The sequence below is a fragment of the Panulirus ornatus genome, chromosome 34 (assembly GCF_036320965.1).
Source record: "Panulirus ornatus isolate Po-2019 chromosome 34, ASM3632096v1, whole genome shotgun sequence".
Taxonomy (NCBI): Eukaryota; Metazoa; Arthropoda; class Malacostraca; order Decapoda; family Palinuridae; genus Panulirus; species Panulirus ornatus.
The window spans coordinates 2,142,528-2,213,541 of record NC_092257.1 but is presented as its reverse complement, the minus strand read 5'-3'; the positions used below and the strand labels follow the sequence as shown (position 1 = coordinate 2,213,541).

Genomic DNA, 71,014 nt, shown 5'->3' with positions numbered 1-71,014 from the left:
TTTCTCAGTAGTAAGGTCCAGTCCTAAGTTATTCATACATGGGAAGAGGGAAAGGCATAAGATGTTAAATTTTTACCAAGGTAGGAATGTTGAGGATCCTCAAAGATAATATGATTAAGACAGTGCTATACTTTTGATGATAGTGGTAAGGAGTATTCCAGTTTCTGCCCTGTATATATCTTTTGATTCTATTTTTGTACACTGTGTACAATGTACAACTATTTTCTTGTAAGATATGGTATTTTTTGTTTTTAACTATCCATGAATTATTTGAACTTGTAATAAAGTTTTGCATGAATTTTAAGGTTTTGTCTTAAGATCATAATCAACCCTTTTATCAATGTTATTTCACAGCCTGATGCCAAGAGACAGAACAAGAGTGTAGAAAAGAGCAAGGACCACGAGTTGTCACTGCTAGTTAAAAGAGTGAAGAAAAAAGCAATTAAACCTAAGAAGCATTAATGGTGGATTATTTGTACAATCCTTATGGTGTAACCAACTGACTGAAGAACACAATAAAAGAAAGATAGGAAAATTGATTTGAATTATTTATAATTAATCATAAAGTAATGAAGTTGTCAGACATGGCAATGATAAACAAATTACTTTAGATACCCTGTAGAATAGATTACATTATGTAGTTTTTTCATGTGAAATATATAATACAATTAAACAATGGACATCGCTTTCTTATTCCCTCACTTTTGTTTAATAAGATTTTTAAAGGAAACTTCTAGAAAATATTATTGAGGTAAGATTTGTAAGCTGTCCATCTGTACACTTTTAGAATAGGAATTGTGCAAGAAAAAGTGGTAGGAAGTTAAAAGAAATGTACTGGGGCTAAGAAAGACAGCAAATGTGAGATGGTGTGAGAAAATATTAGAATAAATGTTGTCATTGGATTGAATCAGGGCATGTGAAGCGTCTGGAGTAAACCATGGAAAATTCTGTGGGGCCTGGACGTGGAAAGGGAGCTGTGGTTTCGGGCATTATTACATGACAGCTAGAGACTGAGTGTGAACGAATGGGGCCTTTGTTGTCCTTTCCTAGCGCTACCTCGCACACATGAGGGGGGAGGGGGATGTTATTCCATGTGTGGCGAGGTGGCGATGGGAATAAATAAAGGCAGACAGTATGAATTATGTACATGTGTATATATGTATATGTCTGTGTGTGTATATATATGTGTACATTGAGATGTATAGGTATGTATATTTGCGTGTGTGGACGTGTATGTATATACATGTGTATGTGGGTGGGTTGGGCCATTTCTTTCGTCTGTTTCCTTGTGCTACCTTGCAAACGCGGGAGACAGCGACAAAGCAAAATATATAAATGAATAAATAAAATGTTGTCCCTAACTTGTCACTAGAGTTCATGGAAAGGTCTATGGAGCTTGGATGTTGATAGGGAGCTGTGGTTTCGGTGCATTAATTATGACAGCTATAGACCAAGTGTGAACAAATGTGGCCTTTTTTGTCCGTTTTCCTGGCACTACCTTGCTGAAGCAGGGGGTAGCGATGCTATTTTCCTGTGTGGTGGGGTAGCGATAGGAATGGAGGAAGGCAGGCAAGTATGAATATGTACATGTGTATGTACGAATATGTATGTACATGTTGATATGTATGTATGATTCATGGTGAGGTGCCTGAGGATTGGCAGAATGCTTGCATAGTGCCATTGTACAAAGGCAAAGGGGATAAGAGTGAGAGCTCAAATTACAGAGGTATAAGTTTGTTGAGTATTCCTGGTAAAATATATGGGAGGGTATTGATTGAGAGGGTGAAGGCATGTACAGAGCATCAGATTGGGGAAGAGCAGTGTGGTTTCAGAAGTGATAGAGGATGTGTGGATCAGGTGTTTGCTTTGAAGACTGTATGTGAGAAAACTTAGAAAAGCAAATGGATTTGTATGTAGCATTTATGGATCTGGAGAAGGCATATGATAGAGTTGATAGAGATGCTCTGTGGAAGGTATTAAGAATATATGGTGTGGGAGGCAAGTTGTTAGAAGCAGTGAAAAGTTTTTATCGAGGATGTAAGGCATGTGTACATGTAGGAAGAGAGGAAAGTGATTGTTTCTCAGTGAATGTAGGTTTGCGGCAGGGGTGTGTGATGTCTCCATGGTTATTTAATTTGTTTATGGATGGGGTTGTTAGGGAGGTGAATACAAGAGTTTTGGAAAGAGGGGCAAGTATGCAGTCTGCTGTGGATGAGAGAGCTTGGGAAGTGAGTCAGTTGTTGTTCGCTGATTCATGCGAGAAACGAGAAACTGCAGAAGCTGGTGACTGAGTTTGGTGAAGTGTGTGAAAGAAGAAAGTTAAGAGTAAATGTGAATAAGAGCAAGGTTATTAGGTACAGTAGGGTTGAGGGTCAAGTCAATTGGGAGGTAAGTTTGAATGGAGAAAAACGGGAGGAATTAAAGTGTTTTAGATATCTGGGAGTGGATCTGACAGTGGATGGAGCCATGGAAGCGAAAGTGAATCATAAGGTGGGGGAGGGGGTGAAAATTCTGGGAGCCTTGAAGAACGTTTAGAAGTCGAGAACATTATCTCGGAAAGCAAAAATGGGTATGTCTGAAGGAATAGTGGTTCCAACAATGTTGTATGGTTGCGAGGCGTGGGCTATGGATAGAGTTGTGCGCAGGAGGGTGGATGTGCTGGAAATGAGATGTTTGAGGACAAATATGTGGTGTGAGGTGATTTGATCGAGTAAGTAATGTAAGGGTAAGAGAGATGTGTGGAAATAAAAAGAGTGTGGTTGAGAGAGCAGAAGAGGGTGTTTTGAAATGGTTTGGTCACATAGAGAGAATGAGTGAGGAAAGATTGACCAAAAGGATATATGTGTCAGAGGTGGAGGGAACAAGGAGAAGTGGGAGACCAAATTGGAGGTGGAAAGATGGAGTGAAAAAGATTTTGAGTGATCGGGGCCTGAACATGCAGGAGGGTGAAAGGCGTGTAAGGAATAGAGTGAATTGGAACGATGCGGTATACTGGGGTCGACGTGCTGTCAATGGATTGAACCAGGGTATGTGAAGCATCTGGGGTAAACCATGGAAAGTTCTGTGGGGCCTGGATGTGGAAAGGGAGCTGTGGATTCGGTGCATTATTACATGACAGCTAGAGACTGAGTGTGAACGAATGTGGCCTTTGTTGTCTTTTCCTAGCACTACCTCGCACACATGAGGGGGGAGGGGGTTGTTATTCCATGTGTGGCGAGGTGGCAATGGGAATAGATAAAGGCTGAGAGTATGAATTATGTACATGTGTATATATGTACATGTCTGTGTGTATATATATGTGTACATTGAGATGTATAGGTATGTATATTTGCGTGTGTGGACGTGTATGTGTATGTGGGTGAGTTGGGCCATTCTTTCGTCTGTTTCCTTGCACTACCTCGCTAACGTGGGAGACAGCGACAAAGCAAAATAAATGAAATAATGAATAGAATATAAATAAAAAAATGGTGATATGTATATGTGCTTATGTGGGTGTTTATGTATATATGTATATGAGTGGATGGGCCATTCTTCATCTGTTTCCTGGCCCTTCCTCGCTGATGTGGGGAAACAGTGATTATTTATAATAACATAAATAATAAATAATAAATAATAAATAATAAATAATAATGATAGAGTTGATAGAGATGCTCTGTGGAAGGTATTAAGAATATATGGTGTGGGAGGCAAGTTGTTAGAAGCAGTGAAAAGTTTTTATCGAGGATGTAAGGCATGTGTACGTGTAGGAAGAGAGGAAAGTGATTGGTTCTCAGTGAATGTAGGTTTGCGGCAGGGGTGTGTGATGTCTCCATGGTTGTTTAATTTGTTTATGGATGGGGTTGTTAGGGAGGTAAATGCAAGAGTCCTGGAAAGAGGGGCAAGTATGAAGTCTGTTGGGGATGAGAGAGCTTGGGAAGTGAGTCAGTTGTTGTTCGCTGATGATACAGCGCTGGTGGCTGATTCATGTGAGAAACTGCAGAAGCTGGTGACTGAGTTTGGGAAAGTGTGTGGAAGAAGAAAGTTAAGAGTAAATGTGAATAAGAGCAAGGTTATTAGGTACAGTAGGGTTGAGGGTCAAGTCAATTGGGAGGTGAGTTTGAATGGAGAAAAACTGGAGGAAGTGAAGTGTTTTAGATATCTGGGAGTGGATCTGTCAGCGGATGGAACCATGGAAGCGGAAGTGGATCATAGGGTGGGGGAGGGGGCGAAAATTTTGGGAGCCTTGAAAAATGTGTGGAAGTCGAGAACATTATCTCGGAAAGCAAAAATGGGTATGTTTGAGGGAATAGTGGTTCCAACAATGTTGTATGGTTGCGAGGCGTGGGCTATGGATAGAGATGTGCGCAGGAGGATGGATGTGCTGGAAATGAGATGTTTGAGGACAATGTGTGGTGTGAGGTGGTTTGATCGAGTAAGTAACGTAAGGGTAAGAGAGATGTGTGGAAATAAAAAGAGCGTGGTTGAGAGAGCAGAAGAGGGTGTTTTGAAATGGTTTGGGCACATGGAGAGAATGAGTGAGGAAAGATTGACCAAGAGGATATATGTGTCGGAGGTGGAGGGAACGAGGAGAAGAGGGAGACCAAATTGGAGGTGGAAAGATGGAGTGAAAAAGATTTTGTGTGATCGGGGCCTGAACATGCAGGAGGGTGAAAGGAGGGCAAGGAATAGAGTGAATTGGAGCGGTGTGGTATACAGGGGTTGACTTGCTGTCAGTGGAGTGAATCAAGGCATGTGAAGCGTCTGGGGTAAACCATGGAAAGCTGTGTAGGTATGTATATTTGCGTGTGTGGACGTGTGTATGTACATGTGTATGGGGGGGGGTTGGGCCATTTCTTTCGTCTGTTTCCTTGCGCTACCTCGCAAGCGCGGGAGACAGCGACAAAGTATAAAAAAAAAAAAAAAAAAAAAAAAAAAAAAAAAAAAAAATAAAGAAAAAAATGTTTATGAAGATGAATGATGTGAAGTGAAAAAGAAAATAAATGTGAGCATCAGTGATGTGAGTAACAGGCATAAAAAAGAGGTAAAGTGAGTATGGAGTGAGTATTTGAAGAACTACTGAACATATTACATGGTAGGGTGGTTAATGTATATATTAATATATTAATGTATATATGTATATGAGTGGATGGGCCATTCTTCATCTGTTTCCTGGCCCTTCCTCGCTGATGCGGGGAAACAGTGATTATTTATAATAACATAAAGAAAAAAATGTTTATGAAGATGAATGATGTGAAGTGAAAAAGAAAATAAATGTGAGCATCAGTGATGTGAGTAACAGGCATAAAAAAGAGGTAAAGTGAGTATGGAGTGAGTATTTGAAGAACTACTGAACATATTACATGGTAGGGTGGTTAATGTGGTGTTTTTGGGACGAGGTATTGAAAGTGAGAAAGTCTTAGCAAGTGGTTTGGTGATAGAAGGTGAGAAATGCCTTTCATGAGATGAAGTGTGGAAAACCATCAGGAATGATTGGGAATGCAGTTGAATTCCTCAAGAAAAGGGATGACATTGTTGGTGACTGGTGCTTGAGGACTGGCAGAATGCCTGTATGGTGCATTTATAGAAAGGTAAGGGGAAAAAATGAATTCTCGAATTACTGAGTACACCAAATAAGTTGTATGGGTGTGTGTTGATTTGAGAGGGTGGTAGCAAGCATAGAGCTTGAGTTTGAAGAGGCAATGTGGCTTCAAGAGTGTTACTGGATGTTTGGATCAGGTGTTTGCTCTGAGAAAATTGTGAGAGAAATACCTAGAGAAAGAGAGGGATTTGTATGTCATTCATGAATTCAGAAAAAGCATGTGATGGGGTTGACAGAGATGCCATGTAAAACATGCTACAAATATATGGTACTGAATGAAAGCTAGTGGATGCAATGAGGAGGTTTTATCAGGAGAGAAAGGCATTTGTGCATGTTGAATGGGTAAAGAATGAGAGGTTCCAAGTGAAAAGGGGTCCATGTCAAGGATATATGATGCCACCATGGATGTTTTGTCTATTTATCAAAGGCATAACAACCATGGAGACGTCACGCACCCCTGCCACAAACCTACATTCACTGTGAACCAATCACTTTCCTCTCTTCCTATTCGTACACATGCCTTACATCCTTGATAAAAACTTTTCACTGCTTCTAACAACTTGCCTCCCACACCATATATTCTTAATACCTTTCAGAGAGCATCTCTATCATATGCATTCTCCAGATCCATAAATGCTACATACAAATCCATTTGCTCTTCTAAGTATTTCTCACATACATTCTTCAAAGCAAACACCTGATCCACACATCCTCTACCACTTCTGAAACCACACTGCTCTTCCCGAATCTGATGCTCTGTACATGTCTTCATCCTCTCAATCAATACCCTCCAATATAATTTCCCAGGAATACTCAACAAACTTACACCTCTGTAATTTGAGCACTTACCTTTATCCCCTTTGCCTTTGTACTATGGCACTGTGCATGCATTCTGCCAATCCTCAGGCACCTCGCCACGAGTCATTTTTTTTTTTTTTTTTTTTTTGCTTTGTCGCTGTCTCCCGCGTTTGCGAGGTAGCGCAAGGAAACAGACGAAAGAAATGGCCCAACCCAAACCCATACACATGTATATACATACGTCCACACACGCAAATATACATACCTACACAGCTTTCCATGGTTTACCCCAGACACTTCACATGCCCTGATTCAATCCACTGACAGCACGTCAACCCCGGTATACCACATCGCTCCAATTCACTCTATTCCTTGCCCTCCTTTCACCCTCCTGCATGTTCAGGCCCCGATCACACAAAATCTTTTTCACTCCATCTTTCCACCTCCAATTTGGTCTCCCTCTTCTCCTCGTTCCCTCCACCTCCGACACATATATCCTCTTGGTCAATCTTTCCTCACTCATTCTCTCCATGTGCCCAAACCATTTCAAAACACCCTCTTCTGCTCTCTCAACCACGCTCTTTTTATTTCCACACATCTCTCTTACCCTTACGTTACTTACTCGATCAAACCACCTCACACCACACATTGTCCTCAAACATCTCATTTCCAGCACATCCATCCTCCTGCGCACAACTCTATCCATAGCCCACGCCCCGCAACCATACAACATTGTTGGAACCACTATTCCTTCGAACATACCCATTTTTGCTTTCCGGGATAATGTTCTCGACTTCCACACATTCTTCAAGGCTCCCAGAATTTTCGCCCCCTCCCCCACCCTATGATCCACTTCCGCTTCCATGGTTCCATCCGCTGCCAGATCCACTCCCAGATATCTAAAACACTTCACTTCCTCCAGTTTTTCTCCATTCAAACTCACCTCCCAATTGACTTGACCCCTCAACCCTACTGTACCTAATAACCTTGCTCTTATTCACATTTACTCTTAACTTTCTTTTTTCACCCACTTTACCAAACTCAGTCACCAGCTTCTGCAGTTTCTCACATGAATCAGCCACCAGCGCTGTATCATCAGCGAACAACAACTGACTCACTTCCCAAGCTCTCTCATCCCCAACAGACTTCATACTTGCCCCTCTTTCCAAAACTCTTGCATTCACCTCCCTAACAACCCCATCCATAAACAAATTAAACAACCATGGAGACATCACACACCCCTGCCGCAAACCTACATTCACTGAGAACCAATCACTTTCCTCTCTTCCTACACATACACATGCCTTACATCCTCGATAAAAACTTTTCACTGCTTCTAACAACTTGCCTCCCACACCATTTATTCTTAATACCTTCCACAGAGCATCTCTATCAACTCTATCATATGCCTTCTCCAGATCCATAAATGCTACATACAAATCCATTTGCTTTTCTAAGTATTTCTCACATACATTCTTCAAAGCAAACACCTGATCCACACATCCTCTACCACTTCTGAGTCATACATACATTAAATATCCTTACCAACCAGTCAACAACACAGTCACCCCCTTTCTTAATAAATTCCATTGCAATACCATCCAAACCTGCTGCCTTGCCAGCTTTCATCTTCTGCAAAGCTTTTACTACCTCTTCTCTGTTTACCAAATCATTCTCCCTAACCCTCTCACTTTGCACACCACCTCGACCAAAACACCATATATCTGCCAATCTATCATCTAACACATTCAACAAACTTTCAAAATACTTACTCCATCTCCTTCTCACATCACCACATTTATTCATGGATGGTGTTGTTAGGGAGGTGAATGCAAGAGTTTAGGAGAGAGGGGCAAGTATGCAGTCTGTTGTGGATGAGAGAGCTTGGGAAGTGAGTCAGTTGTTGTTCGCTGATGATACAGCGCTGGTGGCTGATTCGGGTGAGAGACTACAGAAGCTGGTGACTGAGTTTGGTATAGTGTGTGAAAGAAGAAAGCTGAGAGTAAATGTGAATAAGAGCAAGGTTATTAGGTACAGTAGGATTGAGGGACAAGTCAATTGGGAGGTAAGTTTGAATGGAGAAAATCTGGAGGAAGTGAAGTGTTTTAGCTATCTGGGAGTGGACTTGGCAGCAGATGAAACCATGGAAGCAGAAGTGAGTCACAGGGTGGGGGAGGGGGCGAAAGTTCTGGGAGCGTTGAAAAATGTGTGGAAAGCGAGAACATTATCTTGGAAAGCAAAAATGGGTATGTTGGAAGGAATAGTAGTTCCAACAATGCTATATGGTTGCGAGGCATGGGCTATATATAGAGTTGTGCAGAGGAGGGTGGATGTGTTGGAAATGAGGTGTCTGAGGACAATATGTGGTGTGAGGTGGTTTGATCGAGTAAGTAATGAAATGGTAAGAGAGATGTGTGGTAATAAAAAGAGTGTGGTTGAGAGAGCAGAAGATGGTGTTTTGAAATGGATTGGTCACATGGAGAGAATGAGTGAGGAAAGATTGACAAAGAGGATATATGTGTCAGAGGTGGAAAGATGGAGTGAAAAAGATTTTGAGCGATCGGGGCCTGAACATGCAGGAGGGTGAAAGGCGTGCAAGGAATAGAGTGAATTGGAATGATATGGTATACTGGGATTGACGTGCTGTCAATGTATTGAACCAGGGCATGTGAAGCATCTGGGGTAAACCATGGAAAGTTTTATGGGGTCTGGATGTGGAAAGGGAGCTGTGGTTTCGGTGCATTATACATGACAGCTAGAGACTGGGTGTGAACGAATGTGGCCTTTGTTGTCTTTTCCTAGCTTTACCTCGCATGCATGCGGGGGGAGGGGGTTGTCATTTCATGTGTGGGTTGTGACAGGAATGAATAAAGGCCGAAAGTATGAATTATGTACATGTGTATATATGTATATGTCTGTGTATGTATATATATGTATACGTTGAAATGTATAGGTATGTATATGTGTGTGTGTGGACGTGTATGTATATACATGTGTATGTGGGTGGGTTGGGCCATTCTTTCGTTTGTTTCCTTGCGCTACCTCACTAACGCGGGAGACAGCGACAAAGTATATTGAATATGAATAAATCAATGGCATGATGAGGGAGGTAAATGTAAGGGGCAGGGAAAATGATACAGGTTTACAATATTCTGGGGATGAGTGTGCTTAGGAGGCAATTCAAGTGTAAAAAAAAAAGGGAATTGAGAATTAATGTGAGTAAAAGTAAGGTTATACAGGAGGACATGACTGGTTGGTTTGAATGGGGAGAACCTGGAGGAAGCGAAGCACTTTAGATCCTCAGGAGCAGATATGGTAGTGGATGGAACTATAAGAGATGAAATGAACCACAGGGCTGATAAGACACAAAGGTCGTGGATTCATTGAGGAATATTTGGAAGAAGTCTGTAAGGACAAAGATGAATATGTTCTATGGTATAATAGCAGTAGGAGTGTCTTGGGTCCCAAATGCAATAGATTGGAAGTGGGTGAATGTGTTGGATATTAAATGCCATAGGGTAATATGAGGTGTTAGGAAGGTTGAACATGTAAGTATTGGCATAAGAGAGATGGTAGTAAGTGGAGTGTGACTGAAAGAGATTAATGGTGTGCTGAAATGATTCAGCCGTGCAGAGAGTATGAGTGCATTAGAGGATATAAGATAAGATTGAAAGGAGAAAGGCAAACCAAGATGATGAAAGGTTAGGATATTCGTATTAAAATTATTATTATTAATTCATTGAGAAATATTTGGAAGAAGTCTGTAAGGACAAAGATGGATATGTTCTGTGGTATAATAGCAGTAGGAGTGTCTTGGGCCCCAAATGCAATAGATTGGAAGTGGGTGAATGTGTTGGAAGTTGAACATTTAAGTATTGGCATAAGAGAGAGAGAGATGGTAGTAAGTGGAGCTTATGAAAGAGATTAAAGGTGTGCTGAAATGATTTGAACATGCAGAAAGTAAGAGTGCATAAGAGGATATAAGACAAAACTGAAAGGAGAAAGGCAAACCAAGATGATGGAAGGATGGGATTATTCTTTATATAATTAGAAAACACCCAGTCCCCTTCTCTAAGATTTTTTGTAGCTTAAAGGCTATATTACAACCATTAGCAAGAAAATGATAGACATCTTTGGAATTGGAAGTTCTTCAACGAGATTGTAGTATAATGATACAATCTCGCCAAAAGTGACTTTTCCTGGTGCCATAACCACAAGTGGGCAAAGTCCAGTACTGTTGAGGGATGGAGTGAAAGAGGCTCTGAGTAATGGTGTCCTGAACATGCAAGTGGGTAAGAGGCATGTATGTGATAAAAGAGAATTGGGGAAATTTAGTATACAGCAGGTGATATGCTATCAGTGGGATTAACCAGAGTATATGAAGTGGTCAGGGAAAATCATGGAAAAGCCTGTTGAGCTTGGGTATGGACAGGGGGCTCTGGTATCAGGCCATACGTGACAACTAGGGAGTGGATGTGAACAGGTGAATGCAGGAAACATGAACAAATATGAGAAAAGAGTTTTGCATTTGCCTTTCCTACCTTGATAACGTAATACAAGGAACCAGGCCTTTAAGAAAAAATCTGTTTTAGTCCTTTTCTCCCAAATCTTAGAAACCGATAATCGATGAGGGAAGGACTTTTGCCACAGATTCTTGCTTAAGCAGCGTACATACAACATTGGAGACATACAGATAGTAATCACAAGCATTCAGCACCCAAAAAAAAAAAAAATACTTTCAATTCACTCCCACCTCACAGTGCTCAGAACCCAAATCCTTATGAGAGCACCATACCCTCCCACCCATACTATCTCATTACCATCCACCAGCCGCAGGCAGAAATAAAAAAGATTCAGCCATGCCACACATTTACATAGCCTTTTCTTGTAGATCCCTCATCCAAAAAAACATGTATAAGATATATTCATGTTTTAATGAATAATGAATACTTAATTCTGGTTGAAACTCAACTCCATTAGACATTACACCTCTGAAACTGCATGCCCCAGACGCATACAAGTTACACGTTCTGTATTTATGGTAAAACAATATAAAACGAAAGGCAAAATGGCAGCCTTGACAGTCACATAGTTACAACCACAGTCTGTGTAATACATGAGTGTTAGCCTGTTGTATTGTAAATGTTACTGTTGTCTGTGATTTACCCTTAAACTGTTTTTATCACTGTTAAAGTTAGGTTTTCCCCTCATGATTTCCTTGCTGTTATGTCAACACAGATTAAGAATGGAGGATTCTTTTGTTGTCCTTCAGCACATACCCTCTTCACATATAATCAGGTCTTGATATCTATCATTGCCATGTACTACATACTCTCTCTCACTATGGTAAATGTTTGTATGTTATTGGAGTTTATATCTATCTCAGAATGTTGACAGCAACTTCCACGTACCAATAATTTAGTAACATGAACCTACAGTCCAAGGTGAGAAAGAGAAACATAATATTATAAAAATACACAAATGCCCAAATTCTGGCTTGATCAAGTTGGAGAACTTAACTCCTTACTGACCCAGGTGAACACTTGACAAGTCTGACATACATTTCCATCTATTCACTCTGTTTTATATGATTTTTGGTGTTAACATTTAAAGAAAACTGTGTGTAAACCTAGGGTAGTTAAAAACTTTACAGTTATATAAATGGTATCTTCCAATTTTTAAATAATCTTATACACTATCTAATGAAACAGATGTAAGCCAGACTCAAAGACATTCAGAAAATACATAGTCATTGGGAATCCCAGTAAACAATAAGCATTGTTGCCTGTGTATTTGTAAGTGATAAGAGTGTGAACGAGAACTGGGCACATGTCATCCTCACCTGAACCATTACATCTCCCTGTGGTCTTCCTCGGCTGGGAAGATTCTTCTGGACATTCAATAGACTCCGGTGTTTCCCAGCTACTCGCTAAGTCTGCTTTGATAAGGAGCCACACTCTGTGTGGGATATTCCTACCCTCTGATTAATTTGGAGATGAAGGAGAACTGGAACACACAAAATTGGTTAAAACATATATCTACTGAAACAAAAAACAGTATTGAAACTTGTCCTTTAACACATTAAATCCAGTGTAGCATATTATGAAACATATATGTATATCACAGCCTGACGTTTCTAGCTAAGGTCATGGGAAAGTTTGTCGATCTCTCAGTAGTAGGTCAACTGGATACCCAGGATTAAGGTTGTACTGATTAATACAGAGAATGATTATCAGGCAATTGTGATCTCAATAAGGGCACATAAACTGTTGTTGAACATCATATCAAAAATTTTATTGCCTCAATGAAAACAAAAAAAAAAAAAAAAAAAAAACTATTTTGTTTCAAAAGATTGATGTCCAGTTATTGTAAGACGAATATTATTTTTCTGAATGAAAACTAGTTTCTTTCCAATATATGAAGGCAAGCAAGTATGAATATGTTCATGTGTATATATGTATATGTCTGTCTATGCGTATGTATATGTATGCATATGTTGATATGTATATGTATGTATAATTGCATATATAGGCGTTTATGTGTGTGTGTGTGTGTGTGTGTGTGTGTGTGTGTGTGTGTGTGTGTGAAGGTGAAATCGCACTTCAGTGGGAGTTCATGCAATTTTATTTAACATGGAATTTTTCTATACGTGTGGCATGACATGTTTTGTGAAAACAATCCACCTCATCCGGTGCCAGTACTTAACAAAATTATTTAGATCCTAACATTGCACTTGATTCCCGCCGTCCAACACCAATCTTTATAGGCCAAGCACTGTCTGCTTTGTCTGGTCGTAACCATTGTAGGGGAGAGTGATTAAGGGTGGGAGGGGGCCACGTGGCGGAGGTTGACCTGAGTAACTGGGTGTGTCTTGAACAACTTTTTTTTTTATGTTTTCGTGTTTTGTCAATTCTATCATAACGATTTGGTTAATTCTAGAATGGACTTTAAAAATTGACTGGGGACAAATTAAAGTTCTTAGTATTAGCAATTAAGACATTCAGTAAGGTGCGTGTGGCATAATCAGCAGAGGGGTATAAATAACAGGATTTTCAAGATCTATGGTGGTGGTCATTTTTATGACAATGCACAGTGATCGCATTTTTGTGGTCATCCCTGCGTACTTTATGTCGGTGCCAATAACACCTCTCCGTGACAGTTCTACCCGTCTGGCTTACATAAATATATTTACATGCCTTGCATTTGACGGCGTAAACACCCAGGTGTTGCAGGGTTTGGCCTATTATTCATTAAGGTTTTACTGATGATGTTATTGTACTGGAAAGCAATATTACAAGCACTGTTTTTTGGAATATGTCAGATTAGCTAAGTTGGAAGAATAACGCAACAATAAACTTTTAGACATCCTTATTTGCCACATTTTTTGTTAAAAGAAGCATAAGACGTTTTCCTAGCTTTCCAGTTAGCTTTGTTCATAAACCAATTGGGAGATACGTCTTGTATGAATGACTATATTCATCTAACAGGCCTAGGTTACGCCCTAGTATTCTCTTATCATTCGTTGGTCACCATAAAACGTACCCGTGTTCCATGTCTTATATTGATAAATAATACTATATTTCCCTTTATGATATTATCCAAAGTTACCATTATCAGACAAATCTAACGCTAATCATTTGTCACTTAAAATGTCTATACAAATTTCATAAATAGTGCCCGAAAATGAACGAAGCTCCCCACATTTCAGGAGGATAACCACATCTTTATCTTGTCTGTGAAGAAAAATGACTTGGCAATGAATTCAGTCAAATTACAATATCAGAATGGGTAGTGTTGATATGTGTTGCACTGAACACAAATTGTTGCTGTTCATTATGCAAATAGTCCATAATTTTACTAAGTGAACGATTACCTCCTCCTTTACAAATACGTTCGACAGTTAACGAACAATATTATTTTTCTAAAGTGACATGTTTAGAATTTCGACGTAATTTTCGTATAGGGTGAATGAAGGCGGAACTTTATTACGTTAGTCTTAATCCAGAATAATTTGGGTAATTGTTTCTGTGGTCTAATATTTGTATCTGAAAATATTTTTCCCATTACATATTTAGTATATTTTCAAGGTCGTATGGCTATATTTCCTTTGACCACTATTGTTTCTAACCTGGCGACACCAGACGATAGATAACAAGTCAGGTGCTCAGTTCCCAGAGGCCTCCTGTATTGTGGCTGTCTACCTTTGTAAGATTTTCCCAAGACACTTGAGCGTTATCATGTGTGCCTGCCACCGGCGGCCTGGAGTTCCTCTGAGTGGCCGCCATTATTTGTTCGTTCCCATATATCAGTAGCTTCACACACTTACTTCATTTCTTCGTATGTGTCACCTTCAACCTCACTTTCTTCTGTTTCTATGATTTCTCTCAGAGCTTCATTAACATTACCTTAATGTTATGCTTTACACATTCAGTACTTAATTTCTCAGCCTCCATCCTTCTTGCTTTCATTACTCATATTTCCTCTGCTACGATAAAATTTGAGAGAAAAATATAACGTATATCTGGCTGTCTACAATTCTTTAGGACCTAACTCTCTCCTTGGCCTCACATAATGAACAATTCATCAAAAGCTTGTCATTGATATTTTCTGCCTTACAGGCATTGCACGTACCTATATCTCCATTCTATGTACTCCTCTTGTTTCTTACTCTATATTAAGTTTTACTCTGATTAAAACTTTGCATAAGACGTTCTTTAATGACTGCTCTGATGATAGGCTGTACCCTATAAAATGTGACCAACTATTCATTTTTCTGCAAACCATCTTACCTCTGGGTGGCGTATCCATTTGGAGAACTCGTCACCGAAATCAGTCAAAAGTGTCAAGCCTAAATATTGAGGAAAAACTAAGATTTCATCTCAAGATATTTAGTAAATAGAAAAATTAAGATTTCATCACAAGATATTTAGTAAATAGACTATCAATGCAATAACTATGTATCGTGAATCATCATCTACTTACGGCTAAATCCGTGAACAAAGTATTCATGACATGGACGTTGCTGATGACACCCTTAGGGAACAATTTCTTTCTCCAAACACAACTTGTCGTCTAACTTGCTGGACTTGAGGACTACCAGCCTTTCAAAGTCCTACAGGATTACTCAGAATCTAGGCAGTCCGAGAGCTTGTTCGCATTGAGAACCAACTGGATCTGTAAGCAGAAAATCTTGATATAAATACAAAGATCTAAGATGAATCAAAGCTTAAAGCAAGAGCCTGACAAGAAATCAACTAAGTTAACCCTACATATAATAACATTTTCTATCAATAATTTATTCCTATAGAAAACATCATCAATAGTCAATATTTCGGGGTGACGCGAAGAACATAAGTTAATAGTCTCAAAATGAGAAAATTATCATAACACTACTGAATGGGGTAAAAAACAACTTTAGGCAGATGGTAATAAGAGCTCTTGGTACTATATAATTTGTTTTCAAGATGAAAATAAATTTGTAAAGATTAGCAGAACTGCGAAATACAATTAGAAACATTTTATCCTACGATGTTAGATAAAGCAATAATGGTGAGGATTGTGAGGATCAGAGAGTTATAGTCATTTGTTATTCATTTAAAGAGAAATATGATGTCGGGCAAGGTTCTTATAAGCTTCTATTGATTTTCTACGTGTGTTGAAACTACTTGTACACAAGTCAGTCCCCCATTCTCAGTGATCTTCATGACCCTCACCACTCAAGCTCCGATATTCTTATTCAGTTTAGTAAACGTTACATTGTCATTGCAAAACAAATTTACTATGAATTTCTACATTACCAAAAGCCCCTTTCATGCAACAAATGAATGTTCATAAAGCAGAGAGGCCACATAAGTGTTCATATCGTTAAAATCCTTCTCCCAGAGAAATTAGCAACCCACATGACCATTCATACAGGAGAGAAGCCATATGAATGTTTACGGTCCATAAGACCTTCCAGATGAGTTTCCTTGATGCAAGATACAGCTATTCAAACAAGAGAGAAGCCATATGAATGTTTACATTCCAAAAAGACTTTCTTTCAGGGAATGTCGTTTAGTACAGCACACAGTTATTCACACAGGAGAGAAACCATACGAATGTTTAAGAGCCTATAGATATATTAATGTTCACAGTGCCAAAGACGTTCCAGAAATGTAATTAGCGTAGAGAACACATTTACTTATGCTGGCAAAAAGCCATATCAATGTTCACAGTGCAATTTATTCGGAGTGATTTATTACAGCACATGACTGTTCATACTGGTGAGAAGCCAAATGGATGTTTACAGTGCATAACGACCACTGTGACTGCACAAGATATGTAGTGAAGGACATTGCTCAGAAAGGAGTCAAACCAAGAGAATTATTTAGTCTAATAGCTGAAACTTCACATAGGTGAGAAGCCATTCACATGGTCAGTAATCACTCTATTCAAGGCTTCCACTATAAAGCTGTTCAGGCATACCATAGTTCCTGCTATGATAAACATCAGTGTGACAAGATGCTGTCCTTCTAACACACACACCAAATTACCATCTGATACCTAACTTGTCATGTTGTCATGAGAGAAATCTTTAGTTATGAAGAGTGAGGCCCTAAGCTGCAAAATGAACCATGACTGACCATGATTATACCTCAATCGTAAGTAAAGGTTCATGTGGATGATATAACATCGTTGAGGGAGGATTATGAACTTTATGTATGAAACTTAGTTTTGCCAAAGATAAAGAAAAATCCTGCCATTAAACCATTAAATGATCTATCAAACACGAAAACAATTATTTGCATAACAGTTATCAAACTTGGCCATGAATGATAAACATTTGTGTCCAGGGAACATTCATACGGCTTTTCACTTTTATGAATAAAAATGTGTCGCATATAATTACCCCGATAAGAGAATTGTTTATGTTTTTAACAACGCAAATAATGATATGGCTTCTCTCCAGTAAGAATGATTCCTTGCTCTGCAAAACCTCATTCTCAAGAAGGTCTTTGGCAATGTGAACATTAGAATGGCTTCTCACCTAAATAGATATTCATGTGGTTTACTATAGCAGCCTTTTGGTTGAGGGTCTTCTAGCATTGCGAAAATTCATATGGATTCTCTTCTGTGTGAGTGACTGTGTGCTGTACTAAGTGACCACACTGGGTCACTTATGACTCTTACTTTCAATACATATCGAACCCGTTTTCTTTCCTACCAGTTTGTATACAACACATTAAGGTTACCCAACGCATGACTAACGAGATATAACGATCATTACATATTTGACTTCGGACTTTCACAGAGAATCATGATGTTTCCTCAGTTTTTCATTAAGAGTACTTATCGAAAAAAAAAAGAAAATCGCCAAACGAAACATCAAACCATGAGAAAATGTGATGATAATTGGCGGTTGTTAATGAAAGTCTATCAACATCTCCTTTACCAGGAGCCTAAAACCTACTTGAACATTCCGTCAGAAAACTCCTTTGTAGAAGACATCTTGAAAATTCATCATAACGAGGCATTCAGCTGATGCATAGGCAACATTCAACCACACTCGAGGAAGGCGTCCTACCTACTGAATGAAGCTTCGCTAAGTCTGCTTCATAACTCACAAATGAACTTTACCAACAGATGTAAAACGACACGCTTTCGAAACAGTATCGAGCTGTTCGAATAACAGGCATTTCAGAGGGTTTATAACTCTGGTTCACGGCGCTATGAAACTTCATAGAGTAAACAAAACATCTGTGGTTCGTTCACCATGCAAATGATTCTTTTGAAGGGATGACTCCATACATATTTGAAATTAAGGCCCGTCTGGTCAATGTGCTTTGGTAAACAGTGCATATATTGTGTTATTTTTGTTTAATAAAGTTAGTTTCGTGTGTGTTGTGAAACATTACCCCAGATGCTAAGTTTCTCTTATACTAGTGAGATGATCGAGAAAAGATTTATTATAGATAATGAACTTTCCTTTTGAAAGCTCGAGCATTTAGATCGGTTCTTATAATATCTCATAATGATGGTAGTATAGGACTTGCTTCGATTTTCTTTGGTGTGTGTGTGTTTAAAGGAGTGTGTTCGTATGCGTTACTGAAGGTTCATGATTTAGGTGTAAGCAGTTGTAATCTGCTTCGAAGCAATGTCGAGCTGTCTGTGTTTGGTATTTCCTCAGGTTTCAAACGCAGGTTCATGACGTTACGAAGCTGCGAAGCCTCACATAAACCTTCCCTGCGAGTAACTAACTTTCGGTTCGTTCAGATCTAAGAATGATACTGAACCTCTTTGTCTCATGAACGTAATTGCATCGATCGGTTGAAGTAAGGCAACTGAATGACGATTTAGCATCACAGGGCCCCTACCGGGTTAAACGCCTGGCAACTCTTTTAACGTTTTCAGTATCGTTCAATTGATCAAATCAATAACATATTGCCTTTAGGGTTTGATCTCTCGTAAGAGTCACTTTAACGGCCACATCCCTGCAAAATGTCTAACGTCTGGAGACGTCTAAGTTCCTCGGTGTTATCTGCTAAAGTGAAACATTTTATCCCTCTGACCTGACATTGATGGGAAGCGAAACTTGATGCCTAGAATTTTACATAACGAAGTTGTGAATCATTTATTAGGGTTACATGTATTCTGTCTTCATAATGTATCATTTAATGGATCTGAGGAGAAGTTAGAGAGATTACTACCCACTTAATCTACTGTCTATATCGGAAGGATACTAAGAGGGTCGGGAGCTAAGGGGACTGGAAATCCTTTCTCCGGAATTATTACTTTCCAAAAGAGGTGAGGATGAGAGCCAAACGTGGGTTCCTCCTACACGGGTCACTCTGTTCCTGAATTTACCTGGCTAAGCCGGGAAACTGCGAACAAACCTGGTACTCACTGCTTGAAGGCGTCTTGAACGCAACTGGATCCATGCAATGACCTTCCATTCAACAGTTATGTCTGCCTTGATCCTGTGATATGTTCCTCTAGTGGGTAGCCTACTGCAGAAGTTCCTCAGGCGGGTAGTCTACTGCAGGAGAACACTAAAGAACGTGCACCTCTTGCCTTTGTTTATGTTGCACTGGGCTGGACCGGATGGGATTGGAACAGCGGTGCGAGACGAGACTTGAAGCGCTTGTTCGAGGAGTCGAGACCGTCCGAAATTTGTAGACCTTATATTTTTCTATGTAATCAAAGAAATGTAATGAGTTGTGGTAATCATTAATGTTTACTTTAGTGACAAGTGTTACATATATATTTCTACAGAGGCTGATGGGTGATCATGATGTCAATCTGTACAGTAATTGACGAATATAAGACCCAAGAATATGACTGCTTCAATAGGTTCACAGAAAACGTATGCTTCGGGTTATCCTACATGGAGATCATGATGGTTATCAACATTCTCTTCAGGTCCTACACTTACAAACTTTGAACCAGTGATGTAAATATGTGTATCGTCAGGTTTGTTACAGTAATCTTACTTAACCTTGGCCCCACCGTCACCTGTTGCCTTCTCTTGTCACATCTCTGGTCATAACACTCGTCAGAAACGCCACCTGTTACTACCCGGACGCAAGACAGGGCGTCACAAGAGGTCAACCAACATTTATGTAACATTACTTCTTAATGTAACATTATGCAGCATTACTTCATGATAACTGAAGAACGTAATTTTACCTGTAGATTTCAAAATTGGAATATAGCTAGGCTTCTAAGATAGATGAATAAAGAGAATCTAGTACTTTAATTACTAACTTCTAAAGTATTCCTGTAGGTTGTACTACAGGAGACGAGAGGAAATGTTGATGCTATTTCGTGGAATATGTTTAGAAATATGTCACAGGAGAAACACCAATGGATATATTGAGAAATATAACGAGGGCAGTGTCAGGAGAGATGCTGAATGAGAGAGAATCATCGAGAGAAATGTTCGAAGACATACCATGAAAAATGTCAGATGATATCAAATGAGACGTCAGGGGAAGGTGTGAGAAGAATATTGGAATCTTGTACCACAACCACATATAATTCTGAGATAGTTATAAAAATGTAGTAGTACAATCGTCTTTGTACCTCGATGTAACCATACAAAATTTTATGAACACTTCCTAACTTTCAGGAGACAGTGTATGTGTACTTAACAGTTTGAAGTTTTAGCTTTAGTTATCATCTGTGGAACTGATAGCCACCTTTCCCAGATGTTTATCAGTAAGTAATTTTATTTGTCATAATGACCACATATAAACGTAATTAGTTCTATAGATTCATTGCAGATTCCATGGCTTGTTCCCGCTGGTGCTAGAAGGTTGAAAACGACGTCGAACCAAAGAGAAGTGGACTTCGAGGAAGGCTAATGGACCGACATGTCGAGCTGTAGCCTTTCTGAGACTCTCTCTTGGCCCCGGGCCTCATGGTGCCAGCGAGGACAGCCAATAGGCGACAAGCTAACCCCAGTAGGCGGAGTAATGGGTGGTATCCTGACAGAGAGAGGGTATATAACAGACGACGAAGATGTAGTGAGTCGCGTTTCAGCACTTGTCCGTGCTGGTCGTGACTGGTAAGTAGCCTAGCGCGATAGATGCAACACCCATAGATTGATGCTTTTTGTAATTGCTTTTCTTTTCTTATTTGAAGTTAGTGGAAGTTATTGGGTAATCTTGTATTTCCATACGTTTACCTCTCACTCAGAGGTGACCACAAGATAACACAACAAGGCATGTCTGCCCGGCTCTATTTTGAGACACTTTATAGATAGGTTGTTCGTCTCTACATACTTAAGAAAGCCTTCAATTTTCCAATCCCAGATTATGGGGCGTAACCCCAATAGGATGGATACTCGTAAGTCATCCTCTGCCCCCATAGGTGGTAGTGGTGGTGACGACCGAAACGTATATCAAGTATGGGAATACACAATTTATTCAAATACATGCGACTGCATCAACAACTTTGGGCTTTCTCAATCCCATCTGATCAAGAGAGTTATTGGCGGGAGGCGTCCAGACGGTGATGAAACTGGTAAGAGACTATCTCGCTAAGGTTATATCGACCAATCAGATGGCGGACCTTTTTCCAAAGCTGAGGAAGTTTCACACTTAACGATGCTGTTGCCTCGATCTTAGTGTCCATGAACTCACGCAGGGGAGTTATCTCTTGTCCTGATGTCATGAGTATATCGGAGGAGGACATCATAAAGGAAGAACTATCGTGTGAGGATTTCATCACAGCCAAATTCATCATAAGATTTGTTAATGGTGAAAGACGTAGGATTTCTTTAATTAACTTTTGGAAAATCCAAGTTGCCAGATGCTATTGCTGTAGGATACGTGAGATGTCAGATTCGACCCTACATCTCAAGTTTGAGGAGGAGGTCTGTTACTGTCTGTCACTTCCCCCAAAAGTGTAAGAGAACAGGATTAACCTAACTAAACCACGTCTCACGTCTTGGTTCTGGTGGTTCCCGTGAGGAGGAGGAGGAGGAGTCAAGTTAGCAAACCCTCCTTAGCGGAATCGTTGAACTCGTGGCCGTTATCGAATACGCCACTTCCAGGCAGCGATCACCTCCCCTGGTGTCTCGCCAAGTCCACAGCTGACGGCAGGTTAAATAACTTATCTAATTCAGAGATACACATGTCTAATAGTATTAGACGTAAGATAAGATGTATAGGTCATTAGGAGATAGGGACTTTTAGATTTATAGTCTAAATTAGAAATGGTTGCAGGTCGCTGGTAGTAAAACCAACCAACCAACCAACGTGGTGGTGAGTTAGGCATCATCATGAAGACTCTGGTGGTGTTCGCCTCTCTCCTGGTGTTGGCCGCTGGTCGCCCAGAAACTCGCCCCAACCCTCACGGGTAAGTAATGTCCTTGAATTTCACAGGTCGTCTCCTGAATGAGCTGATGTCTGTGCATAACGTTAGTCTGTAGGATCGTTATGAACCAATGACGATCTTGTTTTCCATTTGTTGTCTCTGTAATTGTCTGGGACTTTTTAAGGTGAGACGCTGTTTACCGATCACTGGCATTTGATACGGCAATAGGCCGAGACTGGGTCATTCACACCGAACGTGTGAACTATGTACGAGGAAACTGATGAGGCGAGGCATCACTCAGGTGTGATGTGCTGGTGCAACTGGTAGGAGTCTGTGGTGGAGAGGTGTGGCTGTAGAGGACATGTGTGTCTGTTGAGTAGAGTTGTGTGTGGTGGAGAGCTGTGTCTGTGGTGGAGAGTTGCGTATGTGGAAGACAGGTGTGTCTGTGGAGTAGAGTTGTGTCTGTGAAGGACAGGTGTAACTGTGGAGGACAGGTGTGTCTGTGGAGAGCACTGAGTTCATTCACGCCATCTGGATGGTGAATCATGGCTGCAGGGATGGGATGTGTGGTTTTATAAGTCACCCAGATCCTAGACAGATTCCCACAGAGACATGGGGTTCCGTGCTACCAATATATATTAAATGGTAAACACCAAAGATAATTAGTGAATTGTTTAATAACCATAAGACTTATATCTTAGGACACTAAGAAAATAGGTAATTACAATCCCAGGATCATAAACATCTCTGTCTCCCTCATTCATTCTTTGAAGAGCATTCTTACGTCTCATTTTGTACATTAGTAGCACAAAATTCAGTTATAACCTAGTATACACAGCTTTGTTTATATCACCTGGTCTATACATCATATCAACTTAGCAGGAAATAACCAGACGCCCTGAAAAACGATTTTGTTTCTTCCCTGCATATCGTAAGGTATCACACCTTCTTCTTTAGTAGTTCACTTTTCACGGACACATTTCTGATCCTACAAGTTTGGCAGCATCAGTGTACAGGTGTCACTACATGTGTTGTCTTACCGTCAGGGCACAGGTGTTGCGTGTGGTGCCTGAGCAGGCAAGTCAGGTGCACTACCTGAGAGGTCTCCTGCTTCAGGGCAACTACGACTTCTGGACGGAGCCGAGAGCCGTCGGTGAGTTCCTTGTAATACAAACTTCCTCGTCAAGCAGTCGTTAAGGATTGAACATTATCATCAGCTGGTGTGATACAATGATGATGTTGTAGGAGGTGAAAGTATTGATCTCTCTCTCTCTCCCTCTGGTCAGGTCACCCCGTGGACATCATGGTCCGCGCCTTCCAGTTGCCGCAACTGAAGAAGACACTCAGTCAGGTCGGGCTGAGGTACACCGTGAAGATCAGCAACGTGGCAGCTCTGTTGTCTAAGCAAAGAGCAGCCCAGGAGGCGGCCAGAGCCAGCGGCTCCAGGGCCATGGACTGGACCTCCTACCACACATACCAGGAGGTGGGTCTGCTTCCACTTACCCCTCCAACCTGCTTACCCTCCTTCCTGCTTACTCTTCCTCCCTGCTTACCCCTCCTCCCTGCTTCTGTCTTTCACATGGAATGTTTCCCTCCGTAGAAAACATATCTTTTGCTGTGTTCACTTTTCCTATTTCCTATCAGCAAAACAGAGTCATTTCCTTGCATTTGGACTGAGTAACCGAAGCTGTGTGAGGTTGTATGTCCTGGTGCGTTATCATCCCACGTCACTACACACATATCCTGCATTAGGCTCTGCAAGACCGACCTGACCTGGTGTCAGAGTCAGTAGTTAAAAGGATTTTATGAGGTCAGAGGTTACTAATACCCAAAAGGCTTGTCCTTCTTGAGGAACCTGGATTAGTGGGGCGTTCACTGTCACGTCTCCTGGAGGATGATGTATCTATTTACTCATTTACTTCCTTTTACCTCACCCTGGGTCTTGCCTCACCCTGGATCTTGCTAAGACTTGCTGCTTGGGCCCGTTAGTGTGATTGCCCTGTACTCAGTAACAACTGCACCAGATATTTCAAGTGTTGACTCTCAGTCACTTAACAGTATGAGGCGTCGATAATGTTGTCTCATTTATCAATTAAATCCTCCACGGACGAGATGTTTTGCTGATGAATCGGTAAGTCTGTCATATAGTGACGGGGTCGAGCCTCACGACCCTGTATGGTCGTGGAAAACATCATGGAGTCGTTCCTCCATGAACCCAAGTGTTGGGATACATCCACAGGATAGTTCAGGACAGGAACCAACATGGGACATGGTTGTGCGCAATTGGCAATACGTCCGACACGAGTCTTAAAGGTTGCATGAGGAGGGAAGGATGAAAGACTGACGGCACTTCAGCAACTTAGCTATTGGAGGGAAGAAGGATTAATCATAATGGTTAATCCTCGTGTGGTTGGTCTCCATGCAAAAACTAGAGGAAGCAGCAAACAGATGTTTATCATGTTATCACGCACCGTTCTTTCTCTATGAAAAAAAAAAACATTCCATTCGTAATGTTATCAAGCACCTGGCTTTTTCTGTTATAAAAAATAATTCTATACAGATCATGGACTGGCTGGAGTCATTGGCGGCCGATCACCCAGACCTGTGCAAAGTGGAGAACGTTGGCAGCTCCTTCGAGGGCCGCACCATGAAGATGCTGACACTGGGGAAAGGCGGCCCTGGCAAGCCTGCTATCTTCATTGACGGAGGTGAGACACACACACATATGTCCTGGATTCTCTTCTCATCACTACATATGTAGTCAACATTGGTAGATGTGAGGGACTTGGGCAAGTGTCTGTGGGGTGTGGTAGGAAAGAGGGACTTGGGCAAGTGTCTGCTGAGTGTGGTAGGAAAGAGGGACTTGGTTAAGTTCTGTGGGGTGTGGTAGGAAAGAGGGACTTGGTTAAGTGTCTGTGGAGTGTGGTAGGAAAGAGGGACTTGGGCAAATGTCTGTGGGGTGTGGTAGGAGAGAGGGACTTGGGCAAGTGTCTGTGGGGTATGGTAAGAAAGAGGAACTTGGGCAAGAGTTTGCGTAGAGTTTGTGAGGCAGACGTGTGACTCCCTCCCGTCAGGTATCCACGCCCGAGAGTGGATCTCCCCTGCAACAGTGACCTACATGATCAACGAACTGGTGACCAAGAGGGACACCTACGATGACATCCTCTCCAACGTCAACTTCTACTTCATGCCGTCCATCAACCCCGATGGTTATGACTACACCTTCACCGACGTGAGTAGCCGAACACTCGCTCCTTTAATAATCCACAGGCAATGTGATCGTGTTACTGTTTGAACATGTAACATACAACAAATGAACAGATAAAACTTCATGACAGGGTCATGTTGCCAGCACCTGGTGAGTCAGTTCTGCATGACAGGGTCATGTTGTTGTGTTATATTCTTACGTCATCTGTTTAACAGGACCGTCTGTGGCGCAAGACTCGCTCAGACACCAACTCCATCTTCGGCTGCAAGGGCGCTGACCCCAACAGGAACTGGGGCTTCCACTGGATGGGTGAGCTGCTACTCTTGCTCAGTTGTTGAGTTGATCGCGTCAGACATGATGGCCTTTCTGAAAATTCCTTATGTGATATCAAAAAAAAAAAAGGGGGGGAGTAAGTTAGGTTGGGTTGCCATAGCTTGAATATCACACATGTGTGTTCGCAGAGGTTGGTGCTTCAGACGAACCATGTACCGAGATCTACGCCGGGTCTGAGCCGTTCTCTGAGGTGGAGATGAGGAACGTCCGCGACCAGATCATCAAGCACGGCAGCGACATCAAGGTCTACCTCACCTTCCACGCCTTCTCCCAGCTGTGGATGTACCCCTGGGGCTGGACCTCGGCCCTTCCTGATGACTGGCAGGACCTGGTGAGCTGCCCCACACGGGCACACTAGACTCAGTCAGCCAACCCACACGGGGACACTAGACTCAGTCAGCCAACCCACACGGGGACACTAGACTCAGTCACCTAACCCACACGGGGACACTAGACTTAGTCACCTAACCCACACGGGGACACTAGACTTAGTCACCCAACCCACACGGGGTTATTAGACTTAGTCACCTAACCCACACGGGGACACTAGACTTAGTCACCCAACCCACACGGGGTTATTAGACTTAGTCACCTAACCCACACGGGGACACTAGACTTAGTCACCCAACCCACACGGGGACACTAGACTCAGTCAGCCAACCCACACGGGGTTATTAGACTTAGTCACCTAACCCACACGGGGACACTAGACTTAGTCACCTAACCCACACGGGGACACTAGACTTAGTCAGCCAACCCACACTCAGTCAGCCACTCGTCCTGGGGACGTTGGTACACAATCAACCAAAGAGTTACACGCACATTTGGCCTCCAGGATCGTTCATTGTACAGTGTACTGTTTCGTCTTAGGCTATTACTTGTCAAGTGTGTTTTTCCGGATCGGTTAAACCACACGTAAAGTAGATCAAGATGTTTCCATCATGTGTAAGAACATCTGAGATGGTCATGTTTTGTTCCCCCCCGCAGGATGATCTCGCCAAGTCTGCTGTAGATGCCCTGACCAGCGTCTATGGAACTCACTACGACATCGGCTCCTCCACCAACGTCATCTGTGAGTATTGTAGACGTTCGTTCATCACTGGTGAGCCAGAGAATGACTCGTCGTCTAGGGAATGCCTCATGCCAGGTTGAGGTCTGGTGAATCTCAAATAAGCTCATTAGTGATACTCATGTGTTACTCATTTTTCAGCAACGCACTAATTGCATGAGTAAAAATCATTATATATGGCTAATGATTTTCCATTTGATATACAGATGGGGTTGTAAAGTTTCCTGTATTTCAGTCAAGTGTAGTTAATTCATTCGATAAGAAAACATTATTCAGGTGCAATAAAAGAAAATATAGTGGCAAATGAGACTTCAAAGATTATGAGACAAAGTAACATCTGGGCTTCTTATCAAAAAAACTTTGATATACAGCACTTCTGAACCAACTATATAACATGTACTTACTGCACAGACAATGATTGTAAACAAACCAGATGTGAAACACATCAGGCGCTGCGATGTGTAATCAAGACAAACAAACCGGCCGAAACAAACATTGTTTACAGATACAGACGCAAACAGTAGCAACACACCCGAGCAATTAGTCTGTGAGGATAAGATTTAGATGCAACGTTGTGGACTGTGAGGTGACCGACGACCTGTTCCCCGAGAGAGAGAGAGAGAGAGAGAGAGAGAGAGAGAGAGAGAGAGAGAGAGAGAGAGAGAGAGAGAGAGAGGTATGTGTACTCGGTATGGACGAGGCACTGTAGCCAGCCCCTCCCGATAGCCTTCAGTTACAGGCAAGAGACGTGGGAGGACGAGATGATAATAACCTGACATCTTGTGTCGTCAACAGACGCAGCTGCTGGAGGGTCTGACGACTGGGCCAAGGGCGAAGGCAACGTGAAATACGCCTACACCATCGAGCTCCGAGACACTGGTGAGTACGGCTTCCTCCTCCCGCCGGAGCAGATCCTTCCTTCAGGAGAGGAAACCTTCGAGGGCGTCAAGGTCGTGGCCAACTTCGTCAGGAACACGTACGGTAAATAAGGTTCAGGTGGTGAGCGCCTCCAGGGACGTGCGTAGACCCGGGTATCATCTGGTCGACGTCATCACCAACAGTGCTCAACACTGTGGCCGTTTTCTACACTTGTGAGCCACGGAGGTCACCAGCTCCTTCAGGAAGATTTCAATAACTTCTTTCTCCTTTCTGTGCCAAAATCCAATGGTTGACCAGACATTAAAAATGATTTAAAAAAGAGTTTCTCTCTCACTAACCTAAGCGGACTATAACAACTTTCCTGTTGTGAAATCCTCACAATTCGTGGTTGTGTTTGACCTTCAACACTTCCCATTTTCTGCTTTGCAACACAAGAAAAACAAGTCACAAGTAATTGCTTGCTGGAGGACAGTAATATGAACTAGCTTTTCCAGTCTTATTACTTAACAAAGATTCTCAAACATGAACTTATCGTTTCATAGGTGAACATCTCTCAACAATATGTAAAACATATTTTCATGTTATTGGAACGTTACTCAAAATGACGGGGGCCCCAGTGTTTACAAAACAATGTGGGCTGTAAACATGCCACTGACACATATGCTCAGGAATTTGGTATGGCTACAGTTTATACACTTATTATTTGTGTGTTGAGAAGAAAGATGAATAAACTGATACTTAGCTCTGAGAAGTTGGTGTCGACTGCAGGCAGAGTGTATGGACATAACAGCACATGTCTGCATTGTTGGCTACGTAACGGCCGTACACACATTTCCAGCTAACCGTTCAAGTCAGGGAGCTGTGTTATGTGCCTCCCATGAACTACTACGTCACTCGATGAAGATGTTCTAGGTCTCCAATGTTGAACATATCCATATGACACATATACACACCACACTTGCGACAACCTGTTACACTACTGACCCGTATTTCTCTCTCTCTTGCCTCTCTGTGGAGACAGAACTCACTTCGTCCACGAGTTTCTTCATAAAAGCAGAAAAAAACGAATAATTCTCCGTGTTTTCGTTTCATATGTACCTAACAACATCACATACAAGGAAATTAGATTATAAGATACTTCAGATGGCAGGTGTGTGTGTGTGTACACCTCACAGGTGAACGTTGATAGTAAGGTCTAACTGTGTTGATAAAACCGAATGGTTCCATCATCTGTGTGTCTGGGGAAGGCCAGGCTAGAGGCCTCGATAAGCCAAGGTACCTCGGGGCTGAGGGAGGGTATCTATAAACAGGTGCGGATGCCTACCCTGGCGCACACCATCATGAGGCCTCTCGTTCTGCTGGCGTCTTCTCTACTGGTGCTGGGCGCCGCACGTCCACATGACTGTACCAACCTTCATGGGTAAGTCGAGGACGTGTTCTGCACAATCATTTCAACTTCAGGTGCTGAAAAATCTGAATTCTATAACACAAGATTGTGTCCTGTTCATCGATCGCCCACCCTGTTGTCATCCATCAAGTTCCCAATCAAGAACTTTACGTAGATTTTACTTATCATTTTCTTTATTTCTTTTAGATAACTGATAAATTTCATTAAGATTACAGTTTAGTTTTCGAGCAGGAATTTTCAGTGTCCTTCGTTCGCTCTCTTAACAGTACATTATTCATCACATTTACTTCCACCTCTGTACCACGAGTCACTCAGAGGTTAACAAAATCATCGACCTTGTGAGAATTATCTTACATCTTTGTGATGTAATTCATCACATCACAGAGTACTGCAGGAAAGTGCCATCACACGTTACGTACACTACTCACGTCCCTCTTATATTTCACTGTTATAAAGTTCGTCTTACGATTCTCGTTTGCTTTTTGGATTTGGCTATTGAGTGACTGGTTGTCTACTCCCAGAGTGGCAGTTAAAACTGATTTCAGAGACCTTCACTGACCTCAGAGACCTTCACTGACCTCAGAGACCTTCACTGACCTTAGAAGACCTCCCTCATTTGTCCTTTAAGCCTATGACGCCAGACTTCATCAAACTTCGTACGCTCTTCTCGTCGCCCTCAAAGCGGCAGCCATGCACGCAGGTGGAACTTCAAGTTTCGAAAAAGATCCTAGCCAGTGCGACCAAGTCCTGAGCTGCGGGGATGACCAGCAGTTTGGACTGTACAAGCTTTGTGGACCTGGGCATTGTCCTGGAGCATGACCACACCTTGTGGACCTGAGCATTGTCCTGGAGCATGACCACACCTTGTGGACCTGGGCATCGTCCTGGAGCATGACCACACCTTGTGGACCTGAGCATTGTCCTGGAGCATGACCACACCTTGTGGACCTGGGCATCGTCCTGGAGCATGACCACACCTTGTGGACCTGAGCATTGTCCTGGAGCATGACCACACCTTGTGGACCTGAGCATTGTCCTGGAGCATGACCACACCTTGTGGACCTGAGCATCGTCCTGGAGCATGACCACACCTTGTGGACCTGAGCATTGTCCTGGAGCATGACCACACCTTGTGGACCTGAGCATTGTCCTGGAGCATGACCACACCTTGTGGACCTGAGCATTGTCCTGGAGCATGACCACATCTTGTGGACCTGAGCATTGTCCTGGAGCATGACCACACCTTGTGGACCTGAGCATTGTCCTGGAGCATGACCACACCTTGTGGACCTGGGCATTGTCCTGGAGCATGACCACACCTTGTGGACCTGAGCATTGTCCTGGAGCATGACCACACCTTGTGGACCTGAGCATTGTCCTGGAGCATGACCACACCTTGTGGACCTGAGCATTGTCCTGGAGCATGACCACACCTTGTGGACCTGAGCATTGTCCTGGAGCATGACCACACCTTGTGGACCTGAGCATTGTCCTGGAGCATGACCACACCTTGTGGACCTGAGCATTGTCCTGGAGCATGACCACACCTTGTGGACCTGAGCATCGTCCTGGAGCATGACCACACCTTGTGGACCTGAGCATTGTCCTGGAGCATGACCACACCTTGTGGACCTGAGCATTGTCCTGGAGCATGACCACACCTTGTGGACCTGAGCATTGTCCTGGAGCATGACCACACCTTGTGGACCTGAGCATTGTCCTGGAGCATGACCACACCTTGTGGACCTGAGCATTGTCCTGGAGCATGACCACACCTTGTGGACCTGAGCATTGTCCTGGAGCATGACCACACCTTGTGGACCTGAGCATCGTCCTGGAGCATGACCACACCTTGTGGACCTGAGCATTGTCCTGGAGCATGACCACACCTTGTGGACCTGAGCATTGTCCTGGAGCATGACCACACCTTGTGGACCTGAGCATTGTCCTGGAGCATGACCACACCTTGTGGACCTGAGCATCGTCCTGGAGCATGACCACACCTTGTGGACCTGAGCATCGTCCTGGAGCATGACCACACCTTTGGTCAGTATTCACCACCGTCTCTTCTTCCCGAGGAGGTTTTACAATTTTGGAATCATCATGTCTTCATAATGACCGCTTGTAATCGTTCACATCTGCGTCATGTCGTCCGTCATCAGACTCTACTGACACATGTAAGTCACATCATCAGTCTTCATACTGGGACGTTATAATTCTCAAGGGAAATGTTTTGAAGAACATAGGTTGACCAACGCCTAGGTCGACGAATCTGAATGCCAAAGTTCCCTATGGAGGACCACAGTCACTGCTGTTTCACACTGCCAACAGATCACGCATCAAATTTGTTCGTGTCCACGATTTTCTTTTTTGCAATTTCCACCATAAACTGTTTAGGTTTTACTGCACACCTTTGTCTTACCGTCAGGGCTCAGGTGTTGCGTGTGGTGCCTGAGCGGGCGGGTCAGGTGCACTACCTGAGAGGTCTCCTGCTTCAGGGCAACTACGACTTCTGGACGGAGCCGAGAGCCGTCGGTGAGTTCCTTGTGCCACGAACTTCCTCGTCAGGCAGTTCTCAGGCGCTGGTAATTACCTGCTGGGGTGAAAGGTGATAATGACATTTAGTATGACAGATAATGGTGTCATGTGGTGTGACAACAGTCATCTGGTATGACAGATAATGGTGTCATGTGGTGACACAACACACATTCCCTCCCTCTGGTCAGGTCATCCCGTGGACATCATGGTCCGCGCCTTCCAGTTGCCGCAACTGAAGAAGACACTCAGTCAGGTCGGGCTGAGGTACACCGTGAAGATCAGCAACGTGGCAGCTCTGCTGGCCAAGGAGAGGACAACCCAGGAGGCGGCCAGAGCCAGCGGCTCCCGGGCCATGGACTGGACCTCCTACCACACATACCAGGAGGTGGGTCTGCCCCCACTCACCCCTCCAACCTGCTTACCCTCCTACTTGCTTACCTTTCTCCCTGTTTTCCCTCCTCCCTGCTTACCATTTACCTCTTTATCACTACCATTAGCAGGTTAGTAGTGGGTGATGGACACAGACAGGGTCACGTCAATGAGCGCCCCATTAACTGGAGTGAAGGGAAGGTCTTGATTGTGCGACATGATGGGGAAAGTATTGACTAGGTAGACAGTATAGCGGGTTCTGCTTCCCCCAGCACTGACAGCTGGTTTACCATATCTTACGTATTTACATTTCCTGTCAGCGATCATCTACTTGCAAGGTCTGTGGAGCTCAGGAACCATGGACGCTCAGCCATTGCTCTGGGTGACACTCTAGTTTCTCTACTGTGCACAATTTGTATCATACAGATCATGGACTGGCTGGAGTCATTGGCGGCCGATCACCCAGACCTGTGCAAAGTGGAGAACGTTGGCAGCTCCTTCGAGGGCCGCACCATGAAGATGCTGACACTGGGGAAAGGCGGCCCTGGCAAGCCTGCTATCTTCATTGACGGAGGTGAGACACACACACATATGTCCTGGATTCTCTTCTCATCACTACATATGTAGTCAACATTGGTAGATGTGAGGGACTTGGGCAAGTGTCTGTGGAGTGTGGTAGGAAAGAGGGACTTGAGCAAGTGTGTGTGGGGTGTGGTAGGAAAGAGGGACTTGGGCAAGCGTCTGTGGAGTGTGGTAGGAAAGAGGGACTTGGTTAAGTGTCTGTGGAGTGTGGTAGGAAAGAGGGACTTGGGCAAGTGTCTGTAGGCTGTGGTAGGAGAGAGGGACTTGGGCAAGAGTTTGTGTAGAGTTTGTGAGGCAGACGTGTGACTCCCTCCCGTCAGGTATCCACGCCCGAGAGTGGATCTCCCCTGCAACAGTGACCTACATGATCAACGAATTGGTGACCAAGAGGGACACCTACGATGACATCCTCTCCAACGTCAACTTCTACTTCATGCCGTCCATCAACCCCGATGGTTATGACTACACCTTCACCGACGTGAGTAGCCGAACAACAGAACATCTGTACTCATGTCTTGAGAGGTTGAAAAAGACACGATCTAGATATACCTGGCTATAGTAACATACCTCTCTATATTGTAGAGTGACTGGGGATTCAGTTCCACACAACACGGTTCCTTTTGTTTTCTTTAATAGTCGTGGAACTTATTCAACAGGACCGTTTGTGGCGCAAGACTCGCTCAGACACCAACTCTTTACTCGGCTGCATGGGCGTCGACCCTAACAGGAACTGGGGCTTCCACTGGATGGGTGAGCTGCCACTGTTTCTCAGTTGTATCACAAATAATACAGGGTTCGACACTGTGTCTCTGGGATTAGCATAAAGATTCGACACATGGTTCGACACTGTCTCTCTGGAGGTTCACCAATCCTTAAATGTCTCGTAGATTCATGTACTAATGATTGGGATTCACTTGCGAACAGAGATCGGAGCTTCGGACGACCCTTGCTCTGAAGTCTACGCTGGAACTGAGCCGTTTTCTGAGGTTGAGATGAGGAATGTCCGCGACCAGATCAGCCAGCGCTCCTCCAGCATCAAGGTCTACCTGACCTACCACTCGTACTCACAGGTGTGGCTGTACCCCTGGGGCTGGACCTCCCAACCCCCAGAGGACTGGCAGGACCTGGTAAGTCGCTTTTTAAACAGAATTGACGAACGAGACAACTTGTAGTCTAGACCATTCTTCATCTTGAGGAGGATCAGTAATTACTTGCAATACGTCAACAGAAGGACCTGGCGCAGTCCGCCGCGGAGGGCGTCCTCAGCGTGCACGGAACTCTGTACGACGTCCACAATTCTGGTAAGCGACGCACAGAACAACATTCTTGATCATGGTTACGCGTCCGACTTGCTACCCTCAACAGGTAGTTCATTATAGCGATTTACCAGTTAGTTCAAAAAGGACATCAACAAATTTGCATATATTTCATACATCTCTTCCCTTTTCTTTCCTATTTTGCTCTGGTATTATGCCATGAACATTCTGTTGTCTCAGTCCTGTGTCGTCCCTGCAGGTGGGGCTGCTGGAGGCTCAGACGACTGGGCCAAGGGAGAAGCCAACGTGAAATATTCGTACACCATTGAGCTCCGCGACACTGGGGAGTATGGCTTCCTCCTCCCGCCGGAGCAGATCATCCCCACAGGGGAAGAGAACCTCGAGGGACTGAAGGTTGTCGCTAACTTCATCAAGGACACGTACGATCCGTAGCTTTTCCGGTGGACATGAACGATCACGTTTGGTATGCGCGAAGCCACAATCTTAAGAAACTCAGGAACTACAGAGATTTGCCGCCACTCAACAGCTTCATCATGGAACTTTATGTGATGGTTTTCCAGACCTGTTTCCAGAGGAATGTGTCCCTGGCAATATCTTGGTATGTAACGAACATTTCCAGAATTTCCAGATCAACTGCAAGTCTGCAGTTTACTGGCCTAAACCACAGCTTCGTATTCTTACTATGGTGACATCTGGCACGTTCTGGTAATAAACAAATGAAACACGTCTTATTATTAGGCTACTAAATTCATATACGAGTCCCTTGATGGACGGGAAAATGGTTTGGATCAGTTACAGATGATAATGTTGCCACTAACCGAGTCGTCTGCATTCCTCTTCCTCCTAAACTGTCAGCCTTAGCTGTGCCTCACACCTGCTTGGGGAAGTCAGTGCCTCAGAATGGATTACAAGTCTGACACAGAACGGAGGAGGAAATGTGAACGAAAAGAAAGACATTTTATTGCACTTGTACAGAACCATTACAGAGGTGCAGTATACATCATGTACAAACGTTGAGATGAAAATATTACATACAAAGTAGAGATATGGTGGAACTTACACTATACATAAAACACAACTTCTGATGAACTCATGTGTATACTGACAAGAAAATAAAGAATTTATATTCACAGACGTAAACATTTTCCTGGGAAAATCTTTAGAAGTTGATAACTTATATATGATTAACTAAACTTATATGGCACAACATTTATCATACCTGACGAATAACTTGAGTTATCACTGGTTCCCATCTCTCATTACCAAGATACGTTCCACCCAAGTTTTGTGGGATAAGTTCAGATCTTGTATCAAGCAACGCATCACTACACACACACACACTCTTGAGTTTCCACATCCCTCCTGTTGTTTCCCTTCTGACCCTGTGTCACGACGTGATCGTAAGTCACATGATGGCATCGCTGGTAGATCATTCTGATGTGGCATTGGTAGATCTCATGGAACTAGTCGGTAGATCACATAGATCTATGGCTGGTTGATCACATAGATCTATGGCTGGTTGATCACATAGATCTATGGCTGGTTGATCACATAGATCTATGGCTGGTTGATCACATAGATCTATGGCTGGTTGATCACATAGATCTATGGCTGGTTGATCACATAGATCTATGGCTGGTTGATCACATAGATCTATGGCTGGTTGATCACATAGATCTATGGCTGGTTGATCACATAGATCTATGGCTGGTTGATCACACAGATCTATGGCTGATTGATCACATAGATCTATGGTTGGTTGATCACATAGATCTATGGCTGGTTGATCACATAGATCTATGGCTGGTTGATCACATAGATCTATGGCTGGTTGATCACATAGATCTATGGCTGGTTGATCGCATAGATTCTATGGCTGGTTGATCACATAGATCTATGTCTGGTTGATCACATAGATCTATGGCTGGTTGATCACATAGATCTATGGCTGGTTGATCACATAGAGGCGCAGTTCATGACGCTGAGGTATGGCTGGTTAATCACTCATAATGGTTGATCACATAGATGTATCGATGGTTGATCACATGCTCGCATATCACATAAGTGTATCACTATTACCACAATCACATCGATGTGTCGCAGGCAGGTCACGTGAGGGTATTGTAGGTCACCGAGGAGGTACCATTACACGGGAGGTACCACTGGTGAATCATGCGGGAGGTTACCACTGGCAAATCACAAGGGAGGCACCACTGGTGGATTATATGAAGGGTAACACCCCCGCCTTCCAGTTCAGAGGTGGTGCCATCTGTGTTGGCCATGAGGAGGTAATGCTCTTTGTGATCGAGAACCTTCAACTGAAAGATCATAAATAAAGAGGTACCACGGACAGAACGAGAGAGAGAGAGAGAGAGAGAGAGAGAGAGAGAGAGAGAGAGAGAGAGAGAGAGAGAGAGGACATCATCATGACTAGGTTGAGCAAGACTTGTGTTCTTCATCATCACTAAGAGCCTGGAGGCGGACCCAGTGGTCCGTTGCTGTTTGAATGTGTCATATCTCGTCGTCTATGACACGTAGGTCATGAAGGTGGTCACGACCCTTGACCTCGTGGCATCAAGGTCATCCGGGGTGACTTCGAACTACGGCGGCTTCGGCTTTCCTGGAAGAGGAATACATCCATCACATCTATGTAAAGGAACATACCGGGTTAAAATTTCTTCTCGTCTTCAGCAACTCAAATCTTGATTCAGAGGAATGTGAAAGGTCTTGGTCCACTCAGACGCGGGTGAAGGCATCTCCCTCATGCATTATCATAAAACTAATTATCATTCATGATCTACGTTGTTTCGTGACTTAAATCAAGTTAATCATGCTGGAACTTAGAGTGAACTTCAACAAAATAGATCTAAGATACTTTCGTCTCCTTCATACATCATCATCATCAAGGTTTGAAGTTCACGTTCCTTCCCCTTGACAGTACGTGAGAATGGATTTACCTCAGCACCTGAGGACCAGCTGCAGGTGGGGTGTGTCGGCTCCAGCAGCAGGTGTTGTGTGCACGTCCTCGGGGAAATCTGGAGTCGAACTGTAACTTACCGACTGTTGGGGAAAACCCTGAACTCGCTTGCTCCTCCTCCTCCTCCTCCTCCTTATCTCAGTGTCATCCATGTGTGTCATCCACGTGTATCATCCATGTGTGTCATCCATGTGGGCCGTCCAAGTGTGTCATCCGTGTGTGCCATCCACGTGTGTCATCCACCGTGATAGATGGGTAAAACGTAACAAGGAAAACAAGGCAACAGCCAAGAATGTGTTTTGGCCAGTGATTGTCCTGAAGGCATCTCCTGAAGGAGTCTTTCTCGAAACTACTTCAGAAGAAGGAATCCCTAACTCTGCTTTCAGTTTTCCTTGCTTCATTTTACTCAGTTCTTCATCTGATTACACCAGAGCTGTGAGGATAATCTACATATCATGGTGTGAGTGTCTGACCCAGCAATGTGTACTTCATGCAGACTATCTTTCGTGCAATCTACTGCAGATGTTTCTATGTTTTTCTCTGTGAGTTGTGTTGCCTTCCCACAAGGCTTCTGAGTGAAGGATAAAACATATATATACAAGCAATATTTGTAACCGTATGAGGGGTAAAAAGTCTATCTATTGCCTGAATGAAGTTTTATAATAAGCATTTGAACGTTACATATGAGGAAGACAGTCAGTAAACATATTCCATGCAACTATTGATGAATGTTTAGTCTCTATATGATACATATGCAAGACAGAGAGTGATAGATTGATAGTTTAGCTCTGTAATTTGACAGTTTCGTGTGTGTGTATGTGTATGAGAGCACATAACCTTATGATGAAAACACACATACACACACACACAAGCACACTCGTAAACCCTTGGGGCCCCAGTAGGATAAACCTCCCTCCCAGTACTGTACAGGTAATTAGAAATAAGTGATTACATACCTGATCAAATGACGCATCAACACAAACGCACACGCTGCACACATTCACCTGCTGAACACTGGAATCCAAACACGCTGTTGTGTGGGTCATACCCCGGGCTTGTGTGTCGACTGAACCCAAGGTTGCACAGTGAACCATCCCGAATAGTGAACCATCCCGTACAGTGAACCATCTTGCACAGTGAACCATCCTGTACAGTGAACCATCCCGTACAGTGAACCATCCCGTACAGTAAACCATCCCGTACAGTGAACCATCCTGTACAGTGAACTATCCTGTACAGTGAACCATCCTGCACAATGAACCATTTCTCACTCACTGGCACGACGGGGTCGCCTCGCCTCCCTCCGTTACAGTTCCTCCCACCTTATGGTTGACGTGGGACTGAAATCACTAAAACAATTCATGAAAGAGAAAATATCGGGATCAGGAAATATTCCAGTGTCCCTGGGACTCCATTCCCAATCTTTAACTAGTGTATAAGCGATTTTATTTTCGAAGCGATTTGGTTCGCACCATAATTCAAGTAAACCCTTTCTCTTGAACCACAAATGAGTTGAAAAATGGTCGTTCATAGTTAGTTAGTTCGGTTAACTAATGCTAAACCCACTAGTAAGCAGCTAGATTCCCTTCTAGAGGTCGTGCGCTGTAGCTAGACCCGTATCTCAAGTGTCAAAAAGAAAATTGTGAAGCAGTGTGCAAGTTATCTGCCGAGTCACAGCTTCGAAAGTCTCGAAACTGTGACTGTATAAAGCCACGTCCTGAGCATAACGCCAGACGCCCATACCTGCGCGTCAACATGCGAAAACCTCCAGTTCTCTGCGCACAACAACTTCCGTCCTCAACACCCCGCCATAATTTGTATATGTTGTCCAATACGTCACGAAAGTAAGATACGATCAACAAATACAAATGACTGGCTTTGGAGTCGTGGATGTGTCGTGTTGTCTGCTCAAAGCAACTGGAGACGTCTAACAGCAGGATTGAGACTGGCAGATGATAGGTTGAACCACAGCATCCCAGTGTTTGATGCCAACTTCCTCTCCCGGTGTGGGAAAGGTGAGGAACGGTAGAGGACCTACCCTTCCGTTTTTTGTGGTTGAGATCCGGCAGCTTTCCCAGCGGCTCTGGCCAGACGCTCATCTCTGACGGAACGGAACATGTATTAGCTACGGCCCTCGACACTGTGTCACCTGTAGCCCCACTACACACTACAGGTGTGGCCCCACCACACTACAGATGTGGCCCCACCACACTACATATGTGGTCCCACCTCACTACAGATGTGGCCCCACCACACTACAGATGTGGCCCCACCACACTACGGATGTGGCCCCACCACACTACATATGTGGTCCCACCACACTACAGATGTGGCCCCACCACACTACGGATGTGGCCCCAGTGCACTGCAGGTGTGACCTTACCACACTACAAATGTGTCCCCACTACACTACAGGTGTGACTACGCCACACCCGACACAAGCTACCGTATTAATGATTTGGTCACAGGGTTAGATTAATGAGCAAACTTTACATTATGTCACATACTGAGTACTCTGTAGTGTCTACCAAAACTTTCCCACACACACACACATAGCAAGCTACATATCAGTTTCCATCCTGAAGGAGGGGTTGTCTGTACCCACGAAGGTGATGCGCGTCAGGCAGAGGTTGTCAGCTGAGGTGGGAGGTACTCGGGCATCTCTCTTGCCTGCAGAGCTTGAGGCGGTGCTGGAGGAGGTGTTGTTGTTGTTGTTGTTGTTGGAGGCGTTGGTGCCACATGGGGAACCCGAGTACGTATTGTTGTTGGTGGTGTTGGAGGTAGTGAAGGATGGAGAGGATGACATATTGATCATAGTGTCGGAGTAAGCGCTGATGTAGGTGCCGTTGGTGCTAATGTTGGGGCTACTGCTGGAGTATGTGTTGGAGATGAGGTCATCCATCCTCTTCAAGACGCCCTTGGGGATGGCCGGAGAGGCAGGGCATGTTGGTGGAGTCGGAGGGTCGTCGAAGTACTCCTTCGTCGTCGTCGTCTTCTTCTTCTTCTCCGGCTTTGGGTTGGGTCTCCCGTTCAACAGCAACGGATGAAGGGTCTCCTTCTCTGGTTCCTTGGCGACCCGTTTGAACGAAGACGTCTTCTCATCAACGCTGCCGAGAGTCCTGATCTCCTCCGTGGTCTGTGTGACGTTCTCAGACCACAGCTCCTGATGGTGGCTCGGGAGGCTCCCGTTACCTCGTGTCGTCTTCGTCGGAGCTTTAAAGTTCGCTGAGGCTTTGGTGCCGTTGGCTCTAGTGGTCCCCATTGAGTTCTGGGACTCCAGGGGACTGTAGAGATCCCCGGAGCTCAGATCGTTGTAACTCTTGTACATGTTGACGCTGTAAGTGTGGGTTTTGGAGAACCTCACACTCTGCTCTTTGTCCTTCTTGGGACGAAGACTACGAGGCGAGTCAGGGAGATACTTCTCCCCCGCTCGCGCAAACACTAACTTCGCTTTCCTCAGCACACAGTACTGGTAGATGGCAAACAAGATGCCAGCGAACACTATACACATCAAGGACACCCCGACGCCACCTAAAGTCAGGTATAAGACATCAGAATTGTCTTCCTCGATGTCAGGCCTCGTCTCGAACATCAGCGTTCGTCTTGATTCAAAAGATTCGACGTAGAAGGATGAGTTGTGTAGATCAATACGAAGGTTCCGGTGTGAGCGTAAGGTCTGCAGGTCCGCCTCACACTCGGGATAAAGAAGAGAATTTACAGACATGTTGACTGTCATCTTCTGATCTAAACATGTTATAGAGTCAACAAGTACGTGTTCTTCATCATACAACACCAAACGTGAGAACGACGTGGCGAAATCAGAGAACAGGATGTTCGAGTCGTTCAGATCAACGAGGAGACAGTTGCCTCGAAGAACGAGGTAGAACCAGGTCCACTTGTCGTGTAGTTCCAGAAACGACGGAGTGTTGAAGGTGATGACGTCTGAGGTCACGTTCCTCCTGGTGTCTAGGGGGGCGGCCTCTATTGTATTTTCCTCAAACAGATAATCCAGGTCAGTGAGGGTCGTGTCCTCGGGTTCACCCACTGGATTCACAGCGACAGTGGCCTCTTGAGCTATTGTTCCGTCTGACTCGCTCACGTTGTTGCTGACAGAAGAGTCAGTTTGAGTGTTGTCCCCAGGACCTCCAAACGTTCCAATGTCAATAAAACTGGTCTCAGAGGCCTCCGGCATCGCCCTCAGGAGGGTGACCAATGGAGGCGTGGGTCAGGTCCTCTGGCGGGGTAAAAAGAAGATCATCCAGAGGGTGACCACTGGGGGCGTGGGTCAGGTCCTCTGGCGGGGTAAAAAGAAGATCATCCAGAGGGTGACCACTGGGGGCGTGGGTCAGGTCCTGTGGTGGGGAGAACAGAAGACCTGTCACGTTTTCCATGGTCTCCTCAGAGTCTAGCTGAGGAGGTAGGTCGCCACGAGCCACAGTCGGCTCTCGTTCGCCTCGCGTTCTGGACGCTGGCTCCAGGGTGAAGGCGCGAGAGGTGAGGTCTCTGGCGGCGACCTCGCTATATCCTTCGTCAGGGATAAACAATATCGAGGCGGTGGACGCCCGTGGTGACGACGCGAGAGTCTCTTGGCTGACGGAGGTGTGGAGGAGGAACGGCGCTGTGCTGAGGAAAGTTAATCGTGCTGAGGACTCTGAAGTTTCGTGTGTAGAGGGAGGCATAGTGCTGACGGTGTCCACACCGCTGAAGGTAGCCGGATCTGCCGTCGTAACTCGTCGGGGAGCTCGACTCTGTTGGCGACGAAGATAATGTTTGAGCAAGTGAAGTCTACAGAGGTTAGGTTACCGAGTACACTTAATGTATCAGAAAATAGACGTCTGTTTTCATTATTTGCATCCGATATGACAAAAAACAGAACTGATATAATATCATTCATTCTGAAAAGTCTTTTAGAAGGCTAACAACACCTTGGACGTTGTTGCTAATAGATCATACTAATGTTTGTCTCATGGAGAAGTAAGATATGCCAGAATATAAAGTGATCTCTCGTTAGAGAATGTTGACCATCTGCACCATCGCAGGACAGAAGGAATGACAAGCGACCCACCTGCGTCGTGCCGTCCAGGGACAGTGTCACCTCCTCAGGATGATCGTCCCCGGCGCCCGCCGCTGGACCTCCCAGCTGAGCCACAACTACCTCAGCTGCTGAACCAGAGGACAACATGAGAATTTAGCTTGACACTTTTCCTCCACACCCCACCCGAATGGTCTGTTTTTCCCTCACTGTATATATTTTAAATGAAGCAATAACCTGGTAGTATTCGTCAATAAAAATGTGATATCTTTACTTATATTTCTTCTTTTAAATATTCGATTCTCACTATTAGATTTCAAGACCCCTGCAGTTCACCCTTCAGCAACAACTAACAAATTGAGTAGCTATATTCTCCACTCCATCTTGGACACCTTAAGTTATGAACACAAGATCTGCACTTCTAAAGCCTAGGGTGTCGCACAGGTGCCAGGATTATTCAATCTAGTGAGGAGAAATTTCACATTTAAAGTGGGTCTTATTCAGGTATCCAGAGGGACATGAGAAAGCATTTCCCCAGCACCAGAGTTCTGGACTCGTGGATTAACCTAAGGAAAGAGGAAGGAGATGCTAGTACCACTGGGAAGAGTACAGGGATCATATATTCAAAAGACAGGAATAAGAGACAGTGCCGCTAGAGTGTCGAACTCCTTCGCCTTATGCACAAAATAAATGATACAAAGAATGAAAATTATACACACATGTACAGACTTACACAGGCGTGTGTTAATGCACACATGAATGTCTTTGTGCAATACTTTATGAAAAGGTATTTTGCCTTGTGATGTTACAAAGGATCATTAATTCAGTGGGTCATAATGACAGGCAGGTCAGACACACACCTGTGGCCAACAGAAGCAGCAGTTGTGATGGTCCCATGATGCAGGTGGGTCCTGGTATGTCCTGATGGGTCCTGGTATGTTCTGATGGGTCCTGGCGGTATGTCCAGTATGATCTGATGGGTCCTGATGAGCTCTTCTGTGTCCTGATGAGTCCTGGAGTGTCCTAGTGAGCTGTGAGGAGCCCTGGTGTGTCTCAGTGGGCTCTGGTGTGTTCTAACGTGTTCTGGTGGGCCCTAATGGGCCCTGGTGTGTTCTAACGGGCCCTGGTGTGTTTTGGCGGGCCCTAGTGTGTTGTCCTGGAGAACGATAAAGAACAAGAGGATGTTTCCTAAGGAACTAGATATCCTTCATGAAGGATGAACAACAGAAATGCAATATTTTCAAACAGTCTGGTGATTTCTGTTTGCCGTTGTGGTATACAGGAGGTGGGCAACAGTAAGGGAAAAGATCATAATTACTTCAACAGAGGTTCGTGCTCCGCTGTTGTCAACAGATGAAGAACAGTTCTATACAGGTCACTGATATTCATCATTATTATCATTATAATCATTATCATCATCATCATCATCATCATCATCAATGAAAATAGAAGTAGATTAATCAATTACTGTTATTGACTGTAGAAGAAAGATCAACATCAGAATAAAGTAACTACCACTGGCCTTCATTGCGTATGACCCAACAAGAAAATGATTCAAAATTTCCAATGTTTACATTCGGGCGAGGGTGGGGGAGGGCGTCAACCCAGGGGATATGTTAATGTTCCCAATGTTAAATCTTATGTTAAATAATGACCTAAGTGTCTCCGGCATAAAACCACATATTAATCATTTCTTTTTTACGTAAACAAGCAGTCATCTGGTTAAATAGATTGTTCTACATTTGTTATTGTGTCTGGCCATGTTAGACCTGTAAATCTTATATGATTATATATGTAATTTCTTTCACTGTTCAACCTAGAAATCTAAGTATATAGTAACGCTGTTACTTAGGAATTATAGATATAAATTAGTAGTGTTTGTGGCACAGAACATCAGTGACAAAGAGTGAGTGTACTCAGAAGTACGCAGACTAGATAATGTAGCTTGTTATCAACAATAATATATAGAAAAATATATATATATTAGTCAAACTGAACTTACGTATGTCACCACTTGAGAGAATGTTTGAAAGAAACAAAGTCCTTATGACTGATTTTGAAAGCTACACAAAACTTAATCACGTACGTCTAAGATGTTAAAGTTGCTGTATTCACTGAATGGCTGCTTTCACAACACGAAAATTCACAAATGTGTTTGATCTAATGGTTCGAGTCCCACTCCTAACTCCTACACTAATTACAAACATAAAGGAAGATAAGAAAGGTATAAGACTTACCTCAGTTGTCTGTTGAATATGCAGTGTTATCGAGTTAATAAGGCTTATACATTATATCAAACAGCTTGACGCAAATTTTCTGTTACACAAGCCATCACCCAAGTGTCCGTATTTGATCTCACTGGTTTTTTCCTTTAATACGATGTTACACACACACACACGTCATCCTGGGTAACAAGACATCACCACCAGCACTACATACGTCACACCACGAGGCGTTGCATGGATCATAGCGATCGTCTGACTCCAGGCGAAACAAGAGAGACACCAACACCAGCCCTTGAGGAACACCCTGACGCAGGTCCTACTAGCGGCGTCCAACTGGCCCAACCTGTAGTGTGTTCGGGTCACGGGCCAGCAACCTGATCCTTCCCTCCACGCAACAGTCACTGATACCCCCCCCCCCCCCGCCCCTCCCCACTCCCCAACTGATCATGGGGTGCAAGGGGGCACCACCAACCCTCCCCCTATCTCCCCCTATTTGCCCCCTCCCAACCCCCCAACACCCAGGCTTGCATTACCCATTAAGTCGTGAGTGGCTGTGTGATGAGGCGTATCCCCGCGTGATGGTAATGGCCGGTAGATGAGCGGAGACTCGGCCTGGGCGACCGAAGTCATGGCCTGCAACACAGGTGTGTGCAGACGACACAAACGCCTCCTAGCCGGGGTGGGTTCGATCCCCAGAGGTCGTCGCTATATCACTGTTTCAACGACGCCAGATGTTACACGAAGACACTGGCGTTGCTAGCGTTATTACTGATGTGACCCACCTGGGGTAGGCAGGGGGTACAAGGGAGGGAATGTGTAGATAAAGTGGGATACGGGGAGAGAGAGAGAGAGAGAGAGAGAGAGAGAGAGAGAGAGAGAGAGAGAGATAGAGAGAGAGTTAGGAAACAGTACACCAACTTCCTTGTTGACTGTTATACCAAGGTCATGTATCCAGCCGGTCAGTGTACGTACGTATGTCTCCACACACGTAGGTCATGACCAGTTTTCCCAGGTCATTGTCAAAACGACAAAACAAGCTTCACAGAACAGCTCGTTACAACAACTAACAACAACATAACAAAAAAAAAAGAATGTAAGTTCTTGCGTTGTAATGTTCCATATAGAATTAGACACTAGTATCATTAATGTTAATGAGGTGAACACTGTGAATAGAACACTTAAGTGACAGTTACCATAACAATAGCTGTCAGCAAATTATGTTCCCTGGTTCGATATTTTCAAAATCGTGATTACGTATTGGTTCCATGGCCTTACATCAGTACATATGACGGGTATGATGTTACATCACTTACATGTAACGACCCAGACCGTGCTGGATGATGTTTGTATGTTAACATGAAAGAATGAGTACTAGAGAGGTCATGGGTCGTGCTGGATTATGTCAAATTGTCTCCATTTTGCAGTAGGTTGATTAACTGGAAGAAAAAGATCTTTGGTTGATATTATGACCTACGTAACACTAGGTGGTGGGTGAGGTGAGGGCAGGAGGGGAGGGGTTCACCTGGAGCAGGTGGTGGTGTGGGAGGGTAGGTGATGGTCCATCTAGGGGAGGTAATGTAGGTGGGAGGGCATGGTCCATCTAGGGGAAGTAATGTAGGTGGGAGGGCAGGTGACTTCCCTTGTCAGGTGGATGATGGGATAGGTGGGATCCGTGGGAGCTGGGACAGGCGGGACTGGTTGGGACTGGTCGGGACGGGACCCCTGGAGGTCATGCCATAGTCATCCTCTACATCAATGTTTCACTCAATCTAAGACACGAAGATAGATTTTTTTTATCTGTAACTAATTTTCATCTATGACTAAGAGTCTCACATGTAATATATAGTCTATCTATATCTAATTAGAATGACAATTGATGTAGTACATATAGTTCTATGTATATCTATGTTGATCATAATATGGTAAGATAGAAATCGTTGGTGTAAATCAGACATTTTCGTTGCAAATCGAGTGTTTTTGAACTTATGTATATGGAATGATTATCTTTAATGTATCTTTATTTTATAGATACATCAATATATAAGGAATTATTAACCTTGTTGTTTCTACTATTTGCTAACTAAGTGTTGGACCAATGAGTGTAGCCACCTTGAGAACTGCATGACTGATTAATGATCAATAAACTGTAACTGCTCGTTAACTGACAGTTCCAGTGGTTAGCTAAGTGGCGTGTCGAGTGGTTTCCTGAGAGATTAATCCACTGAGGAACTGTCTTAATCCACTGGGACACTGGTGTTGAGTTCCCTATGATGGAGTTACAGCTTGGGGAGTGGCAAGGCCCCAAGGCGTAACTCGAGTCAGCTAGATCAAGGATGAGCTCATACATCTAGATGAATATTTTGGAACCTCTTGTATACATACGTGAGACTTTGATGTATAATTTATGTATGAGGATTTCAGGATCCATTCACATCTGGAACTTCTTGCTGGCCATTTCAAAGTGTGTAAAAAATGATGTTCACAAAATATAGAGTAATTCACCATTTACATCTTTGAGGCCTTTACTGTATCATATATACATATATAACTGTTGTTTGGGGTTAAGGGTGTTTACCAAACATTGTTAATACAGGAAAATGTTCTCTATTTACTGGACATGGAAGAGGCATTTGCAGTTGGCTCTTTTTCATGGCAAATGCCAGTCATGAACACACTGGTCAAAACGAATATGAAAATAAAAGACTCATCTTCAGGTGTGTGGTATGAGTCAGGTGTGTGTAATGAGGCAGGTGTGGGTAATGAGTCAGGTGTGTGTAATGAGGCAGGTGTGCGTAATGAATCAGGTGTGTGTAATGAGGCAGGTGTGGGTAATGAGTCAGGTGTGTGTAATGAGGCAGGTGTGCGTAATGAATCAGGTGTGTGTAATTAGGCAGGTGTGGGTAATGAGTCAGGTGTGTGTAATCAGTGTCAGGTGTGTGTAATCAACTCCAAGTGTGTGTGATAAACGTCATATGTGTGTATACAACGTCAGGTGTGTGTCCTCAGCGTCAGGTGTGTGAAAATACAGGAATCTGGGTAAAGACAACCAGATTCAAAGTTTGAATTAATTTACACTGGAAAAGGGAAATATAATCCACCTGACACTCCATCATTGCCAATTTATATATATATACACACAGACATACTGGGAATATAGCGGGAAACAAGGTTTAGATAAAGCCTGTGTTTATGATCGATAAGATATCTACGTGTGGCAAGGTGGTGTGGCGATCACGACGTGCCTGGAGGACGGAATGATGATAATGTGTTGAGTTAATGATACGAAATGCGACCGAGAACGATGAGAGAGAGAGAGAGAGAGAGAGAGAGAGAGAGAGAGAGAGAGAGAGAGACTATTTGCGCTTACTAAATAGTAACAAAACCAGCAGTGATGATGATGATGAAGATGATGATGATAATGATGATGATGATGGTGATGATGATGATGATGATGATGATGATAAAGGATAACCGTAATCATCATTAACGAGTCATGTTAACAACAGGTGACGTTCATTTGTTATGTGAGCTGTGGCTGACCCAAGCCAGAGTGTGTGATGCAGGTCCCCGTATTGTCGGGTGTCGGGTGTCGTATCCTCACCCCACACCCCCATCTCCGTCACCCAACGCCTCCCCCACACCCCCCACAATATCCTGTTTATTCCCCACATCCCCACACCCCCTCACCCTCCAGTAAGTTCCTGGTTTAGTTCTGTAACTTCTCCTTCTGCCCACGTCTGCCCCTCTTGTTCATCATCATTCTCCGTTTTCCTTATGTAATGTGCCATGCGCTGTGTCCTTCCTCATGATTACGCTCTGTGCCTCGCTAAACCTTCTGGTTACCGTCTGTGCCACGTCTTCCTCCTGGTTATGTCCCTCTATCTGAGCTATGCCCTTCAATGCCCTTCTTACTGGCTATGTCTTCACTTATCTATGTCCCTTCCCCCTCGCTGTGTCCCCTGATGGTGATGGCGATAGTGGTGGTGTTGGGGCTGGTGATAGTGCTGGAGATAGTGGTGGTGTTGGTGCTGGTGATAGTGGTGGAGATAGTGGTGGTGTTGGTGCTGGTGATAGTGGTGGGGGGTTATGACCAGGGTCGACCCTCTCCTCCTATACGCTACGTACGCTCGTGGCGTAGGGCCCCGTCTGCTGAGGGGGGGGAAGGGGGGTCCTCCTCGTCCTTATCGTTACATGGCAGTCTGCAGGAAGGCGGGAGGTCCTGCCACACACACCCTGCCTGGAGCTGGCGATTTAAGGTGGAGTTCGAAGAGTGCAGGTGGGCCTCCCTCCTAAAGACACACACCTCAGGGCCCCCTGAAGGCTAGGGTCAGCCCTGGATAATGGTGATAATGAGACGAGCAGAAGAACATGTCATTCTTTATTTAACATATGAGCTCAAGACTGCCGTAATTACTTGAAATAATTGATGAATTTCTCCCAAACATCTTATGACCTAGATCCATCAACAAACATTATGTTAACATCTTTCTCGATCTATCATAAACTTTTTAAACTTTTTCTTGTGTCTTGTGAGGATAATAAATTCCATACTCATTCATCTACTGATCAAAGCTCAAGAAATGATCATAATTAGTTTGATTCACAAACTCACACTATTAATATGAGTAATTAGATACACATTGATAATTTTTCATCCTAATGATAACACTAGTTCTACCCTACACTGTTCACTGTCTTCATCCTACACTTTTCACTGCTCTAACTTCATCACTGAAGTAATATCTTGTATTGTTTTACATCAAGTTCAGTATATTAAAGATAATAATCAAAGATATTTGATGACGTGTGACAGTAACACTGTAATGTGACGGCATCAGCAATGGCTTCTAAAGTAACGTCGTGACATAAGTAGTGAGAAATCGTTGTTGGTGAAGTCATATAAGTGATGTTAAGTTGAAAAGTAGGAGCTTCTGCAGATGACGTCACGGCAGCTTCACTACAGTCCCTGTACATGACGTCACGGCAGGGAGGTTTACCCCAGTGACGTCACGGGAGCCCACACACACATTACGGGAGTCACACGCGTCACGGGAGCCCCACACATGTCACGGGAGCCCCACACATGTCACGGGAGCCCCACACATGTCACGAGAGTCACGTACACTTACGCCGTTCTCTTGAATGTCCTGGTACACTTCGTGCCAGAATCCTTGTGAGTAAGTTCCTGTGAGAAGAGAGAAACGGATCATAACAGCATGACTCATAATTCTGAACCATCATTGATTATAGCCACGTAATCTGTCTGTTGCACGTCATCATTGATATCTTCTCAAACTGCTAATGATCGTGTTTGTATGGTGAGTAGGGGAGAGGAGTGAGGACGGAAGGAGGAGTGAGGAGGAAAGGAGGAGTGAGGAGGGGAGAAGGAGTGAGGAGGGGAGGAGAAGTGAGGAGGGAAGGAGGAGTGAGGAGAGAAGGAGGAGCTAGTAGGGAAGGAGGAATGAGGAGGGAAGGAGAAGTGAGGAGGGTAAGGAGGAGTGAGGAGGGAAGGAGGAATGAGGAAGGAAGGAGGAGTGAGGAGGGAAGGAGGAGTGAGGAGGGAAGGAGGAGTGAGGAGAGGAAGAGGAGTGAGGAGGGAAGAGGAGTGAGGAGGGGAAGAGGAGTGAGGAGGGGAAGGAGGAGTGAGGAGGGAAGGAGGCGTGAGGAGGGAAGGTTATTATGAAACATAATGACTAGAATCATGGGGTCTGCCCACTTAAGCCTACCTTACATACATATCTACCCACATTACCTCTACCCTGACAACAGTGTCTGTACCCTACCAACAACAGGTCCAGCAGGCAACAGTACCTGTATCATGCCGTGGTCGGTGAACTGCCTGACAATCTCCAGGGCCGTGTCGTGCCCCTCCACCGTGTACTGCATCAGCTTGTCTTCCTCCAGTGTAAACGTCGCCTGGAGACGTGATAGGAAGGTAAACGTAAGAAAACATACGAGTAATAGACGAATGAAAAAGAAGAAGGCAGCCACTGTCTACATTTAGGGAGACGGGGTTCGATTTTGAGGTGGCTGCTTGCGACATGTTGGCTCCACCCGCCGTTCAGCAGTGCCGTGGGGGTCGTCAGCAGTGCCGTGGGGGTCGTTAGCAGTGCCATGGGGGTCGTCAGCAGTGCCGTGGGTGTATCAGTCACGTAGGCCATTCTGGATGACATTAAACCCCCGATACGAGTGTTCGAAAATTGACCTGTTTGTAATCCAGATATGATACCGTAGATGGATAATCTTGTGCCACTCGGGGTATCTTATCAGGATTATGTAAATTACATTTGTTTATGGTACGGTTAACAGTTTCATCGCAGTAGTACGAATGTAGCATTTGGCTGACGGAATGAAAATAAAGCTTTTGGGGGTTTAGCTGTGATGAACCTTCCCACCGAATGTATGTTTTCCTGTGTCTTTTCCAGTAAATCCTTAACTTCGCTGTGTCCTTCCGGTATCATCACTTTGATGGAATGAGATTCCTTCTCCGAGTTAATAAAAGTATCTATCTACATTCATATACATCTATGTATCAAATCTATCTATTCAGTATAGTTACTGTTAATAATTTTCTCTGATAATCTTAAGTGAACATGAGCATGGATAAAATCAAGGGTAAACTACATCAAATATACTTTTTTTTTTTCTGTACTTCACCCTCTTCTACATCGGGACTACAGATGTGTTGATATCTAATGACAGACGAGAAGTGATGAAAAGCGATATGAAATGATAAGAGAAGATACAGGAACCTACTGACCTTAAAATTGCTGCCGTCAGCAGCCACCAACTCCTTTTCCTCTCCGAGTTTGAAGTTCCAAGTGACAGTCCGTCTGGTGGAGTGGGTGACCATGGTCCAGTTGTCGCCTTCAACCTTCACTTCAACACTAGGCTTCGACATCAGAGCCATCTTTCTCTTCACCTTATTTACATCTGAAGAGAGTACAACACAAACAAATAATATTCTATCTCAAAAAAAAAAAATAATTGGATATCTTGAATCTATAAGTGTAATTTTAACATGATGATCTACGATGGGATAATTAAGGCAATATCTAGTCGTAAATAATTAATTACTTCACTGTTTTACGGTGATGATAAACTACCAGAGGATACATAAGTAAAACATCTATAAAACATCTGGACCTTACATGTAATTGATCTATTACTGGTTTGTATCCAGTAATCATCATTATCTCAACTCACACAGCTGCTATTTCAGTCTGTGGTCAAACCAATGGATAACTGATCATATCATAATTTTTTTTTGTTTCACATATGAACCTTGGAAGCAAGTAACCAGCTCCAGGCCGTCTGTCAGACTGGTAACTGTTAGAATGATGTCGTCTGTTAATTTGGTGTTGTCTGTTAATGTTGTCTGTTAGATTAACGTCTTGTATTACATTTAAGTCATCGCTTAGTTAATGATGGCTGTTAGATTCATGGCGTTGGTTAGATCAACATAGTCTGTTGAAATAACATTGTCTGTTAGAATGATGTCGCCTGTTAGGTTAGCGTCGTCTGTTACCTTACTGTTGTCTCCTGTTACTTCCACCTCCTTTGTCATTTAGATCGTCTGTTGGGGGTGATGTGGTGTGCTGGTGTGAGGGTGTATGTTGGGGTGACGTGGTGTGTTGGTGTGGGGGTGTATGTTGGGGGTGACGTGGTGTGTTGGTGTAGGGGTGTATGTTGGGGGTGACGTGGTGTGCTGGTGTAGGGGGTGTATGTTGGGGGTGACGTGGTGTGTTGGTGTGGGGGTGTATGTTGGGGTGACGTGGTGTGCTGGTGTAGGGGTGTATGTTGGGAGTGACGTGGTGTGCTGGTGTGGAGGTGTATGTTGGGGGTGCCGTAGTGTGTTGGTGTGGGGGTGACGTGGTGTGTTGGTGTGTGGGGGTGACGTGGTGTTCCAGGCCATGGTCTGGCGTTCCAGGCTCCGGTCTGGTGTTCCAGGCGCTGGACTCACCCATCTTGGCCAGCAGTTCCTCGAGGTTCTCATTCTTCTCCAGTTTGTACGAGCCGTCGAACTGGACCATCCTGGCGGCTTCCGACTCTGGAAGCAGAGAAGGCAACCGTTAGTACACCTTTGAATACGTCGTCGGGAAGCGGGCCACCTCGGGCCATTTATTCATAATGTGTGACTTTTAGTGGGTCAGGACCATTAGAACACACACACACACACACACACACACACACACACACACACACACACACACACGCTTCTCGTTGTCACACTGGAATACAAACTAGACTGGAAGGAACACATCCACACACACATTCTCCATCGACTCAGACACTTCCTCGCAACTGGACGCCAAAACATCGTCACAACTTTCATCTATTCAAACCCATATGTACGTTCCTCCCTCGTCCGCCTGGTCTCTGTCTACTTCACAGGCCACCATCAACTACCCACTCACTCTCACTACTTTAAAGGAAACTAGTAACACTATTTCTACTGACCACCAGCCTTGTGGAGAAACAACTGGACAGACGAATATATCTCTGTATTACCCTCTGGCGAACCACTTTATGGACTACGTACCTTCTGACGATCAACTATGCGGACGAACAACTGCAACAGTCGTGGCTACGGCTCTCTGGCTAACACACGAGTGAGCCTCCAGGATCGTTGGCAGGGGAAACAATAGAGGATCGATAACACCAGCAATGAATGATAACACCGATAAGAGGTACACCAGGGAACAGGGGAGGTGGATGGTGTAATCTGTAGTCAGGTGGAAGCTGGTTTGTGTTCATGATATCAGTGTGTCATGATGATAATGATGATGAAAGGGTTCACTTGATGTGGCGGAATCGCGTTGTGGGTTTAACCTTCTGGTTGTGGTCACCTCTTATCTACTCTCTCTCTCTCTCTCTCTCTCTCTCTCTCTCTCTCTCTCTCTCTCTCTCTCTCTCTCTCTCTCTCTCTCTCTCTCGTAATTGCCAGTTGGTACTGTACGAAGGAGTTTCATACTCTTAGAGCCCCATCTATCTGTGTCTGTCTGTCTACCTATCTATCTGAGGCACTTCGGGAGCAAGTATAAGTACAAAGCTTGGCTCGTGCACCAAATACAAGAACATTCTCGCTCAGCTAGATACACGGGTTCGAATCCTCGATCGGTTGAACAGGACTGCATCTGGCATGCGGCTGGCAAGAAGCGATCGAATCCTTTAAAGATGAGAAGAAGAACTGAGCTTGTAGACCACTGGAGAGGATGACGCCCGGGAAAGACGACACACATCAGCATTACGAGTGATGTCCCACATGAGGCCAAATGTCCCGACGAAAAAGATGATAGTTGTGGGATCAAATTCCTCTCATGAAGACCTTGGTAAATTTTCCATATAGATTGATTGATGTATGAGGAAATAAATCATCTCTACATTGTCGAACTGGACAGTCAAGCTCATTGGTGCCTGGCCCTACATGTATTTAAAAAAAAAGGGCTTAAGAAATAGAGAAGTTAGAAGAGACGAGGAAAAGTAATCTAAGAGTTTTCAAAGACGTGGTTTCTGTGATATTCTGGAGGCTATGTTTATCGATTCCATTGCTATCCAGCGGCATATATACCTACACGACACACCAGGATGGATAAGGAAAAGGGAAATAATGATAATGATACGATAATGATGGATTGGAAATATTTTTGAGTTCTCCTTGTGGAAGACAGAGGGGTCCAGGCTACGTGAGACCCCGTCTGTTGCAAACCAGGTCATGACCTGACCATTCTAAGGTCATCACACGTAATGAGAGGAATTCTGTATGTTATGTTCTGAACGAAGATTCTGTACAACGCACGATACAAAATACAGTACAACCGACCCCATGAACTTATTTATTTTTTTTGGCATGGATGACCGTGATTAGCATAGTGTGATGTGTGACGTATCTCAGAGATGACGAATACACACACACACACACACACACACACACACACACACGGGACAATGTAATCTGCGGTAGGTTCCCCCCCCCCCACTCCCTCCACCTGCTCCCTGTGCAACCCTGTGGTACGCCAGCGGTACCAACTGGTGCTGGGGAACACGAGGTGATACCAAGGGCTATGACAAGTTCTCTCTCTCTCTCTCTCTCTCTCTCTCTCTCTCTCTCTCTCTCTCTCTCTCTCTCTCTCTCTCTCTCTCTCTCTCTCTCTCTCTCTCTCATCCTGCACCTTGTCTGCCTCCATGTGCAAACTGATAAGTAAATCACTATATGTACTTATATGTGTATATGTGTATGTGTATATTTCAAATCGTCTATGTCATAACGGGTTTATGATGACCATCATTATGTGAGGAGGGAGTTCTACACTCGCAGGACCCCATCACGACCCCATCACGACCCCATCACAACCCCATCACGACCCCATCACGACCCCATCACAACCCCATCACGACCCCATCACGACCCCATCACAACCCCATCACGACCCCATCACGACCCCATCACAACCCCATCACGACCCCATCACAACCCCATCACGACCCCATCACGACCCCATCACAACCCCATCACAACCCCATCACAACCCCATCACGACCCCATCACAACCCCATCACGACCCCATCACGACCCCATCACAACCCCATCACGACCCCATCACGACCCCATCACGACCCCATCACGACCCCATCACGACCCCATCACTCGTACATTCTCTACTATCAGGCAAGTTTTTAAAGTATTCAATGCTATTTACATTCACAATGCCAACATTTAGTATATTCCCTTAATCCACAGATCTTATACTATAAAAGTGATTTATATATCTTTTTATATAACTTGTTCATGACTTAATTTCGGGTCGTGTTCTCTGGTTGTTCTTATATTTGTATCTATTGAAATACTTTTCACTGTTGACAGTATGAGAGACAATATGAGACAGGTTAAGAAAATTGAAGGTTTTCATCAAGTCACCCCTTGCTCTTCAGTCTTCCATGTGGATACATGCAAGACTTCCACCCTCTCCTCCCTGTAACTCATCTCTCTTAATTCTTATACCATCTCTCTGTCATCCTCCTCTGGACCTTCTCTATGAAATCTTTGAGTTTCTTTAAATGTTGTGACCAAACCAGAGAAGCATTATTGTGGTTTGGGTCATCAGTAGGAGATGTGCAGCTTGCTGAATATATCTTGATCCATATGTTCCAATGTTACTCTAATATACGCAGGTAGACAGTGTGCCTCCTTACCGTATTCCTGTGGTGAGACTTACGAATGGTTAGGAACTACGTCAACGCTCAAGCCGCTTTCATCAACGCTCAAGCCGCTTTCATACACAGATTCCTGCAGCTTATTTCCTGTCAGATGACACTAATACTAAGGATCTCTTTCACTGTGCTACATCCTTGTTTACTAGGACTGAAATTCATCATCCATGTCTCAGTGTCTCTTTCTAAGTCTCTTACAGGCCACTTGTCAGAGACAACAGTTTGAATTCCTAGTCTCTTGTCTTACAGAAGAGTAAGTCTTGTGTGTATGTGTGTGTGTGTGTGTGTGTGTGTGTGTGTGCGCGCGCGCGATGACATGAGCCAATCAAAACTTCCCTTCGTTTTACCTCGACATTAAACTTCTCTGTGATTGGTGTCCTTCCTTGATCATCCTTTGAGGCACAAGTTAACCATGTAATGTTAGATTTCAGCCCAACACATGAAGACAAAGTTTCTGTATTGTACATTGTCATAAATCTAGAACAGCATCTGTATCTCTGAGGTGTGAGAACCAGAGAAAAGGGGGTTGTGACAGCAGACGACATGTTTATATTTAATGTTTTATTGCACATTTGATATGGTAACATTATTAATCATTCTAGAACAGAGCGAATGATTGAAATGATGAGATGCTTTTATCAAGTCGACAATGTCCAATGAAGGATGTATTTATGATGACGTACACAGGTGTGACGGAAGGGCAGTCTTAAAAAAAACATTTTCAGTATGTTCCAAACACAAATGGTCATTTAAAATCATGAAATCTATCAATGCCCAGAGAGATGTTGGACATTTAAATGTTTACGAAGAATGTTTCTTGATGTTACGGCATGGTAAGAGATATTATCTTGAGACGTTGTATTATGACAAAAGTAGTAAACTACTAAAATATAAAAGTACAAAAATAATCATCAAATGAATTTCTCTTTAGTAAAAGAGAAGGGGGGAATGGGGTCGTAGACCCCCCTCCACCACCATAAATGCCCTGAATCACTCATATATATATATATATATATATATATATATATATATATATATATATATATATATATATATATATATATATATATGGAGCTGAACTATATCCCTTTCATATTAGCACTAGTTTCCGCAAACTGTTTGTAGACAAACTGTAGCAAGACTTACAATTATTGGTAAACTGTCAACCACTTGGCAACTGAACCAGTCACAAACACTCAGGACTGTCCCTAGCCTCTGAGTATGACTGGATGAAGTGGAAACTTTGACTGGAAGGAGAGCTTCCTGCGAGTGAACGACCACAACTACCACCACAGTTGTCCGCGATGAAGACTCACACTAGACCATTGGTAACATTGGAAGGGGGAGGCGGAGGAGGAGGTTGTGTTTCCCTGTATAACTTAGTGAGGAGGGGTACAGCACGGGTACAGCAGCAGAGGGAGACGACTTACAGTCTCCTGTCGGTATGTTACAGTCGACGGATGATTCAGTAACTGGGAGGAAGCAGTTTTGCTAACTGGTGGTAACGATGAACGAGCTCCACGTTTTCTGTGAATATCTTCCATTTATCAACGTTGTTACTGTTGTATTGATATGGATCGCATGATTCAGATATCTCTCTCTCACTCCCTCAACACGGCAGTGATATAAAACCACTCACGCACAGTCAATTATTAGCATTTTTCATTTTAAAAAATGTCCATTAGATCTATAATTTTCATATCCAAATTTGTGTATACCTTTATTCGTGTATAACTTATTTTGTTACGAATTTTAGCTCCAATTTCAAGATCTTTAGAGGAGAGAGAAATCTTATAATATGTACTGTGTACGATACATGAGGATGTATGGCATATGCTGGGGGACATACGGTAATTTTGGCTTTTTATAAACACGTCAACTGGGATCAGCGTTTCATGGATCAGGGATCAATCGTTTCTTCCTAGTGTTTACGCTGAAGAGTAAAAGTAGGAAACAGATGAAGGAGTTTGAAAGATAAGGGCTGTGTACCAGGGGAACGAGAGGTGAGAATAACTTACAGGATGACGAAGGGTTGAGAGATAGAGAGAGAGAGAGAGAGAGAGAGAGAGAGAGAGAGAGAGAGAGAGAGAGAGAGAGAGAGAGAGTTAAATAAGGCCTTCAGAGCCACATAAAGTAGAGCGAGAATAATACAAATCTTAGTAATAAATTATGGAGGGTGTGAGTAAGGTAGTGAGTGGTGAGGACTTCCTCCCTCAGTTGTCAGCCAAACACCATCAAGGATGGCCCGTGACCCTGACTCTAACAACCAGTTTTCTCTTTCTTAAGCATGTGTAACCTTCTGGCTACATGTCTCGCTAAGAACTTTGTCCATCGCGTTCCGGGCGCACGCGCTCACGGTATACCTCAAAGCCAGGCTCGTAGCGACCATGTTTATCATCCAGTATAGCAACGAGAGGGGTGTGTGTGGGGTGGGGGGGAAGGCCTCGCCCTACTACTAAAGCATTATAGAAAAATAAAATCTTTGAACACAAACAACTCGGCCTCGACACCAGGGAGGAGGAGGAGGAGGAGGAGGAGGGGTGGAAAACCACTGGCAAAGGGGGGTCGTCTCCCTCTAGCGCCCTCAGGCCAGGGAAACATCCAACAATGTCTTAATCGTCGCAATCAACTGTCGTGGTGCTGGGCGCTATGGTCGTGGTATCGGTGGTCGTGCTGGTGGGCGTCGCACTACTGATGGTGGTGGTAGTGGCGTCAGTAGCAGGGGTGGTGGTGGCGGAGACGGGCACAGGAACCAGTTTTCTCCTGGTGCGGGGTGAGGGTCCGTCTGTGCCGGCGTCGGGGGCGGGGGCGTCGGCGGCAGGGGCGGCGTCGGCAGAGGCGGCGTCGGCAGGGGCGGCGTCCTTCGAGTCCGCAAGACTACGCCTGAACCAGGCGGGCCTCCGTCTGCTGAACTGCCGGATGAGGTCCCTCTGCGTCTGTATCTCCGGCCGGGGCACGCGGGGCGGAGAGCGAATCATCGGCAGGATGCTGGCCACGCTCGTGTGCCTGGGGAAGTCGGGAGGACGCGAGACAACAAGACGAGGGTCAAGTGAGGTCGTGGTGTGTGAGAGAGAGAGAGAGAGAGAGAGAGAGAGAGAGAGAGAGAGAGTTGGGAGTGAGACTGGGTTAAGATCCTCAGAAATGAGAGGAAAAAGTAAGAAGGAAAGAGATGATTAAAAGGCAGACGTCGGGAAAGGAACGTAAGGAACGTAAGGAACATCGGGAGGGGAACGTAAGGTATTTCAAGAAGTAATGTGAAAGTTGAAGGTAAGAAATGGACGACACGAGTCTCATTAGTGAGGAAGAAGAGGAACACCAAAAAGAATGAGAAGAAAATGAGGAGGTAGAATTATGAGTGGAGTATGAGAGGGACTTGGAGAAGAAATCCGTACTATATATACGAGGCAGCAAGACCCTGGACAGTGAAGAACAAATGACAACTACACACAGGAACTGCATTAAAGACAAACAAAAAAATCTTCAAACCTCTTAAAAAGGTATTGGGCGAATTTAGTAAATACAAGAAGCTTATTAGCAAATGAATTTGTGTCATCATAATACTGTTTATATAAGAATGATTTCAAAGACATTTGAGTTTACCTTAGATAATTTGTGGCAACGTATGAGGAACTGTAATGACCAGGAAAGATATGACTCACCTGTGAGGTCTCCTGGATGGTTGGTTCCCTGACCTGTGGAGGGTTTGATGCGTTAGTGATGAGGGACCTGACTGATCCATGAGGGACCTGACTGATCCATGAGGGACCTGACTCATCCATGAGGGACCTGACTGGTCAATGAGGGACCTGACTCATCCATGAGGGACCTGACTGATCCATGAGGGACCTGACTCAAACATGAGGGACTTGACTCATCCATGAGGGACCTGACTCATCCATGAGGGACCTGACTGATCCACGAGGGACCTGACTGATCCATGAAGGACCTGACTGATCCATGAAGGACCTGACTGATCCATGAGGGACCTGACTGATCCATGAGGGACCTGACTCTCCACACGGATGCCTTTGACTGACCCTGAGGGGACCTATCTATTTACTGAAGGTCTTTGGTGACGTAAGGGAGACATATTGACCACAAAGGGACCTGAGAGGGACCTGACTGTCTACAGGGGACTTAAGTGGACATTCAGGTTTCCTAATAACTAGTAAAGAACCGACCTGATCACTTCCCTACATAGCCATTTAGGGACATGAGAGAACAATGGAGGAAGACCCAACAGCCATTCGCCTACCTAGACCAGCCAGGGACCTGTTTGGTCTATGGAAGACCTGACCAGCTGTAGAGGACCTGTGAAAGACCTGCCTGGAATAGAGCTGACGAAGGAAGTCCCTGAATACCCCACTGAAGAAGGAAGGAAGTCCCTAACTACCCCACTGACGAAGGAAGGAAGTCCCTAACTACCCCACTGACGAAGGTAGGAAGCCCCTAACTACTCCCACTGACGAAGGTAAGAAGCCCCTAACTACTCCCACTGGAACTGACGAAGAGAGGAAGCCCCTAACTACCCCACTGACGAAGGTAGGAAGCCCCTAACTAGCCCCACTGGAACAGACGAAGAGAGGAAGCCCCTAACTACCCCCACTGGAACTGACGAAGAGAGGAACCCCCTAACTACCCCACTGACGAAGGTAGGAAGCCACTAACTACCCCCACTGGAACTGACGAAGAGAGGAAGCCCCTAACTACCCCACTGACGAAGGTAGGAAGCCCCTAACTACCCCCACTGGAACTGACGAAGAGAGGAAGCCCCTAACTACCCCACTGACGAAGGTAGGAAGCCCCTAACTACCCTCCACTGGAACTGACGAAGGGGTGATGATCCAGACTCACCTATTGGGCCGTGTGCTTCGCGGGTAGTAAGGAGTTGGGTTAAAGATAGGACGGCAGCCTCCTGATTGGTCCTCCATGAACCCTTGTCGACATCCGGTCACACGAATAACGCTCGGGTCTGTAACGACACAACATGTCACACATGCGTCACAACATGGCACACATACGTCACAACATGGCACACATGCGTCACAACATGGCACACATACGTCACAACATGGCACACATGTGTCACAACATGGCACACATACGTCACAACATGGCACACATGTGTCACAACATGGCACACATCCGTCACAACATAGCACACATGTGTCACAACATGGCACACATGTGTCACAACATGGCACACATACGTCACAACATGGCACACATACGTCACAACATGGCACACATGTGTCACAACATGGCACACATACGTCACAACATGGCACACGTACGTCACAACATGGCACACATGCGTCACAACATGGCACACGTACGTCACAACATGGCACACATGCGTCACAACATGGCACACATGTGTCACAACATGGCACACATGCGTCACAACATGTTACATAATGTGATGTGGTGAAGCATAACATGAGCTGAGTGTTATGATACATGAAACGCTAAATGTAAGACGCCTCATCATGTCACAACATACTACAACATACTGATATATGTTATACTGATTATGACTATATAATATGTTACCACATATCAACATTTTATAAAGTGAAAACACAAAACAAGTCTCAACACAAAAGGTCCAATATATATCATACGAAATATAATCATACATCACAACTCAAATCTCACAACACAACACACTGCAAGACAAGTTCTTGCAACATGACTTAGAATGTTGCAACACAACACAAATCGTGACAAAACACTTGTAAACTCAACATGATATAAAGCACCAGTCCACAACACTACACGCCATACACGCAACACAAAACATCGTAACACAAGCATGCCACAAAGCACCACAGTGCAACACAATTCATCAGCAAACCTTGCAACTTGATAAACAACATCATAAAGCAACATGATACAGTAGAACGCAATTGATCAAACCAGTATACACGACAACATATTTAAGTCACAGTGTAACACGATTCGTCACTTGAGGACACACATAAGCACATCAACTCACAACATAAAGTAACGCAACATATAACATCACAACACAAAGCTTGGCAATACAATACATCATACTTTCTTAGTAAGTACGTCCATCCACCTCAACGGAGAACCACAAGTTCAGCCAACACAACAGAAGGCCACAGATCTGAAGCAACACAATGGACCACAAGCTCTACGCAAGACTGTAACTTAGAAACACAAGTGGACGTCGCAACATCTGTGTTTACCCAACACCTGTCCCTGGTCAGGGAAGAGAGTGAGGGAAGTACAGTGGTAGACGAGTCAACATCAGGTAAATCAGCTGGATGTAGAAAAAGAAAACGAAAGAAAGACGGTTTACAGAGTCCCTGGAGTGAGTGAGATATGTCGGGGGAGTGCGTGGCGAGGACCCGAGTGTGTTGACAGGTGCGTGGCGAGGACCCGAGTGTGTTGACAGATGCGTGGCGAGGACCCGAGTGTGTTGACAGGTGCGTGGCGAGGACCCGAGTGTGTTGACAGGTGCGTGGCGAGGACCCGAGTGTGTTGACAGGTGCGTGGCGAGGACCCGAGTATGTTGACAGGTGTGTGGCGAGGACCCGAGTGTGTTGACAGGTGCGTGGCGAGGACCCGAGTGTGTTGACAGATGCGTGGCGAGGACCCGAGTGTGTTGACAGGTGCGTGGCGAGGACCCGAGTGTGTTGACAGATGCGTGGCGAGGACCCGAGTGTGTTGACAGGTGCGTGGCATCAAGGTCTGTGGTCGACTGCTCTTACTTTGCCCGGGACGTGAAGGTAAGTCGGTTGGGGACATCTGGCGGACCAGAGCTACTGGCTCTTGTGCAAGACGAGACCCACTTCCTCCTCCTCCTCCTCCTCCTCCTCCTTCGTCTTCTTCCGGCTCTTTTCTCTTCCTCTCTCTCTCGCCACACCCAAGTGGCCTTAATAACCCTCCCTCACTCCAGAACCCCACTTCAGCCTCACCTCTTGAGTCACTTGGACAGCCGTATCTTAACTACATTTTGGTCACTCGGACGACTCAGGTTTCGACGTGGGCTTCGACAGGAGAGGCCAGTCCACCTCTTCGGTCCACATCTCACGAAGCGTCTCACATGGTCGCTCTCACGTTGCAATTATGCAGGAGGAAATCTGACTAGAATTCGAGTGGATGGTGAAGCCCTTCTTGCGTGTGGCCAGCTGTTCATAGCAACAGTCGGACGACCAGAGTTACGACTTCCAAGGTCAAGGGACGACGACACAGGTCCTGCCTGGTGCGACGGGGCGTTGGCCTAAAGGGGCGACGCGTCCCTGGGGACCAGTCTCCCGGGACGACTTATCAGCTCTCTCAGGCGAAGATGTGGTAACTATAGGAAGAAAACGTCGTTCGGGATGATGTGACACTCAGGGCGACGGGTTTCTAGGGACGACGACGGGTTTCTAGGGACGACGACGGGTCTCTAGGGACGACAACGAGTCTCTAGGGACGTGATGTTGTCGTTAAAACGACGCGTCAGTGTTGTGGCGACGACACGATCACCAGGGCGCTCGACGGACGTGGATGTAGCAGACATGTAGCCAAGGTGGAACAGCTGACCACAGATGACATACGTCATCACAACAGCTTTTAGGAAATCCAGGAAAGAGTATGATGGGAAAGGGTAGAACACACACACACACACACACACACACACACACACACACACTGGGTAGCAGTGACCCACCTCTGGTGGAGACTGGGGCAGCCATCTCGGCCATGATGACTGGTATGTAGTAGTTGACGAGGTCAGCGCTGGAACCTGGTCCGGACCCGCCTGAAAGAACGACTGCAGTACACGTAATTACCGACCATCTCACAACCCTCCTCCCACCCTCCTTCACCCCCCCCCCCCTTACTATATATATATATATATATATATATATATATATATATATATATATATATATATATATATATATATATATATATATATATTAGTCATTTCTGATATACATGACACTATTCAGGATCATAAAAACCTCCAGTTTGCCTGTAATTCATTATATCTACATCAGATTTCAAAAAAAAATTATATTTCTTTATTCGGAATATAACAAGATATAACTTAGCCTTCTTGTCTGTTTCTTATAAGTGATCCAAGACACCGGGGTTCGACCCCCTTGATCCGCTTTTATCGAGGCAGGAAAAGGTTTACCATCTTGACATTAACTTGGTTAACACAACGTGATGTGGTGGTGGTGAGGGTGGGGGGAAATGGGGAGGAGGAGGAGGTAAGTGGGGAGGAGGAGGAGGTAAGTGGGGAGGAGGAGGAGGAGGAGGAGGAAGAGGTAAGTGGGGAGGAGGAGGAGGAGGAGGAGGAAGAGGTAAGTGGGGAGGAGGAGGAGGAAGAGGTAAGCGGGGAGGAGGAGGAGGAGGGGGTAAGTTGAGAGGAGATATTGATGATGATATTCATGTGTTGTTCTCTGGGGAAGGGAGGTGGAGAAGGTCTAAGAGGTGACCTTGATTAAGATTCACTTGTTTAAAAAACCCACAAATCATATATCTTACATCGCAAGGTTCTTCTCTTGGTTCAGGGTTTAGTCTAATATCAAATATCGGTAATAAAACAAAGCAATATAAAAACCTGTTCTTGTGTGGAATTAAGATTCTTTCAGTGTTTATATTTGGTCAAAGTTCTACATGTTAATTGATGTTATTTACTGTTCATCTGATGAATAATCATAGGTCCTCTAATGTTGATATTAATCATGTTTCTGATCATACCAGAACCCCAGTTCTTTCAGTTGATATTAATCTATAGTTCTACATAGTACGAGTGAAAGTTAATCCACGGATCATGTGTTAAGATCAGATTCCTCCAATGTTAATGTTAATCTAGGTTTCTTACTTTAAACTCTCGCACCTTGTAAGGCTAATCCACGTTTCCTTCGCTGGAGACGGGGCGGTAAAGCAAAAGGTTTCATTATTTTTATCATCATTTTTTTTCTGATATTTTGAAGACATGGTTAGCTCTCATTGCAGTTCACAAGATGTTCTAGAAAATAGTTATAGATCAACGAGTCTTTTACGAGAAGAATTATGTCTGAGCAATGGAATTAGTTTTCTGGCTCTGTTCTGGATTTGTTCTATTTTTTTTTTTCCTCATCTCTGACACGGTCTGGTGACCACATATGGTCAGCTAGGGTTGTGAAGACTGTCGCTTATAATTCATTCTTCCTAGCTATGACATACAACACTGTTTTCTACGTTATATACTCCTAGGCAATGTTTTGTGTGGTCATCTAAGTTCTCGTTAATCTGGGGGATTAATTCTTTCTCATTTGAATCGTGGTCACAGTTTGAGACTTGACCAGCGAGTTGTGTGTGTCCAGCAGTGAAACGTCGGGGTCCCAGACCCGGGCCTTGTGGTACCCCACTGGTGGACGCTTCTCCGTTTCCTCCAGTGGCGGGAGGGTGGCATACTAACCAGGAGAGTTCGTCAAGGAGGCCGGGTTGAGACCTGACCACTTTTTTAAGGGCGTCTTGGCTCAGGGGCTTCGGGGGCTTCCTGTCTCCCTTCGTCTAGGGGGCGGGGCAAGGGTTGGGGAGGGGGGGGGTAGTTACGATTCAGGAGGGCTCGTAAGGGACTCCTGATTGATGGTAGTTGGTGGTTTGGTCAATCGTTCAGGGGTAGTTTAACTAGGGGTTATGATTGTTGTTGTTCGTGTTGTTAGAGATTGTTATCTCTTGTAGTTGTAGGACCTAAAGGGGTCGTCGTCGTGAGGAGAAAAGACCTGGGTTGTTAGATCAGTCGTTGTAGGGTGATCAGCGAGCGTGATGATTGTTAGCAGGAGGAGGGGGAGTTGTTAAGTCCTGGGTTGTTAAGTGGTTGTTGGATTGTCGAAATGGTCGTTGAACAGTAGTTGTGTGTGTTTGTGTGTGTGTGTGTGTGTGTGTGTGTGTGTGAGGGAGGTTAAGACTTAACCAGGATGAGAAAGACGTGGGGAGAAGACTGACGTGGGGAGAAGGCTGACGTGGGGAGAAGACTGACGTGGGGAGAAGACTGACGTGGGGAGAAGACTGACGTGGGGAGAAGGTGACGTGGGGAGAAGACTGACGTGGGGAGAAGACTGACGTGGGGAGAGGGACGAACTCACCTATGCTGGGCAGGGACGAGGTCCTGGGCGTCAACAGGAGCATCTCGAGGGCGTTGGCTCTGGTGGGCGTGTCGGCCTCTGGCGAGTCTGGGCGGGGCGCGCATGTGGCTGGCCACGCCCACAACGCCAACACCAACAGCTGCACCGCCGTCGCTCTCAGCCTCCAGCTGTGGCGGCCTCTCTCCATCTGTGGGGAGGGAAGGATGCGTAAGAACCAGCTGTGGGAGGGAAGGAGGCGTCAGAACCATCTGTGGGGAGGGAAGGAGGCGTCAGAACCATCTGTGGGGAGGGAAGGAGGCGTCAGAACCAGCTGTGGGGAGGGAAGGAGGCGTCAGTAATAAATAGACCTGAGGAAATATTGGAACTGTGGAGAAATCTTTTATTCTGATGACGACTAAAAGTGTTCAGAAAAAGGCAAGGCTACGGCGCCAGCAAGGTCGTTAACCTGGGAATATATACTTAAATATCACCCGACGTGACCGAGCTCATCATCAGCCTCGGTTAGTGGGCTGTGAACTTCAAAAAGGAGGATTTATGGCCAATTATCTGCTAGTAGACGTGAGTAATTTAAAAGGTTTTCGAACCTTCTCTTCGGAGCCTCTCCTCTCGTATAGCCTCCCAGACACGGTTGAGGCCTCGCCTTCTGCTGTGGGTCATTCCTCTCTCGTTTCATGATGGTCGGGAGCTAATCAAGAGGAAATGAATAAATAGAAGCCTTGCTGGCGTCAGCGGAGAGGCATTATGAGATAATATATATATATATATATATATATATATATGAGTCGAGCTGTTCGAACTCGTTCGGATACTACACTGAGGCTTCATGAACTCTAGTTTCTTGTTTTTGTTATACCTATAGTCTTAATTGAGGTGTTTATAATGTATAGTATCTTTGCCAACCATAGATGGAGGCTATTGGGCTACACAGGTAATTCAAGAGGTAAATTATACCATTTGTGATAATGGAATCTCGCGAAACATGTATAGCAATCTGTGAGGGGGCAGAACACCTTGTAAACATTGAACTGTCGGGTGATCGTTGCGTCTTGTGGTATAGATAAATAGATCATGAGCTCAGATGATAATCTGTTTTCTATATAAACTCAATGAAAGATATGAGACCTTGTGTTCATGATTGAGTTCACTGTGGCTGTGGCCACCTTGAACAGTCGTCAGCTGGGCCTTTACAAGGGGATATGACGTCACAAGGGGGGGTGGGGAATGGAATTCAACAGAGGTACGGCCCAGGAAGAAGAATGATCATACAAAAAAAACTCATTACCTTCTGGATTCATGGCAAAAAAAAAAAAAGATATAAGATGGTGATCCTCTAATGGCGGTCTGTAGGCGCCTGTCTGGCCTTAATGGCCAGGTAGACAGGTTTCTCTGGGATGATATGGTAAATGTTGAAGGTGTTACATAACTATGGACAGGGAAGGTATGAGCCAGGAGGAGGAGGAGGAGGGCGCCAATCTGTAGCAACAACATGAGTCTCTCAGACTGACCACTTATGTGAGACAACCATGGCTACTCACAGCTCTAGAGGAAGGCCTTCAAACCCAGTCCAAGACAGTTCAGAACACACAGAGACACTGCTAGACGTTCAAAGTGCCTGGCGTTCAGAAGGAGTTCAGGACTTCGATATAGTGTTGGATCCTGGTAAGCCATACTGCCCGCTGGAAGCCGAAAGTCGTTCCTCGTCATATATATATATATATATATATATATATATATATATATATATATATATATATATATATATATATATATATATATATATGACCAAACGCACATAAATTCGTAGAGTTAATCATGTGTATTGCCCTCAACAAAACATATGTAGCCGGTGCTGTATATGCGCACTTCGCTATATTTCTGAATATACTGTAGTATAACAGTATATCAAGGCTTCACAAATGTCTGATGTGGCAGTCGTGTTCTCAGATTCCCCCAGCCACATCCTCCTGCTAAATATATAGACGTATATGATATATATGTTTTGCCTTCAGTTGATAAAAGTATAAGTTCTCGTCAGAGAATATGAAAGACACAATATATATGTAAATGATACGTCAGTCATATAAGACGCATGATCTTAGGGTTGAATACTCCAAAACTGAGACAAAAATAACTGTGGTGAGTCTCGGTGAAGACTTGCAGGTTACCAAGCTCTGTGCTCCCTCACCAATCATCGCGGTGAACGAAGAGAAAGGAAGATACAACGCAAAGAAATAGAAAAGACATTTTGCTCGGGTGATTTAAAAGTTGTTTTGACTGTCATCCACGCCAGCAAGTGGGCCCTAGGCTGAGCCAAACCACAAAGCGTTCAGGAAAATGTTGAGGGAAAAGTTCCACAATAATCTGACCTTGGACTGTGAAGTGTACCATGATAGACGAACCCGTGAGGAGAAAGTTTACCATCACTTTGTGTAGAACTGCTGCTTTGTCTCGTGGTTCGAAGCGCTTCATGTGTTCATCTGAACGGGTTTAGGGTTCGTGAAGGAGTGAGTCACAAGTATTCGGGAGTAACACTGAAGTGTGTTGAGAAATTAAGTGATTTGTGTATAAAAGTAGTAGAAACCTAGACTCTAAAAACGTTCAAAAACAGATTACACAGATTTCCTGTTCGCGCTTCGGGAGAAATGAATATCTCTGAGTCGTGTGATGACTGTCTTACCCTGAGAATACGATCTCTATTTCAGATCACGTTTGACATGAGCCACTGTCTCGAGAGGATCCAATGCTTTTACTGCTTGTATGTTTCCCAGCGGGGGAGACGGCCTGTGTGGGAGGGGCTTTACTGCCGTTGACCTGGGTCAAAGGAAGGGAGAGAACAGTGAAGGAAAATAACATTGAACGCACGACTAACGAAGGATGTGTGTGTGTGGGAGAGAGCGAAGAGGAAGAACGTAGCGTAGATTTTAGCGACGTTAAGTAACATATGTTAGCGAGGATGTAAAGTAGGTTGATGTAGTGAGGCATCAACCTGGGCTCACTACAGGAAGATCTACGTATCTGTATTGTAGGTTAATTATCACAGTACTACGTCGTAATGAAAAATGAATATCACTGTTAAGTTCATTCTTCAACCTCCGCTACCAGACGAACTGTTAAAAAAAAAATAATTTGTGTACGTTCACTTGTTGTTCTGATTTGCATGAGGTATGCATAGCTGGCATCCTCGCTCTGACGTCACTAGTCTCGGTGACGTCATTACCTGACTGGACAACGCTGACGGTGAGGGAGTCGAGGTGGTGGAGCGGCCAAAGACGAGCCGGCCATTACGTGCACTCCAAACGAGACCATAAAAAAAAACCTGTGGTTTGTTCCGGGTGTGGTAATGTCACACGAAACATCTGCGGTTCATAGAAATGTCAGGGAATTTTGCTGTTCCACCAACTGATTAGACAAGGTATCGAACCACGTCACTCGAGTAACGCTGTGACATTGTTGGGGGGTTACCAGTGGCTACGTTACCAGGATGGTTCAAGCTACAGCCAGCCCCCCCTAACAGCCAGCATGAGTAATATCGTATGTTTGAATCATACCATCACCAGAATCTTATCTCATCTCACCCACTACTTCAAATAGACTAATTCTATCCACAAACACAAAAAAAGGCCAGAGAAACATACGAAAATAAAGGCGAAATCCATTTCGCAATGGATTTCGCCACACGAACAGAATGACATATTCAGCAGCGGGATTGTACTTCGTTCCTATACTCGAGTGGAGGCAGGTTGTGTCGTGAAACACGTAAGAAAAGGAAGTCATTTTACTTTTGGCAGTTTTAGAAAAGTGTGGCAGTATGTCTTTCAGAGAGACGTTCAAACTGGTGCTCTTTGTGGCGGAGGGACGCGAAGGAGGCATACGGAAACAGCTGGAGTCGACCTGTGTGTGTGTGTGTGTGTGGCTCGGGAGTTGTGTCTTCCCTCACCTTATCCTCTCTCCTCCCTGGTGCATGACGCCACCATAGGAACATGACCGATGACGAAGCAGACTTTGTGAACATGACATTCCTTCACGCCCACGCCACAATCACACTACTAAAAAAAGCAAAGACTAATTACGGGTTCGAATATAAAACACTTCTAACTTCCTTAAGGTACTGACCACCGCCACACCTGGCCAGGGCCAGGTGTGGCTTATCTCAAAAGAAACTGTAAGTCTTTCTCTTCCCCGTCACTCCTCCTCTGTAGTTAGGATCACCAATATCGCTGCTTTCAGAAGCCATTCCTACGCAACTGCCTAGTACATCCTTGGCGATCGTGGTTCTCATGTTGAGGACATCAAAACAACGGAAAAAACTTGAATGGTTCTCCTTGCAGTCCGTTATTGTTGTGTTCACTTACATATGCAGAGAGAGAGAGAGAGAGAGAGAGAGAGAGAGAGAGAGAGAGAGAGAGAGACAGACAGACAGACAGACAGACAGAGACAGAGACCACGAATGATGGATGGTCTTGGTGGCGGGTGATCAGTGAATATAATGGAATGACTGGGGTTCTGGGGGCTCTGAGGGAGGTGCCTTTAGGATGTCCCGACGCGGCGGGGTCGAGAGAGAGAGAGAGAGAGAGAGAGAGAGGAGAGAGAGAGAGAGAGAGAGAGAGAGAGAGAAGGGGGAGGGGAAGGCTGGAGAAGCAAAAATGAAGTGACATATAGTTTCATGAAGAGAAAAATATATCTATTTTCTTCCTCATTTTACTCCCAGCCTCTGGGGTGGGTGGGGGTGAGCGAGCAGGACGCCCGGCATAACAGTTGGCTGTATCAAAGGTTAAGACTCATGAGCGTTGCAGTCTATGATCAGGTGGGATCATAAGGCTGGTAATCCACTCCAGTCTCACACTGAGGTGGGATCATAAGGCTAGAAATCCACCGTGTTGAAGGGTAGCTCTGAGCCTTATCATGTAGCAGGGGTTTGCATCCTTCAGTTCAAAGAGCACCACCTTGCCCAGCGTAAACGTGGGAGGTTCGAACCAACGACACATCATGGAGGAACACATGTCCTCATGACCATCATATATTGTAGAGACGCGTGGATGAGACTCCAAGTCTCACAGGAATAGATGGATGAAGTTGTAAGCCTCATGGATGAGGGATGGATGAGGGACGGTCTATCTGTCTATCAAGGACACCAGAAGTGAAGTGTCGCATCTGAACTTCAACAAATTGTTTGACTTTATTTGTTCTGTAGTTGTTTGTTTGTTAGGTTGTTGTTTGTATGTTCTGTAGTTTATCTGTTCTGTAGTTGTTTGTTTGTTCTGTAGTTGTTTGTTTGTTCTACAGTTGTTTGTGGACAGGTGCGACAGATGTGCAGACCAGCTGCACGTTCCAGGTGTTGCTGTGTGTCATATCACATTGACCAATATAGCCATGACTTGCACATTACTCGGTGATAGATAGAAACTATAGAACACGAGTTTTCGTGTTTCGTAAGACACGAATATGAACGACAGCTTCCATTGTCGTCTTGCACGACTATACGAATGCTACGATTTTAGAAGTGGTTTTGCACGTGACAAAGTCTATTTTCGAAAATATCTCATACATAGATGTTTACGAAAAATGTTTCGTGTAATGTCTCCACATACGAAAATGTCTTGTACGTGAATTTCTCTATTTACGAAAAAGTTTGTAC

General features: G+C 44.5%; 6 protein-coding genes and 1 long non-coding RNA gene across 8 annotated transcripts in view; 3 read left to right on the top strand and 4 right to left on the bottom strand.

Moving 5' to 3' along the window:
* The window catches only part of LOC139759767 (ESF1 homolog), a 23,067-nt gene extending 22,389 nt beyond the window's left edge, over window positions 1-678 (top strand). Inside the window, exon 11 of the mRNA XM_071682212.1 lies at window positions 355-678. Coding sequence (XP_071538313.1) covers window positions 355-462 — 108 coding nt within the window. The 3' untranslated portion in view covers window positions 463-678. The remainder of the gene's footprint in view (window positions 1-354) is intronic.
* Window positions 679-11,117: 10,439 nt separating this feature from the next.
* Window positions 11,118-19,425, bottom strand: LOC139760012 (uncharacterized). The gene is made up of 3 exons (XR_011715198.1): window positions 19,260-19,425; window positions 15,359-15,550; window positions 11,118-12,382 (listed from the first exon to the last, which is right to left on the bottom strand). It is a non-coding gene; the product is annotated as an uncharacterized lncRNA (long non-coding RNA).
* Window positions 19,426-20,784: 1,359 nt separating this feature from the next.
* On the top strand, window positions 20,785-27,984 carry LOC139759765 (carboxypeptidase B-like). Its single transcript, XM_071682211.1, has 10 exons — window positions 20,785-20,921; window positions 22,084-22,216; window positions 23,221-23,327; window positions 23,461-23,657; window positions 24,735-24,882; window positions 25,249-25,406; window positions 25,598-25,691; window positions 25,844-26,046; window positions 26,703-26,787; window positions 27,580-27,984. The coding sequence occupies exons 2-10, from the start codon at window positions 22,140-22,142 to the stop codon at window positions 27,771-27,773; spliced, it is 1,263 nt and encodes a 420-aa protein (XP_071538312.1). The 5' UTR covers window positions 20,785-20,921; window positions 22,084-22,139; the 3' UTR covers window positions 27,774-27,984.
* Window positions 27,985-28,934: 950 nt separating this feature from the next.
* LOC139759763 (carboxypeptidase B-like) lies at window positions 28,935-36,253 on the top strand. The gene is made up of 9 exons (XM_071682209.1): window positions 28,935-29,083; window positions 31,500-31,606; window positions 31,798-31,994; window positions 32,405-32,552; window positions 32,881-33,038; window positions 33,217-33,310; window positions 33,485-33,687; window positions 33,789-33,861; window positions 34,076-36,253. The coding sequence occupies exons 1-9, from the start codon at window positions 28,980-28,982 to the stop codon at window positions 34,267-34,269; spliced, it is 1,278 nt and encodes a 425-aa protein (XP_071538310.1). The 5' UTR covers window positions 28,935-28,979; the 3' UTR covers window positions 34,270-36,253.
* A 138-nt stretch (window positions 36,254-36,391) lies between these two features.
* On the bottom strand, window positions 36,392-44,401 carry LOC139759764 (uncharacterized). The gene is given in 6 exon segments (XM_071682210.1): window positions 36,392-38,915; window positions 39,416-41,012; window positions 41,014-41,562; window positions 41,880-41,977; window positions 42,707-43,002; window positions 44,084-44,401. Coding segments are annotated over 5 exon segments (2,754 nt in total). The 5' UTR covers window positions 42,744-43,002; window positions 44,084-44,401; the 3' UTR covers window positions 36,392-38,442.
* A 4,034-nt stretch (window positions 44,402-48,435) lies between these two features.
* Window positions 48,436-52,754, bottom strand: LOC139759762 (fatty acid-binding protein-like). 2 transcript variants are annotated; one of them, XM_071682207.1, is made up of 5 exons: window positions 52,614-52,754; window positions 52,035-52,121; window positions 50,832-51,004; window positions 49,883-49,987; window positions 48,436-49,256 (listed from the first exon to the last, which is right to left on the bottom strand). In XM_071682207.1, the coding sequence occupies exons 2-5, from the start codon at window positions 52,102-52,104 to the stop codon at window positions 49,197-49,199; spliced, it is 408 nt and encodes a 135-aa protein (XP_071538308.1). In that variant the 5' UTR covers window positions 52,105-52,121; window positions 52,614-52,754; the 3' UTR covers window positions 48,436-49,196. The 2 variants fall into 2 exon arrangements, with proteins under 2 accessions (XP_071538308.1, XP_071538309.1); XM_071682208.1 differs by lacking the exon at window positions 52,614-52,754 and adding an exon at window positions 52,532-52,555.
* Window positions 52,755-55,828: 3,074 nt separating this feature from the next.
* Window positions 55,829-65,601, bottom strand: LOC139759761 (uncharacterized). Its single transcript, XM_071682206.1, has 5 exons — window positions 65,380-65,601; window positions 62,967-63,056; window positions 60,137-60,254; window positions 58,942-58,974; window positions 55,829-58,288 (listed from the first exon to the last, which is right to left on the bottom strand). Exons 1-5 carry the CDS (start codon window positions 65,564-65,566, stop codon window positions 57,895-57,897), a joined length of 822 nt encoding a protein of 273 aa, XP_071538307.1. The 5' UTR covers window positions 65,567-65,601; the 3' UTR covers window positions 55,829-57,894.
* Between the last annotated feature and the right edge of the window lie 5,413 nt (window positions 65,602-71,014).

Excerpts from the sequence above, each read along its gene's own strand:
- LOC139759762 (XM_071682207.1), bottom strand. The coding sequence starts at position 52,104 with ATGGTCCAGTTCGACGGCTCGTACAAACTGGAGAAGAATGAGAACCTC. Across the intron at positions 49,988-50,831 it reads CTGACGGCAGCAATTTTAAG|GCGACGTTTACACTGGAGGA; the intron begins GTCAGTAGGTTC and ends TCACGTCTCCAG. Across the intron at positions 49,257-49,882 it reads CCGACCACGGCATGATACAG|GAACTTACTCACAAGGATTC; the intron begins GTACTGTTGCCT and ends CTCTTCTCACAG.
- LOC139759763 (XM_071682209.1), top strand. The coding sequence starts at position 28,980 with ATGCCTACCCTGGCGCACACCATCATGAGGCCTCTCGTTCTGCTGGCG. Across the intron at positions 31,995-32,404 it reads CCTACCACACATACCAGGAG|ATCATGGACTGGCTGGAGTC; the intron begins GTGGGTCTGCCC and ends TGTATCATACAG. Across the intron at positions 33,862-34,075 it reads GTACGACGTCCACAATTCTG|GTGGGGCTGCTGGAGGCTCA; the intron begins GTAAGCGACGCA and ends TCGTCCCTGCAG.
- LOC139759761 (XM_071682206.1), bottom strand. The coding sequence starts at position 65,566 with ATGGAGAGAGGCCGCCACAGCTGGAGGCTGAGAGCGACGGCGGTGCAG. Across the intron at positions 58,975-60,136 it reads CGAAGCACACGGCCCAATAG|GTCAGGGAACCAACCATCCA; the intron begins GTGAGTCTGGAT and ends AACCCTCCACAG. Across the intron at positions 58,289-58,941 it reads CCATCCAGGAGACCTCACAG|GCACACGAGCGTGGCCAGCA; the intron begins GTGAGTCATATC and ends CGACTTCCCCAG.
- LOC139759765 (XM_071682211.1), top strand. The coding sequence starts at position 22,140 with ATGAAGACTCTGGTGGTGTTCGCCTCTCTCCTGGTGTTGGCCGCTGGT. Across the intron at positions 22,217-23,220 it reads ACTCGCCCCAACCCTCACGG|GGCACAGGTGTTGCGTGTGG; the intron begins GTAAGTAATGTC and ends TCTTACCGTCAG. Across the intron at positions 24,883-25,248 it reads TGCTATCTTCATTGACGGAG|GTATCCACGCCCGAGAGTGG; the intron begins GTGAGACACACA and ends CCCTCCCGTCAG.